The 58259-nt window shown below is 42.4% G+C and overlaps 1 protein-coding gene across 1 annotated transcript; it reads left to right on the top strand.

Moving 5' to 3' along the window:
* Nucleotides 1–564: 564 nt before the first annotated feature.
* On the top strand, nt 565–42291 carry ABHD16A (abhydrolase domain containing 16A, phospholipase). The gene is made up of 20 exons (XM_089652508.1): nt 565–826; nt 5241–5297; nt 11307–11373; nt 11558–11644; nt 12776–12861; nt 13683–13753; nt 14824–14946; nt 15087–15201; nt 15315–15416; nt 24501–24564; nt 27867–27916; nt 30642–30765; nt 34431–34535; nt 34656–34719; nt 35998–36054; nt 36130–36192; nt 36488–36564; nt 37921–38019; nt 39182–39228; nt 40500–42291. Exons 1-20 carry the CDS (start codon nt 674–676, stop codon nt 40581–40583), a joined length of 1695 nt encoding a protein of 564 aa, XP_089508634.1. The 5' UTR covers nt 565–673; the 3' UTR covers nt 40584–42291.
* The last annotated feature ends 15968 nt before the right edge of the window (nt 42292–58259 follow it).

Below are 58259 nucleotides of genomic sequence, written 5' to 3'. Positions count from 1 at the left end.
CAACCTGTCACAGTGACACTGGCATATCCTTTTCCAACACAGGGACAGGAAGTGAAGAAAAAATACCCAAATGGGTCACGGATATAAATTTGGAGTGGTCCAAGCTCCATCAACAACAAATAAACACAATACAAACAGCAGAGAAACTAGAACACCAGAGGGAATATAAATACTGCATAGCGGTATTTTATAACCACGCCCATGTTCCCTGTCCAATCGCTGCCTGTGTGTGCAGTTCAATCACCCAATGGGCAGGCAACACTCAGATCTAGTGCAGAAAGAGGATATTATTTGTCAGTGACGCACCCTCTGATTGGACACGGCAAACACCTATCATTGTTAAGCGCGGAATAAGGAAGTGGAAAGGAACTTCACGGATGATTGAAATGTTTTACACCCAATCAGATGTTCAGGTTCGGCTCTGGCCATCGATTCTTTAGCAGAGGGGCGTGTTTTTTGGCGCTATAACTGTAGACCCGCCTCGCCCTAGCTCCGCCTTTCCCGCCAGCAGCCCAATCGGTAATGGTGCGTGGGGAAAACGTGCCCTCTGTCAGTGGGCGCCCCGCCCTCTTTGTATTACCAGACCGTGATTGGTCGGGTTCTGTGTTGGAAACGACAGGGCGCCCCTGCTTCCCTCCGGTCTGCTCCGGTGCCGGGCGGCAGTAGAAGGAGCATGGCGGGCGGGAGAGAGAGCCTGTCCCACCGCTGGATCCGAGGAGTGGGGCTGCTCTATTTGTGTATCCGGGGGCCGCGCCTCTACAGAGTCTACCGGCTCAACCATGGCAGAGGCCGGGCCCGGGAGGAAGGCGAGTCCGAGCCTTCCTGGGTGAGAGGACGGGGCATTGTCCGGGGTGGTGTATGGAGGGGGCTGGGATGGGGCACTACACACCTGTATTGCTGCGATCTCTATGTATGTCAGTGTAAATATTCTACATATGTTACCATACATTATACAGGACATGACAGCTGGGGGCGTTACTAATAGCAACCAGGGAGGCTCCACCTATCATGATAAACAAGGATTCTGGTTGGTTGTTATGGGCAACACCTCTACTCTTACTCTGTGTTGTTTTTATAAATCAGCCCCACAACAATTGACTGACATTATTGTATACAGAACCTTGAGGGTTAGAGACTGAAGTGAATGTACAATATATATGTAAAGCACTGCGTAAACTGACAACGCTATACAAGTACCTGAAATAAATATAGAACCGGGGACACCAGACACCAATAGGATCAGAAGAGCCTTCTCCACATGATCTACTCAGTCCTAGCCTTCCCCCACACAGTACACAATCCTGACCTATAGACTAATGATCTGTGATGGAGCCGAGCTCAGCCACCTGCAGCTGACAACTTCAATCTGAGAACATCCAGAATTCAGTGACAGGTGGATGTGACTTCTAGAGATGAGATCAGGCAAGTTCACATCCTGGTCCAAACCCACCTGACTTATCCCACCTGGAAGATGTCACTGGGCTCCACCAATCATAAGAGGCCGAGGCTTTCTCTACTGCACCATGGCTGCACATATATAAAGGGCATCTAGAAATGCGGCTGCAGGGCAGAGAATGTTTTGACTGTGTTGGATTGGCGGTATACAGTGACAGCTTCCAGGCGGGATAAGTCAGGCGGGTTTGGACGAAAGCTGGAAATACATGAATTGGTGTTTGTGTCATTTGTTTTTTGTAATCAGTCAGCAGGCAGATCAGAAGAATTGAACATATTCCCCCATCCAGACATTTGAGGTGGATGGAGGAATCCTCCCTGTAGCACTATTGCATTCATGAATTGGGGATCGTATTCATGTTTTTGTTTTTTTTTGTTTTTTTTCTGTGTGTTTTGTTTTTATTAATCATCCTGCTGGCTGAATCATCTATGACCAGCTTAAACAACCTGGAAGGAACAAGCAGCATATAGAGTTGAATAAAGTGTAATTTTGTGACACTTCAATATAGTTAAATAAAATAAATAAAAAACAAAAACCCCATAAACCCTTCGATGCATAATACATCATGGATAATAACACATTGCACTGCAGCTACACATCACACATGGGCATGCTTGCCTTTTAGCAGACAGGCTGGTATGAATGAGCCTGGAGTCTAATCCCCATGTAAATGTGTCAGAACTTACTAAGGGTTAAAGGGTATCCAAACCCAAAAATGTCATATTGCAGCTTACCTGTTCTTTGCAAGTGCTGGCTGCATTAATTTTCCCTTTTTTCAGGCTTTTTCTTTCTTTTTCCCCCAATGAATGGTGGAGGCACTCTGTTGGCCGAGGCAGTATATGACTGATGAATCCTAGCTGGGGCAATGGTCAGGAGTGACTAAAAGGAAAAATAAAAATGCCACCCAACAGCAGGAGTCCAGTCCTCATGTGTGCATCATGTCAGAGTAATTTTTCTTTGCTGTGGAGACTTCACTTTACACAATGTGGGGTCTAGGCTACACTTTTAAGGTGCCCCCTAACCAATAAGAATACCAATAGTGCCAAGGCTCTATACTATAGTAACAATAATCTGAAAAGGAATGTGGGAGGAGAGGTGAGAAGTCGGGTTGTGGTCTGCCCCTAGACAGCACTTTTAGTTTCATTTAGTTAGTGCACTGTCACTTTATCAGATTGTACAGTGAAATCTGAGAGACGGTTTTACTTTGGTGAAAAAAAAATAGCTGATTCTACCAGTGTGTGGGCTGGGGAGATCCGCTCTGCCAAGTGTTCAATGAAGTAAAACTGGGCCAAATGTTTTCTTTAATAACCCAATAAATCAGACTGTATCGTCTATTTGGAGGCTTCAATTAAAGCATATGGCAACTCCAGAAAATAAAATGCAGTACATCTCTGCATTGCATGCACCTTTACCTATGTTGTTCCTGTTATAGGTCTCATACACATGGGCAGAAAATAACTTTTTTTTTTTTTCTTTAGAAGTTTTAATTTTTTTTTTTTAATCTCTGAGCACAGATCTATATTAACCAATGTGTGCACATTGTGGCATTTAGATTCATATTATAGAGCATTTAGGGGCATAAAAGTGGAACAAATGAATCTTCTAGTCAGTGAATAAAATTGTGCATGTGAATGTATGTAAGTACACACAAACGTACCAGACTGAGCATTTTTTGTTTATACCAGATTTTGCCTCTAGGTCCTGGAAGAAATATCCAGTGCAAATAGGATTATTTTAATACACCAATGTGCATGCAGCCTTTGGGTCCATGCCCATAGCTCTACTGGGGTGTACAGTGTGCTGAGCCTGCGTAATCGCTTTCCCTGGGCCTGCTGCTGCGTGGAGTCTCACATTGAGATGCATTAGAATGTGGTTAATAGGGGTTGCCTAAAGCACCTACACGAACATAGATGTATGCTCCGTACGCACATGACTGGGGTGTGCAGGTGCTCTACTCCGTCCCTAGAGCTTAACCACATACAGCCACATCTCCTAATACATCTCAATGGGAGACTGTGTGCCGCAGCTGTGGGTCCCAGGAAAGTAATTACAGAGGCTCTGCTTGTAGTTTGGTCATGTACAAGAAGTCTTACCCTTTCACTGCCACAGTAAAAGCTGCTTGGAATGTAAATAAACTTGCTGCTGTATTAGAAGGCATTTTTATTTTTTTCTAAGCCATCTTCTGGTGACCATATAGAAGTGATTTGGGTGGAGACTGCAAAACGCAAATGTATGGAGCATGAGTACGTAAATGATGATTGTGCAACACATGTACATATTGCCATACATGCCATAGTAAGAAGAATAATTCTGGGACTATTATTTGTGGTTCCCGCTTCCCCTCTCTCCATCTCTTCCCCCCCTTAGAAATTAATTTATAAAGCAATATTTACTACTTCTTTAAGATTTACAGTAAAATACAGTTTATCGGTTTTCAACAATTGTTTGGTAATTCACTGAAAAACTCTGCTAAAATACCACATGAGCTATTTTATGACGTCATTGCAGCATTTTAGTAGTGAAAGCTAGCAGTATTTTATTGTCGGCGGTTGCTAGTGTCCCTAATCAGTAAATAACTGGCTGTTAAGGAGATGGCGTCCACCACGTCCTTAACAACCATGACTTATCTAGTGTCTGCGGGATTTCCAGCTGACAACAGAATGCAAACTGACATAAAGAAGCGCTGAAATAAAGAATAAAAACACAGTGGGGGTCCCTCCAATCTATACAAGGCCCTTAGAGCTGAATGACAGCCCTGCCAGTAAATAAAGCAAGGTAATGTCATTGGGTGACCTCCGCCTCTTATGATATCATTGACTGCGACATGATCCCCCAAAGCACCCACCCCTATGTTAAGGGCATGTGGCTTGCTATGGTTCAAGAGGGGAATGCTTGCTCATTTCCCCCCTTTCTTGGCCTGTCAGGCTGCATGCTGAAATAAGGGTCTGGTATGTATTTTGGGAGAACCCCATGCCACTTATTATTTTTTATTTATTTTTTTTTTAATCTTGGCATGAGGTTCTTCTCAAAATTCATTCCAGACCTGAAAGGCCTAGTATAGATGGGGTGCACACATTTTTTTAATTCTGGCACTTTTATTTGCTTATATTCTGCTGTCACTGAGGAATTCCGCATTCAGCAGATGAGTCAAGGTTGAGAAGGATGCCGCAGCTGCCCGCTCCCTAACAACCACCTGTTTACTGGTTGTTAAGGACGCTGGTGGCTTATGGCTCCTTAACAGCCATTAAAAATGAAACATTCCTTTACTATCATAAAATAAAAAAAGTTCACTGCTTAAAACAACTGAGGTTAATGTAAAAACAGTCATTGCAAATAACACAAGTCCACAATGTTACCGGTGAATTCCATACTGAGAAAATGAAAGTGCTAAAAATAAATGTAATCTTCCTCTCAAGTTCAAGGAATATGTGCAAAAAAACACTGTGCTCCACCGACCACTCTGAGGCTTAACAGAGAGATTTTGACCCTCCTATGAGAAGTCACAAGTACTTGTTTCCATTAACACAGATCACCACAGGACTTGGCAACTTTCAGGAACACTTTTCTCATCATCTCAAACAGGGCCAGAGCATTGTGCATAAAAGAGGTAAAAAAAACTCTTCCAATAGTGTAAAAAAAATTAGATAATGCACGTATCACACTGATCAAATAACCCTACACCTTCAATTGTATATTTAAAAACAAAAGAACAAAAAAAAACAAAAGGAGATGTTTATTGTTTGGGTTTACATGCAATGTAACAATCTGTATTTTGTATCTTTATCAGGAATCTTTCTATCAGCCCAGAGCTCTGGAAAAGCACACCGATAGTATCTTGGCTTGGGTGAGTTGTGTTTTCCATATAAAAAGGGGATTTTTACAAAAATCTTTAACAACCCTGGCACCTTACAGTGTCTACTCATCTTGTATACATACAGTATGTATTTATTTATTGCATCTACAAGTTCATTTTAAATATTAACTCCAAGCAGACCCAGATCAATGCAGATCTATCTTTATTGTCACATTAAACATCTTTTTTTAAATGAAAGTAGTGTAAGTACCTGAATTTAACCTGCTTGCAGTCCCTGAGAGAGGGAGAAGCAGATCAAAGATCAAACAGTTGTGCTGTAGTGCAAGGAGCATGCTGATAGGAAGAGAGAGCAGAGTGTTGTAGAAATGAGCTCAACAATCTACTGTTTCCCCCGCACAGGACAAAGCTTTTAGGTGTTGCTGAACTGCAGCAGAAAAAGATCAGGTCCGTTCCCCTGCCAGAGAGGGCTGTGCTATGTGACAAGGCTGTAAAAAACATCTGTGTATTGAGCTATTTGAATGGAGTATAGCTTTAATATGCAATGATAATAAGTTACTGATGTTTATAAGATGCTTTCCCTGATCATGAATTCACACAGAAACATAATTACAGCTCTAATTGCACTCCAAAGATTGAGGTAACAGCTTTGGAAGGCTTGTGTTCTATTTGTACAGAATGCACATGCTGTCTTTGTGAGCCATCTGCAGTCCTGCACCAATGCATTAGAGTCTGCTATACACACTGCTCCCTGCCAATTTAGCGGTCTCAGAGTGTGCACATTCCTAGATATTTATGACTGCATTGCAAAGCAAACCTGTAATCCTTTTGACTAGGGATATGCACTGTAATGTTTTAAAAACCTTGTTTCCATGTATAGTTTGTAATTCTATACAGTGCCTGTAAAAAGTATTCAAAGTGGAAATACATTTTCGTTTCACAAAATCAAGAGAAAATAGACTTATCTGGTTAAGTAAAAAAAAAAAATCAAAACAGAACTCCACAAAGTGATTTAAACTTCTAAAGAAAAAAAAACACTAGATAATTAATTGCACGGGTATGCACCCCTTTAAGGTGGAACTATGTTCACCTCCAGTCCAGCAATGTGGTGTCCAGGAGTTTCTTCATCAGCCACTGACTTTCCCCCTGGCCTTCTTCAGGGTTCCAATGTTCAGCCCTGGGTTCTTGGTTGGGACGAGATGGCATCTCTTCCACACATGCACGGGAGTTCATTCATCTTAGGAGATGTCAATATTGTACACTGAGCTGCATGTGCAGAGCTAAGTGCAGACAGGTAGGGAAGAAACTCAAATGCAGAAGAGACATAGTAAATGTATATAGGTACCTGTAACAACATTCCAGTAATCTATCAGTCATTTGTCAAGTTGCTGATTGCACATCTTGACATTAGTGACCACTAGAAAGAGAATCTACACCTGTTTGTTTAACTGTTTCCTTGGAGTGCCATTTTAAGTGCTCATGTACACGGGCGTTTACAGTGCTGCAGATTTATAATTCATGTGGATCTGAATGCAGCAGCATTGTATTCTATGGATCCCATGCAAACTTCATCATTTTGGTCTGTAGCATTTAGCTGCATAAACCAGTACTGAAAACTGCATTCTGCAATCCTGTGTTTTGATTTTGTACGCTGTACACATGTACAGTGTTTGTGCTAATGTCCAGTGTACTTGGAGTTTGTTGGCCGCTGCCACTGTTCAGGGCTGACATGTCATTTTCAACACTGGAGTTGATTTACTAAGGCACATAGACTGTGTGTGTACTCTGCAAGTGCAATTGTTCCAGAGCTTAGTAAATGAGTGGAAGCTCTGCTAACTTCCATCTTCCAATCATGTGCAAGCAAAAATGCGTTTTTCTCAACGCACAAGAGAGAACTCGGCTCCTCCTCTCACAGGAAACACACACCCACATAGACTTCAAATTAAAGGCCTCTCCGCACAGTCCTCCGTTAATGTGTTTCCTCCGACCAGGTAGGAACACATAGGAACTGTTGGGACTGCGTTCTTTCAGGTGCTGCCTAATAGAGGTCTCTGTTTTTCTTTTGTACCTGTTTTTTTGCAGCAAGGGTCCTCCAGTCAGATTCCCAGGTGGGGGGGGCTGTTCCTGGCTCCACTCTCCCTTTTCATTGCTCGGGTAGGGCCACTATTGCCAGAAAGCATGTAGGCCTGTGTGGACAAGTTTTTGGTGTCCAGTGGTGTCTGGGCATGCATGTGAGGTCACTTCCGGTCTTGTGTGTGGCATCCGTTCCGGCTGCAGGGGGAGAGCGCAGGACCCAGCCAGTGCCTATTTCCGGTCCCGGGCCAGCGCAGCGGCGTTCCAGGACACCGGAACCAGGAGACACAGCCATGTGGACCGTTGCATGGTCTGCGATGGAAGAGTTAGGAGCAACTGCAGTTCCGGGGACAAGCAGAGGCACCAGTAAAGCCCAGGTAGGAGAGGGCTTCCTATAGGCAACTTTTTATGCTGCATTTCTTGTCTGGGTACTGTGGTGTCTTTTCCCCCTGGTGGATGAGGGCTTGTCTTGTGCTCTGGATGCTTGGTGTGTGTGGGATCAGTGCACTGGTGGTGTGGAGGTTTGGGCTCTGGCTGCATTAGGTGCGTTTTGGGTCAGTCAGTGGCTAAGCGATTATGTTCCTTTGTGCTTTGTCTTAGGCTAAGAGCAGTGAAAAGGACTCTAGCAAGAGGAGATATTCTTCATGCAAGAGTAAACTGTCAGATGCTTGGAAAAATCCTTTATGCAAGGAGTTAGTTTCTGCTTTAATGAGAAAGGAGGCAGAGGATTCCTCGGCATCTAAATATAAGCTGTCGTTAGAGGATGTGGAGTATCTCCTTAAAGCGAGTCATACCACCTTAGGCATTAAAGAGGAGGAAAGAGATCTCTCCCTCCATGATAAAATGTACCTGGGCCTTAGTGAATGCAAAGGGAGATGCTTTCCTGTGCATTCAGCCATCTCAGACATGATTAAAAAAAGAATGGCAGGATCCAGAAAGGAAACTTTTTCTTTTCTAGATCTCACAATAGACCGTTCCCGATTGAAGAAGTCTCTGCATCGGTATGGAACAAAGTGCCTAAGGTAGACGCTGCTTTCCCCCCCCCCCCCCCCCCCCCCCAAGTCTCAAAAAGCACAGACTTAATCTTTGAAGGCATGTGGAGCCTGAAAGAGGCAATGGACAACAGGATGGATCTGCTGCTGAAGAGAGCATGGCATTCCATAATAAAGAATTTGAAGCCAGATATGGCAGTCACATGTGTAGCAAGAAATCTGGAGCATTGGCTAAACCAGCTTAAAGCGCATATCAGTGTGGGGACCTCAAAGGACGAGATTCTAGATTCCTTCCCTACAATCTCAAGATCTGTAGGGTATATAGCGGATGCCTCTGCAGAATCCATACGCATGACCACTCACTTAGCTGCCTTGTATAACTCGGCAAGAAGGACCTTATGGTTAAAGACATGGCAGGGGGATGTAACATCAAAAGTCAGGCTGTGTGGAATCCCTTTTTCAGGAGATATCCTTTTTGGGTCAGACTTGGTCAATTTTGGATCGCATAGCGGATGTCTTCCTGTGAAGAAGAAAAAACAAGTTCAAAAATGTTTTTTTTCATCCCCAGAAAAGCTTGCAAGAGGATAAGCCACAAGGGAAGACAAAGGTTTGGGCACAGCAGAAAGAAAGAGAAAAAGGATTAATCCTATTCCATACTCGTTCACAGCCTGAAAAATGCCAATGACCCACTGCCTCTGGTGGGAGGAGGAGTACAAGCGTTCCTTCCACAATGGGAGAAGATGATGTTGAGCCTGTATATCTGGTCAGCAGGGGTTACGAAATAGAATTTGCAGAGGTCCAAGAAGGTATTTTGTCACGGATATTACAAAAAATTCGGTAAAAGCTCTTGCTTTGAAGAACCTGGTTCAGGAACTGATTTTTCAGAGTGGTGGTTTCAGTCCCATCAGGAGAAGAACAGATGGGGTTTTATTCCAACATATTTTTGGTGGGAAAACCATCAGGAAAATTTCAGTTAATCCTCAACTTAAAACCTTTGAACAGAGCAGTGCAATACCAGCAGTTCCGCATAGACTCGATCTTTTTGGTCAAAAACCTCCTGTTTCCAGATTGCTTCATGGCATCAATCGATCTAAGGGATGCTTATCTGCATATCTCAATCATAGTGCGCTCTCAAAGATTTGAGGCTGGCATTGAGGTCAGGGTATGAGGTTCAACACCTGCAGTTCAGGGCACTGCCTTTCAGGCTGTCATCATCTTCTCGCATTTTCACCAGGGTGATGGCAGAAGTTCCCTTGAGGCGCAGAGGCAAGCTCAGAAGAGCAGTTGAGGAAGGACCTATGGGTGGCCCATAGCCATCTCGAAAGTCTGGGCTGGATCATCAGCATGCTAAAATCCAACCTGACCCCGTCCAAGAAAGTATTGTTTCTGGGCTTCTGCATCTGTTCAGCAGAACAGAAAAGACGTAGAAAATACAGACGGCTTTGACTCTTCAGGGCAACCACCAGGTTTCAATCCTTCTGTTAGCTTTTGGCCTGTTAAAAGCCTCCATTCCTGCAGTCCAGTGGGCAAGAATACACTTCAGACCCCTTCAGCTATTCATCTTCAGAATTTGGAACTGAGACTTTGTCGTGCTGGACAAGAAGGTAAGGGTTCTTTCCAGGGTGAAGAGATCTCTCTGGTAGTGGAAGAGGCAGGAGGTGCTCTCAAAAGGTCTAACCTGGTCCTTTCCAGTAGAAAGGATCCTCACCATGGATGCCAGCCCTCGGGAGGTCCACTCTCAGAGGGGCAGTGGACGAGGCTGCATAGGTCAAACTCTTCAAACTGGAGAGAGTTAAAGGCGATTGCTTTGGCTCTCTTGGCTTTCTTTCAGGAGCTCCAAGGTCAGCACATGCAGGTCTGTATAGACAATGCCACAGCAGTAGCCTATGTAAACAGGCAAGGCGGCACAAGAAGCAGGACTCTTCAAAGTCTAGCGGAATAAATTTTGTCTTGGGCAGAAGTCAGTTTGGCATCTTTGTCAGCAGTCCATCTCAAAGGCTCTCTGAACCTGGTAGCTGAGCTGATGCCCACAGGGGAGGAGTGTGCAGATGACATCACGACGTTGCCATTTATTGGAATAGCAGCTTGTAGTACTCTACATACGGCTCTTGAAACGACATTACAGCAGGCAATAGCATTCATTTAGTGGGCTTGTGCTTTGCATTGCATTATGGATGGTGTCTGTTTTGAGCTTGTACAGGACTCTGCTGCTGAGATGATACTGCCATATTGTGTTTAATCAGTACATCACTGGATTTTCATCTTACTTGGTGCAAAGTACACCTCCGGAACGTTAGTGTATTTCATATGTTTTAATTGATGAATAAAAGTTTAAAAGGATAAAGCACTATGTTGGGTTTTTTTTTTTTTTTGTGAGAAATATGGCTGATACAAAGATGCTTATCAGGAGGGAGCTTACTTTGGAGTCTTCATTCAGCAAGCTGATCTTCTGAGTCCATATGGGACCAAAAGTGTAGTTAGACTAACATTGTATAATGTGCGGTCACACTGCGTGACGTGAGCAGATATATGGTGGAGGATGTCTTTGCACGGGAATTGATGACAGATGCACATATTTTTCGTTACCCAAAGGAGGGTTCACTGAATGAACACTTTATTGATTGAACTTGATTTTTTTAATGACTTTTATTTTGATTCCCACTTAAAATATTTTTTATTTTTTGTGTGGGTTGTCTGCATTAGCGGCTACAATATTTAATTGTAATTTTTTGTTTTTATTTCACCATAGTTGGCGCTTGAGTTATTCAATTTATTTTATAATTGTGCAGCAGTGCTGTCACCCTGGGAACAGAGTGGTTTTAGATGGACAAATAAATTTACAGGTTTACGGCAGCTAATACTATTTACCAATTGCAGTAAAAGGTGTTTTTTTAGTTTTGTTTTGTTTTTCCTTTTGGAAAAGCACCATGTACACAGTCATCTAAAGTTTTCACTTTTATTTCTTTCTCTGTTCCAGGTGTCCGTCCTTTGGACCATTTCTTACTATTCTTCCCCACTTGCTGCCTTTTACATGTACCGAAAAGGTAAGCTAGATCAGGGATTGACTTTAATGTTCCCATCAGAGTGGAAAAATATTTAAATCTGATTGGATGTGAAGGGTAACACATTGGTCTACTTTTACATTGTTCGAAAGACAAACTCCATAGTATAAGCAGTGTAAGAAAAAAAAAACACAGCACTTTGCTGATTATTTGCTGTTTGTTGCAGGACATATGACCGTCACCAGGCTGGTACTCCTAGGACAGTACGGCATGACACTGCTTTTCCTGCTGGCGGGGGTGGCGTGTCTGAGAGGTGAGAGACTTTAAAGAAGAAAAACCTGTGTTCAGTAGAGCGATAGCTGTATTGGAACTGACAGGCAGATCTCCTCCTACAGTGGTCTAGCTTTGACAATCCGAGTTGTGCTTTTTTTTAGCTGAGCTGTCATAGATCTAAGTAAATTTTCTACATGTTCCTGTGAAGAATCCACCAGAAGGCAAGTGTCAGAGCATATGTGGGACCTTGTAGTAGCTTCTTCATTGACCGCTTGACTTGTGACTGTCTGTCAGGGCAAAGCCATTCGAATTTTACAGCGTGCCAGGGTTGGGTCCTGGAAGGCAGATATGTTTCCCTGTTATTTGGGTTGTAGTCTCTATTAAAGGGGGCGATAAGAGATATATATATATATATATATTATAATAATATAATTTTTTTTTTTTTTTTTTTTTTTTAATAGACAGGTGTTTTCACCCATCCAGGGTGAGGGTTTCTGGGGTGTCTGGTTGCAGAGGAGAAAACTGATTTATAGTTCTCTGAATTCCAGGTCTCAGAACCGATCCTAAGAGGATATTAGAGACTTTGGGTGGGAAATTGCCTCCAACTCTGACTAAAAGGAGTTTAGTCCTGAAAGGGGTAACCTGCCTGCAGAGAAGCATGAAAGGGAATAGGAAACTGTTAGCAGGTGTCTGTGAGGTGGAGTGTGGAGCAGCACCAGTTGAGAAGACTGTAGGCTGTTTATTGGGTGGGACCCTGCTCTTGCAACCTTTTCCGGACCCTTAGGACAGGCAGTACTTTAAAATCCCTGGGATAAGGGTTAATGGCGGTAAGCCATTTTTTACTTTTTGGAGTAGTAGAAGTGGATGAGCTATTTGGTTTGTTTGTTTTTTTTCAATGCTGTTGGTAAGCTCTTTTTCTGTTTTTGCCTGCTTTTGAAAATACAAGGACTGTTTTAAAACAAGTCAGCTGGTTGATTATATCTGGCTCCCCCGTATTACACTCCCCATTCAAAATGGGTGGACCCCAGTATTTGGTAGAGTCTGATTTATTGGTTCGCAAACCAAGTATTCATTTTGCCTTGGCATATTTCTCCTGCCTTTTTCACTGATCAGGTATGGATAATCTTATCTTTTACATTTTTAAAACACACATCCATCTCATTCTTTGCAGGTTTGGGCAGATGGACCAACCCTCAATATATTCAGTTTATAAGCATTTTACAGAGCACCAGAATGGATAACTGTCCAGAAAACAAGGTAATTTCGCTGTTTTACTGTACGTATGCACTAGTCGCAATACCTAAAACAAAAAAAGTTTGTGTGTGTTATTCCCAACTGTGTGTAGCTCAATGAGCAGATCAGCATGGCTGTCTCTGGTCTGGACTGGTGTAGCCCAAATCTTGCTGCAGCATTTAACTTCTCTTGTTAGTGCCCAAGAGTAATTGTTTTCCACTATGAGATGCCCTCAATCTTCAGGATTGAGTTAAGGGTTAGGTAGGTGGACTGGTATAAATTTTAAATGCATTTCTTCACTTGCTTTCCAAAAGACCAAAACACAAAATCAAGAAGCATTTGTTTTTTTATTTGGCCAAAATATGTTAGGTCACTAACTGCGCCAAGGATTCTCATTTCTGATAGGTCATACACTAGCACTTTACACAGTAGAAAAAACTGAAGCTTTTTATGGGTTACATGAGCACAGTCCAAGACAACACCCAGTTAATCCCATTTATTGTTAATAGCAAAATGCTAAAATATAAAAGCAGCTGTTTCTGGATGGACAATGCTTTTAAACCAGGTGTTGCCATTTTTAAGCAGGTGGGCTGGTATGCATTTTAAACGTATGTATGTTTTCTCCTACTTCCCACAAGGCAGCACAAAATCATGGGGTATTAGTTTGCATTGTGGCCGAAATACATAAATTCTTAAGTCCCAGGTTTCTTGTTATATTATGCTAAGAAGATTTTTTTTTTACGGATGTGAATTTTGTTATGAAGTACACTTGTAGCCACGTGTATGTTGTAGAAACCAGGAGCTCAGGTGACACCAACCTGACAATATTTCAATCTCATTCACAGAAACTGCTTTCCAATTACAACTTCGACTTTCGCAGTTGGCCAGTGGATTTCCGATGGGATGAGACAAGCAAGTAAGACATCCTGTCTAAGTTTGTAGGCAGATTTGTGGGGAAAAGCCAAATAGGTTTTGGCAAACGCCACTGCTGTTGGGTAGTATACTGACTTCTGTCTGCATTGTGTAGAAAAGCTAATAAATGTAGAGCATAAATAGAGAGTTGTCCATAGCCACTTGTAGTGTTAGAAAAAATGAGAAATTTGTTTAGTTTCTTAAAATAGAATTCCTGCCTAACACTAACCTAACCTTAAAAATGTCCCCTCCCCCTTGTGCTACCTATGATGCCTAACCTTTGGGGGGAAAAACGAAAAGAAGTGTATAATTACTAATTTTCAGCCTGCTCTGGTCACATCATCCCCTTTTGTCCCCTTCTTCTTTTTTTTTTACACAGGTTACTCAGCATAGTTAGGAGGAGGAGACACATTTTTTGTGTAAATATGAGTAATTTAAAGCCGACCACTGGGGGAGAAAAAAAATATGTCTAATGATAGGTGTCCCATGTGTGGATGGTTCTTCATTAGGGAAAACTATTAATTTAATTCACCCTGCACACTACTGTAAGTTCTGAATTCTGGCGCTGAGACTTGAAGTTTTGGTTTTCATGTAGTAAAGGATAGTGGGTTTCTCGCTCTCCACCTTGCTGTTACCTCATCCATTTACAAAACATCTTGAATTGTTTTCATAGACTCACTCCAAGTGGCTGCCTTGTTACCTAAATACTTCCCTTCAGCCTTACTCATGGGCTCTTCACTATGTTGCCTTGCCTGTTACTGCACAGTCTTTGCAGAAACAGTGCTACGTTTAGCCTCTACTTCACATTTCCCCTCAGACCATTCATTCCTATGGCTGGTCTGTACTCTTGGCCAACACCCAGCAATTCAGAGGGGTGCAGATTCAGCCATAGGTGCCACTAATGTGACAGGTGTAGGTGACTTGAGAAAAAGGTTCTTATCCCAAAACATTGTGATATTCACATCCACCTGCTTCTGAGTGTCTGCACACCAGTGAGATATTTCTCTGGTATTAATTTTAGGATTTTTTTCTTTACACTTACATTGATTGTCATCCATTTCCCTGTCTCTGCAGTAAAGATCAGAAGACAGAAAAGTCATCAGGTGGGGTGTCATTGCTGAAATCAGAGCCTCGAACACGGGGAGCTGCTGACAGCCTATTGCAGCGGGTGCAGAAGCTCCCATGTCAGATAACCAGGTAAAGGATTTGTCCTCTCTCAGCTGCAAAAAGTTGTAGGATTGCACATTCCCCTGTCCCCTGCCCCCTTTCATTAGTTTACATTATGACTGTATATTATGCTGATCTATTAAAATTGAATGCTGCTGCTTCTTTTGTAGCTATATTGTAGCTCATTCATTTGGCCGACGGATGCTGTACCCTGGCTCTGTGTACCTCTTACAGAAGGCGCTCATGCCCATGTTATTACAGGGTCAGGCTCGTCTGGTGGAAGAGGTAACATATCTCTCTTCTTTTCTCTTGGTACCAAGAGCTCTTTAACAGTATTACCACTGCTGCTCTGCCTCTACTTCATCTAGGCCAAATTTGTTCTATATTTCTGATTACAGTATCATGGGAAGCGAGCCAAGCTGCTGGCGTGTGATGGAAATGAAATAGACACCATATTTGTAGACCGCAGGAGCACCGGGGGCAGCACTGGATCAAAGTTGGTAAGTACAACATACAGTGACAGTTTAACCATGTAAATTGGCTCCCCATAGCCTTGACATTTGAATTACAGGTTCACCATGATAACCTTGTCTACATGTACTGCATTTACTGTCTTCATGTTTATTAATAAATACCTTTTTTTTTATTTTATATTTCTTTATTGTACATCACGGGACACAGAGCACGCTATTCATGACTATGTGGGTTATATGCCACTATAGATGAATGGACATGGGCCAACCAATCAGAGAGGAGGTCCACCCCTATATAACCCCTCCTACACAGGCAGTACTTCAGTTTTTTTGCCAGTCTCTGTAAGGTGGATGGTAACTGAAAGTGTTGCTTGTGCTGCTGGAGCATACCTAAGGTCTAGTACAGTACCTTTGAGAATCATGGACTTTAATTGGATCCATTCGGAAAGCTGTGAGCCAAAATGGATGGTACCCAAGCATCACTGGATAAGGAGAAGATTCCTTGGGGTTTTTTCCTGTATTGCAGCCCAACGGTGCTGGACGCTGCGTAGGTGGAACCCTGTGCAGTACATAGCTTTCCAGCAGAGTGCTATACAGGTCCGAGACAGTGGCCCCACATTATGGGGACGAGTCCTTGAAGGTCTGTATGACAATGCCCGCCATGAGGGAGGAAGGTTGGTGCCTGGCTGTAGTCAGGGACCTGCGACGGGACTAGTAAGCTACCTCATTTTTGCTCTCAGAAGAAAGGAGAAACAAAATGCAGGTTTTGGAGGGAAAAAGGGGAGTTTCTTGGTGCAATTGGCCAATGTGCCATCAGGGGCAGTGCTCACACACCACGTTCGGCCCAAAAAGAAAAAAATATTTTTTATTGTCTTCCTGTTGTTCTGGGTAGACCACTAGAATGAGCATTTTTTAAAAATAAGATTGCGGCCGTGGGCTCTGCACTATGGGTTGCACACGCATTCAGCGGGTATGCACGAGGATAGTGCACGCATGAATGGTAGCGGCTAGAAGTGGCCATGTTTATGCATCTAGGGTCCTGGACACACGTGGGCTGCTGCTTGTGGATTCCTGGGACTGGGACACAGAACAGGCTATTCGGTGGGGCATGTGAGTACTCCCTGAGGGGAAAGGGGCAATGACCAGTCAGGAGCTGCCTTTGATGGCCCATGATGTCAGCAATTGTTTGTTTGTTTTTTCAGCACACTACTTGCATATCTATATATTGTGGTCTGTGTTTACTATTGGTGGTGCACAGGTTTTTATGCTAACTGAAGTAATGCGGAGTGGGGAAGGTGTAGCAGGAAGGGGCACTAATGTACCGCCTCCAGGTCCTGCGGAACCTAGCCAAATGTCCACTCTAGTATCCGCTCCTTAGAGGCCAGAAGCGACTGGGCAGTCTGAGCCATTGCATTTTATCTGGCATTGTGGTTACTACTGGGGCATCTGCCTCGGTATATGTAACCAAGGATGATCTTGCTTCAGCCTTAGCGGGATTAGAGGAGAGGATCGCAGGGATGATTGCGTCAGTTTCTCAGGGGACTAAGAAGAGGGAGAGATCCCCGTCACTGGAACCACTAATCCTGGAGCAGGAATGGGTGGAACCTGAGGATGAAGAACTGGAGGTAGGTCAGGCAGTCTCTATCTGAAGGGTCACAGCCTGAAGAGAAACCTCCTAATCTCAGAGGTTATTAGACTAGGCCCTCACTGATATGGTACAATCTGGATTCAGGCTGCTTCCGATGGAAACCTCTGTGGTTACTTGTTCTTCTCTGGGCTCTTTGAAACCCCCACAGAGTATTCAGGCCTTTCCAGTACATCCTCTTCAGGAGCAAATTATGCATGCTTACTGGGATCACCCAGACAGGATTTTTGTTCCACCAAAGAGGTTTTCTTGTTTTGTACTCCACAGAAGAGAAGTTTGTTAAAAAATGGGGTACGCCGGTAGCGGATGCAGCTGTTTCATCCCTGAATAAGTCTTTAACATGTACTGTGGATAATTTCCAGGTCTCCAAGGATCCAGCAGATAAGAAACCTGGAGTCTCTCCTTTAAGGCCTCCTTCTCCATCGCAGGTTCTGCCACACAGCCAGCAGTTTCAGCTATTGGCATTTGCCTGATTCTCTCTGACCTTGTCAAACAACTGCTTGGAAGACCATCGGTGCAGGTGGAATACTCTGCCAAGGATTTGGAGGATGTTCCACATGCTTTATGTTTTGCATTTGATGCTCTTAAAGATTCAATGCAGCAAATTTCTCGCTTGGCCCTCTTATCAGTACACATGCACATGGCTTTGTGGCTAAAGAGTTGGCATGTTTTCCCTTTTCATTGAGAGCGGCTGTTTGGGGATGATTTGGACAAGTATATCCAAAAGATTTCAGGGGAAAGCGTTCTCTTCTACCCTTTAAAAGAAAACCCAAGGGCCCGTTTAGGGGCTTCGGTTGCTGGCCACTCATCTACCATGCAGTCATTTTGTCACACAAAGGGAACAGCAGGTGCATAATGTTGCAGTCCATGTAATGATGAATAAATGTATTAAGTTCCAGTTAAGGGAAAGGCAATCCAGTAAGCACCAGGGCAGGCTCCACCTATGCCTGATGAAAGAGCGCGCCAGCTCATACCGGTTCCCCCGCATGCTCAGAAACACGTCACATCCTAATGACGTCAGGTGCCTAACGCCACTAGCTGTGGACATATTTGGAGACCCAACCAGGCTTTACCATCCATGCCTTGCCTGTTGCAGTGCCTTCTGCTGACCGACCAGGATACCTTTTCTCCAGAGCAGTTCCTACATCTGGCGACAGACGTACTACACATATCCCTAAGAGCCTGTTTTACTGTTCGAAGATGTGAGTTGCTATACTTTTTTGGTAAAATTGTCTTACAGTTTACACTTGGAGGCTCTGTGTCCTTTGTTTAGTCATTTTGCCGCTCACAGGTCCCAGCCTCCAGGGGTAAAACTCACAATCAAAACCCGAGGAGGCCATGGGTGCAAAAGTCATCCAAGGCAGATCCTAAGTCCACCTCCTTATGAAGGAGCGCCCCCAATCGTTTTGGTGGCGGGGAAGGCTTTTGAATTTTGTCACTGCCTGGAGGGCTCTAATCCAAGACAAGTGGGTCATTTCCATGAGTTCTCTGGAGTACAGACTAGAATTTGGGTCCCCCCTCCTCGGTTTCTAACATCAAATGTATCAATGAATCCAGAGACGAGAAGAGCTTTGTTACAGGCACTCGATCGCCTATTGTCTCAGGGGGTGATCACTGAGGTTCCAGACAAAATGTTTCAGGGTTTTATTCAAACCTGTTCACAGTGCCAAAGCCAAATGGGGATGTAAAGCCCATTTTGGACCTCAAGGGTCTGAATCAGTTTCTAAATGTCCGGTCTTTTCCTAAGTTCAGTCAGTAGTGGGCTCTTTACAGGAAGGAGATTTTTTTTTTTTAGTGTCTACAGACACAGGGATGTTGAATTCCTATTGCCCGACGCCCGGGATATGTAGTTCTGGGCACTGAGCAGGTAGTTTTTTGTTTTTCTACCTTAAGCCCTGCTGCAGGCAAGCAGCATGCTTATCTGTCAGGTGGAAGCAATCGGTGGCAGCACTTACGCCAATGGCTTCCACACAGTGCCAGCTCCTCCGCCCCCTCGTGTGAACCTCCCCTCGCCCACTATCTCCCAGGCTCCGCTTGCCCATCTGCAGGCCCAGCTCACCGCCATCAGCTAGAGTGGAGGGAGGAGAGCGGACACGTCTACTTCCCTCCCCTTCTTGTCCTGACCCGGAAGTAACGTTATGATGCCACTTCCGGGTCCCCGTTGAGATTTTCACTAAATGTAATGTGGTGCGATGTGCACCACTTTACATTCAGTGTAGTACAGGGGAGACATGCAGGGTCTTTTAGACCTTGGATGTCTCAATAAAGAGAAACTGTCACCTAATATCACATTTTTTTTTTTTCAATTGTAAAAAATGAAAATTACACCTAAGCACATAACATTCCCCCCCCCCCCCCCACGTATACGCACATACAAACATAAAAGCACACGCTGGGGCGCCTACGCATGTAAACATCGATTGCGATACACATGTTGCATTTCGCCACCCACGCAAGGATGAGAGCAATAGTTCTAGCACCAGAACTCCTCCATAACACCAAACTGATGACCTATAAGCATCATCTATAGAAAATTTAGGGTACTGAAATTTCTCGCCATTTCACAAGCGCAGGCAAATTTAAAGTTTGACATGTTGGATATCAATTTACTCGATGCAACCTCATCTTTTTTATATATATATATATATATATATATATATATATATATATATATATATAAAATTAAAAGATTTCAGAAAATATATATAATGTTAGGGGGTTTTATGTAATGTAATGTTCAGGCCTAAAATTATTTTTTTTAATCTTCTGCAAAAACGGCTCTGGCAGCTAAAGGATAAGCCCGACACTCCCCTTTCCTGAGGAGCAGCCAATCGGTGCCATTACACTGCAAGGTCTGTCTCCTCCCTGCTAGTCCCTGGATGTGGTGCTGGAGACAAGCAAGGCAGGGGAGGAAAATATAAACAGCGCAATGTTAAAAATTTTACACATTTAAGGTGCCATAAAACCCCTTTTGTTTGTAAAACTGTCCTAAAATCACCTCTGATTTAAAATTTTTTATTTTTTTTTCTCATCTGGACAAGTAGATTGTCACGAGGGACAAGTAGATTGGCGCACCGATTTAGTCCCTGGACGAGTAGTTTTCTTAAAAATGTCCACAGCGCTGCAGACATAAGGGACGCATACCTACATGTGCCGTTATTCATTCCTCACCAAAAATGTCTGCAGTGTGCAGTAGGGGCTCAGCATTTCCAGTTCATAGCACCGTTTGCGCTGGCCATGGCTCCCAGAGTTTTCACATAAATTCTTGCTCTGGTGTTGAGGCTGCTCAGAACTCAGGAGGTATCAGTCATAGGTTATTTAGATGATCTGTTGCTCAGAGGTCGGTTGGTCGGTGCCAGGTCTGGAGCAGGATGTGGTTCTTATGATGCAACCCCTGGAACAGCTTCGAGAAGTCAGCTCTGGAGCCAGTACAGAGCCTGGAGTATTTGGGGATGGTCCCAGACACGGTTCAGGCAAAGGTATTTCTGCCTCCAGGGAAACGGTGCACCCTGAGGAACGAGGTTTGCAGTTTAAAAGCTAAGGGGTATCCTTCAATTCTCCTCTGTATGAGGTTGCTGGGGAAGATGATGTCTTCGTTCGAGGCTATTTCCTATGCCCAATTCCACTCCAGATCACTGCAAAGGAACATTCTGACAGTTTGGAACAATAAGGTTCTGGCCCTGGATTACTGTATGTCTCTGTCTCCAGAGGTACTGCGAAACCTAAATTGGTGGTTGACGACTCACAATTTGGAGAGAGGGAGATCCTTTTGGCCAGTGGTGTGGAAATTGGTAACCACCGATGCCAGCCTCAGGTTGGGGGATTGTCCTGGACTGCAGGAAGCCACAGTTCAGGGAATGTGGCTTCCATGGGTAAGGGTTCTACCCATAAATGTCCTGGAACTTTGGGCAGTGAGGTTGGCTCTGAGTTATTGGACATCCAGGCTGAAGGGTTGGCCTGTAAAGGTTCAGTCTGACAATGCCACGGAAGTGGCATATATCAACCACCAGGTGGGTACCAGTAGTCGAGGGGCTCAGGAGGAGGTGAATTACATTCTGACCTGGGCAGAAAAATATGTTCAAAGTGTTCATTTGGAGGGTGGAAAATTGGCAGGCAGATTATCTCGCCAGTGGTTCACTCCAGGGGAATGGGCTCTGCATCCCGAGGTTTTCAAGGGAATCTGCTAGTGATGCGGTTGCCCTGACGTAGATCTATTTGCACCCAGTTTCAACAACGCTGGTCGGTCTTTTTGTGTCCAGGGTAAAGGACCCTCACGCGGTAGAAGTAGATGACTTGGTGATTCCTTGGAATCAGTTTTCACTCATTTTATAGTTTTCCTGTGATTCAGCTGCTGCCACGTCTCTTAAACCGGATTCGAGAGGAGTCTATTCCAGTGATACTAATTGCCCCGACCTGGCCCAGGGGAGCTTGGTACGCGGCTTTACGGTCGTTAAATTTAACGGCATGGCTATTGATACCCAGATCATAAAGGATAGGGGAGTATCAAATTCTGTCATCCCCATCATGTTGCGTGCTAGAAAGGTAGTCTCTAGGAATATTTATTACAGAACTTGGAAGGCTTAGATTTCCTGGTGTGAAGTCCGGAAATGGCATCCATGAAAATATGTGATTGGTAGGATTCTGTCGTTTCTTCAAACAGGGTTGGAGAAGAAATTTGCTGTTGACACCAATTTAGGACCAGGTTTCAGCATTAGCTGTTTTTTTCCAGAGGCCCATTGCGTCTCACTTTGTTTAGCACTTTTTTACAAGGAGTGATTCATATTGCTTGTCAGGTTACCTTTGTGCCCTTGCGACATGAACTTGGTTTTGGAGGTTTTGAAAAAACCACCTTTTGAACTTATTTGGGAGTTTCCATTGGTCCTGTTGACTCATAAGGTTTTGTTTCTAATGGCAATCACTTCTGCGAGAAGGGTGTTGGAGCTGGCAGCTCTTTCTTGCAGAGAACCATTTCTGGTTTCGCATCAAGATAAGGTGATTTTGTGACCTCAACCAACTTTTTTTATTTTTTTATTTTTTTTACCAAAGGTGGTTTCTAGTTTTCACCTCATACAAGACATTATTCTGCCTTCATTCTTTGCTAGGCCTCAGTCAGCAAGAGAGAGATCTCTTCATACCTTGGATGTGGTATGTCCTGTAAGGGTCTTCTTGAAGGTGACGGCACAGGTCAAAAGGTCAGATACTCTGCTTGTGCTGCCAGAGCAGCCTAGGAAGGGACAGGCGGCATCCAAGGGACTATTTCACATTGGATCCTCCAATTGATCATTCAAACCTATGGTTTGAAAGGTAAGGTCCCACCTTTTCAGGTGAGAGCACACTCTACCAGGAGTGTAGGGGCATCTTGGGCAATCCGCCATCAGGCGCCAGTGGCTCAGGCCACTACATGGTCTTTGGTTCACACATTTACAAGGTTCTACCAGGTGGATGTCAGAGCTGTGGAAGATTCTGCCTTTGGCCACAGTGTTTTACGGACAGCTAAGTAGGTCCTGAGGGATTATTGACAGTGGCTATCATGGTGTCACTCTCCCCTCAAATTTCTTTATTGCCTTAGGACATTTCACATAGTCATGAATAACCTGCTCTGTGTCCCATGATGTACGATAATGAAAACCAGATTTTTTTTTCTACATACTTACCTGTGAAATCCATTCTTGGAGTACATCACGGGACACAGAGGTCCCACCCCTCTTTCTGGAGTTTCATTGCTTGCTACAAAAACTGAGGTACTTCCTGTGTAGGAGGGTTTATATAGGGGAGGACCTCCTCTCTGATTGGTCGGCCAGTGTCAATTCACCTATAGGTGGCATATAACCCACATAGTCATGAATAGCCTGCTCTGTGTCTCGTGATGTACTCCAAGAAATGGATTTTACTGTAGGTAAGTATGTAGAAATAAATTCATTTCTTCTTTATTTTGCCTTGTTCCCTTTGGCACCAATCATTCAATATAATAGTAATTGCTCAAGCATTTGTTATATGAATGTGTAGATGTATGAGAGATGTCATGCAGTCAGTGCTGGAGTGCATGTAAATTAGAAGTTGCTGCAAACAAGCTGCAGAGGATTAGTTGCAACTAACACTGTAAAAAATGCAATTGGTTATGATACACAGTGCTTTAGCAAACTAATGGTAATTCAGTTGGGGTTTACAGCTACTTGAAATTACTTGACTTTCCTGAAGAAGTTGCAGTTCATGATTCTATCTGGTAAAAGTCGCATTATAAAATGCCAAGGATCAGGTGATCACAGTCAAAAGGGGTTTAGGGCGTAACAACATCCAATGCCTGAACTCTGGTTTTAAATATACAGAGTAAGCGCACAGCAGACAAGAATACGTTTGCAATAAAGCTGTATCCAGCATACAGTGTAATCACAATTATACAATGGGTACAAATATCCAAGTATGTTATAACATAGCACAGGCAGTTGCCCCACTGTTGAAAGTAGAATTGTAGGCAAGACTTTTTTCCCATTTTGGATAGAGTAAGAAAGGGTTAGATCTTCTGATTTTAATGTGGGGTTCTTTTTTGCCATCTGTTCCCCATTAGACCATTAGAGAAACTTATCTTCACTTCCAAACCATGACGTGAGGAAAAGCCCATGAAAATTAAGGGAATACTTTGGGCCCCCCCCCCGAAGCTGCGTCCCCATTGGAAGGTTCCCCTTCTATTACTTTTCTGGGGACAACCAAAAATTTGGGTTTTTAATTTATTTTCAGTTTCAATGATAATGGTAAACAGGACAAAGAGAGAGGGTGAATCTCCCTAATGGGGATACAAGCAAAAATAAAAACTTGATCAGTGTTCTAATCCATATCCACTCTATCCAAAACTAAGAAGTTTTTTTGCCTTTTTAGTTATAATTTAATTCCAATTTTATAGCCAAAAAGAATGTATGTACATAAGTAAAGGACCACTTGGTCATAAAGCAACTGATGTTCAGATGCACATACAGGAATTCAATACCCAGAGTAGAATAATGGGAAGAAAAGCAGAACCAGACTCTGTGGAAATGAGGCAGAAGAACATAACATGTCAGGGTGTAGAAACCTCCTTTCTCAAGAACTTCCTGCCATGACTCTGGAGCCGAAGTCGGGGCCAATGTGAACAGTACACCACAGATTAGAATGCATACTGGGTGCACTAAAGACTTAAGAATCTGAGAAATATTTGGGGACGCTTACACTTTCTAGCTCTACAATACATTGAGAGTTTGTGCAGGTAACTGTTGTGCCCAGTTCGCTTTAAGCTCACATTTCACCGTCTGTTATTATGTTGGATCACAACAGGAGATATTACAGTACAGCAATGTGAGGTTTGAGAATTTGTTTTCCCTGCCTTTATCATAATGTATTCCTGTTTCAGTGATATTGGCTTTTCTAAATCCACATGCTTTAAATTTGATCTTCATGAAAATCTATTTAACCTTTTGCTTTCTCCTATTGAATAGGTTATCTGCTGTGAAGGAAATGCTGGCTTCTATGAGGTTGGCTGTGTCTCTACTCCGCTGGAAGGTCAGAAAGCTCTTTATATCAATCATTCCCTTTGTTGTGTTATGGGTTTTTTTTAAATTCAGATACTTTTTATTTAGTTTGAAAACATAAAAAGCACAACAGACAAGCCCAAACAGTAGGCGTATATAAAATAAAACTCTCATAATATACAAAAAGAACAGGAGTTCCAAATACAATCATATTACGCATAAAGTGTTACAATCGTAAGGGAGTGCCCCAGGAAGGAAAAGCCCCATATGATGCATACAGTAAGACTTGATGATAGAGGATGTGGCAATTCCATGACATATCTATCAAGTTCTCCATCAAACACATCAACCATCATCATAGGTGTTACAAGTGATTATAATAAAGGTCTTGGAAAAACTACTTATAAATTGTTACAGCAGTCCAAGAATCAGTGCTCTCAAGTAAAATAGAACAGGGCCAGTATTATTACGGTTAGAGTGAATTGCCTCCATCTGTAAGGAGATAAAAATCAACTCCGTAACCTATCCAATATCAGTTGCATAGAGTCTGCAAGAACTGCAAGCCAGGCATCCTAGATTTTGAAGAATTTAGTAGGGCAACCCACGTTTTGATACACTAACGTGTTCCTTTAGAGGGATGCATTCACGAGCTGTTGTCACGCCTCATAGATTGGGGGAGAGGAGAAATCAATTTTTGGGCCAAAGTTTACACGCTATAAATAGCAAGCAGTATAACTTAGGATCAGGTTGTAGATTAACAGAAAAATGAGCGTTGATAGTAAGTTTAATGTCCAGTATTGGGCATTTCCATAGCATGTGGATCATCGTACCCATGTCTAGTGCGCTTTGTTCACACAAGGCAGAGTCTCTTTTATGCCATCTAATTAGTTTTTTGGAGTGTGATAGGTTTTATGGATGATAAACAGTTGCATCAGTTTCTGTTTAGTAGATACTGATACCTGTAGCATGTTTAGGATGTCTGACCATTCATCATCCGAGATAGACCCCATATCGAGTTGCCAATGTTCCCTATGTGTTATGTTCAAAGGATAGTTTCACCTTTACCAACATGTTACACCTGTATTTAGGGTATAACATGCTTGTAATTGCCAGTTGACACCTACCCCACCACCACAGCCCCTTCCTCTGTGCTTCACCCGCACAGCTGTGTCATTCATTCACAGAGATCTGTGAATAAACTATAAGTCCTGTCTGTCACCGTGTCAAATGGACCTAGTGCCCTCATATCCATTGACACTTCCTGCAGCTCAGTAACTGGCTGCCTATACAGAAGTACAGGCAGTGATTAGATATAGATATAGAGAGAGAGAGAGAATATAGAGCTACCCTCATAAGGGCCGCCGTGCTGTGGGTAGCCCTAGGCTTCCCTCTTTACAGCCAGGCACAACAGTTATTTCTCACACAGACTTGCATCCAAAGACAGTGATCAGTCCATGGGCTTGGTTTTGTTGTCTTATTTGTGAAATTCAACCTGGATAGGGATTATGGGATGCCCAGTTTGGCTTGAATCAATGGAAGGGGGGACACTTCCTTCCTATGTAAAAAAGCAGATCCTGGACTGTTCTTTTCCTGAAATCTGTAAGTCATTGCGGATCAGTAGCAGCTGCCCTTTATGGGTCAGGAACTAGCAGCCCCCCAAAAAAAAATCACTTTACTTCTTGTAGCTACATGCAGAGACGTCCTCTCTCCTTTATAGAGCTGCTCCACCGCCTGCAAGCAATACCAGCCCTCCTGGCTTCTCGGAAGATCTCCCGGGAGAGGGATAAAGGGTTGAGCTTAATGCTGTCCTTAGAAAGCTTGCTACGTGTGGCAGTCTTTCCCCTTGTTGATCCCAAAGTGTGCTGCTGTACTCACACTGTCCTCTTTGCTCCCTACTGTTCCAAGCTTGATCCTGTCTGTGCCTTTCCGCAGCATGTATCCTTCTGAGCCAGCCTAGAGAATGACCCCCGGACCTAGGGGACATCTCCTAGGCATCGACTGTCTCCTCAGCACTCCATCTTACACCTGATTACCCTGTCAGCCTGTCAATCCCATATTTATAGGCCAGTCCATCACTATCAGGGCCTCCAAACCTGGGATTGGCCGGACTCCCCATGAATATACAGATTTGGTCTCCACCCTCTCCTTACTGACTTCCGAAGGGTCTATAGTCCTCCAGAGTCAGGAGGAGGCAATATAACCACAACCTGTTGAGTCATCCAGCTGACCTGCAATAACCTGACCTAAATCACATGACTACACTATCCTAGTAGCGCACTAGAGAGTGCTATATATATATAAATAGATATAGATGTGTAGACAGAATGAGCTGGTGAATTCTTATTGGTCAGATTGCTACCTCTTGAAGCCTTATTATAAGCCAGCTGACCCTCCCATCAACTGTTCTCTGCAGTATTCTCCTGTGAGCTCAGAGTGGCTTGATGATGCACCCCAAAGGTCCTTGACACCCTGGACTCATAGTAAAAGCAATGTCAGAGGAGAAAAGGTGCTGGATCACATACCAGTGACAAGCTAAGTACTGAAGGGATAGCTAGTTGTTCATCTAACTGGTACAAAGGAATTCATGTTAATTTTTTTCATAAGCTGGAATTGGGCTGTTAAGTAGATGTTTTTGGAGGCTGAAGGTTTTTTTTTTTTTTTTTTTTTCTCCTATTAACCTTCATGCATCCTATGCATGAAGGTAAAAAACCTTCTGTGTTCCGCTTTCCCCTCAGCTCTTCCCTTAAACTCACCCAAGCCCCCTTTCGATTCAGCAATGTGCAAGGAAGCCTCGGCTGTCCTGGGTCTCTCTCTCCTCATTGATGTGACCGGAATGGGAGCCATTGGCTCCCACTGCTGTCAATCACAGCCAGTGAACCAATGAGAAAAGAGCAGGGGGTGGGGCTGAGTTGTGGCTCTTTGTTTTATGGATGCAAAGAATGGGGCTCAGGAGCAAGCATGCATCATTCCCCCATGGCAAGCGTCTTGCTATAGGGGGCACTGGTCAAGGGGGAGGATTCAGGAGCGCTGCCAGGGGACCTAAGAAGAAGAGGATTGGGGCTGCTCTGTACAAAACCATTGCACAGAGCAGTAAAGTGTAACATGTTTGTTTTAAAAAAAAAAAAATCACTTTGATATCTAAGGACTTCATGGTGGGGAGTGTTAATACAGATTGTGGACTGGAAAGAGTTATTGACTGAAAATATATGCTATTAAATTGTGCTATTATTTCCCTTTTAAGTAGAAAAAGATCTGCTTGAATGTAATGCTTAGGATTGGGTTCTTATGGAAGTTGTTTTTTTTGTTTGTTTTTTTTTGTTGTTTTTCTTTCAGCTGGTTATTCTGTCCTCGGTTGGAATCATCCTGGATTTGCAGGCAGTACAGTAAGTTGTAATCTAGGCCAAGGGAACTTGTCTGTATTTCTGACCCGCACGTTAGTTCATGCTCCATAGATATTTCCATCATAACAGCATGTTAGCCGGTTGGAGAGCTTGTTGTCAGAACAATCCAGAACTCCCATTTTAAAGCGAATCTTCAACCTAGTGCATAAGGCGGGCGCGGGGGAGCAGCTGAAAACTTTTTTTTTTTTTTTTTTCTTCTAAAAGGTAAAAATAAAACTTGCTATTTTAAGGAGTGGTGGGTTGGAGAGGAGGGAAGATTGCCCAGAGGGTGAATATCTGCTTTAACCGCTTTCCCACCACCCTATAGCAGAAATACTGCTACAGGGCGGCAGGGGTGTGCAAAAATCACGTGTGTGTATATATTTCCGGGTAGGAGCGCGCCACCAATGGCGGCTTCACCTGTCGATCACCTGGTCCTGTCCGGGGATTCCCCGTCGGCACCCAGCGATCGCCTTTTATCACCGACAGGGGAGAGACCTGTATGTAAACAATACTAATCTCTCCCCTGTCAGCTCCTGCACACTGCTTACAGTGTAAAGTGCGCACACACAGTAAAACGGCACACAGTTAACCCTTTGATCGCCCCAGATGTTATCCCCCTTCCTGTCCAATGCCATTAGTATAGTGTCAATGCTTTTTATTAGCACTGATCACTGTATTGGTGTCACTGGTGATTTCAGTGACAGTCAATTCCCACACCAGTGTCAGAATGCCTGCCGCAGTCCCGCTATAAGTCGCTGATAGCCAGCATTACTAGTATTAAAAAGAAAAAAAAAATCCCAGCATATATACCGCCATTTGTAGACACTAACTTTCATGTAAACCAATTAATTTACATGTATTGGGATTTTTTTCTAGCAAAGACATGTAGCAGAATACATTTTGGCCTAAATTTATAACAAATTAGATTTTTAAATTTTTTTACTGGACATGTTTAATAGTAAAAAGTCACAAATATTGTTTTTGTGTTTTTTTGTTTTTTTTTCTTTCTCTTAATTGGCGGTCTAGCGCAAAAAAAAAAAACACAGAGGCAATCAAATGCCATCAAAAGAAAGGTCTATTTGTGGTCAAAAAAAGGACATCAATTTAATTTAGGTGCAGCATTGCATGACCGCGCAATTGTCAGTTAAAGTAACGCAGTGCCGTATCGCAAAAATGGTCTGGTCAGGAAGAGGGGTAAATCCACTGGAGGGCAAGTGGTTAAAGTGTGGTTTGCCAGTTACATCCTCTGAACTAACTGGCAGCTGCAGGAGGTTATGGGCTCTTTCTTTAATCAGTACAAAGGGAACAAGCAGGAGAGGCAAAGGTTGCATGGCAAGGAGGCTGCAGATGTTCAGTGTGGCATTGTTCAGAGGAGGTTGGGGCTGTATGGGCTCCATGTGCTCAGTGTCTGTAACACCCTCTCCTCTGTGCACTGTTGGTCAGACGTTTGTCTCCTTGCTCATGTGTAGTCAGATAGCGGGCAAGCTATCCAAATACACAGTTTAGAAACCACAGCACAGATCTTAACAGGAACAAGTGCTCTTTGCACTGGGTCCCCTGGAGTTTTTAACAGGCCTTTTTAACTTGTGTTCTTTAAACTGCACAGAACATTTTTAATAAAAGAGCAATGTGGGGGTGTTGGCAACCTCCTTTGCCATCCGCTAATTTCACTTTGCTACAAATGACTCATTTGAAAATATTGTTTAGAGTATTAAAAAGATCTTTTTGTTTGGTATTATGGTTTTTGTGTAACCTGACTTTTCCTGTTTTAGAATACACCACTTTTGCAAAAACAAATTAAATGTCCAATTGCTACAAAAGCCATTTTGTATTTTGTTATTCTTCATTTTCTGATCTTCAGCAGCTGTGATTTTCTGTAGCTGCCAAAAATTCAAATGTTGCTTCCTTTCAATATGGAGCACTCAGGGTGTTCTGGACATGGTTTTTCTGTGCTTAAAGCTGAACACCAGGCAAACTGCTAAATACACAGATGAAATGCATATAAGGGAGCTGATTTTCCTTTCAAAGGATTTGAATTTGTCCATTTAGTCCTGAGATTTACACTGCTCTGCCACACAGCACAGCCCACTCTGGAAGGGCAGGAAATCTGATTCTTCTCTGCTGCAGTTAAGTTACATTTTACAGGTCATGTACCTCTCCCAGCCTGTGACTGGACAGTGAAAGGAGAAGCAGCAGACTTATGAGCTCTTCTCTGTGTCACTCTGCTCTCTTCTGTCACCATGTTCCTTGTTGACACATAAACACTGCAGCAGAACTGATTATCGCCTTGTCATTGTGCTGTCCACCCTCTTCAGTCAGAGAGCTCCTTTGCAGGAGATTGCAAGGAGCTGATACCAATTCAAATTCAGGTACTTAAAAATAAAATACATTTAATGATGAATAAATGAATGCAGAGTTGCATTAGGTTGTGTCTTTTAAGTCTGCCTAAAGTTCAGCTTGAACCCCCTCAGAAATATAATTTCCTGCTAGTTCTAGTCTCACTACTTTTTCTAGAAAGTAAGACAGAGCTGTAAGTCCAATAATGACCTCATCTTTGGGCAGAAATATATTCTCCAATTCATAGGTACAAACCTGAGATTGCTCAGGTGGTGATAATAAGGGCAGTCCCTCCCATGTAGCAGTCACTCTTACATGGTAAAGAAAATCAAAACTTTGGTTTATTCAGGACAGAATACTTTAACCAGAGGTCGTCTTTCTTCTGCAGGGTGTCCCTTTCCCTCAAAACGAAGCAAATGCAATGGACGTTGTTATCCAGTATGCCTTGTATCGGCTCGGCTTCAAAATGCAAGACATCATTGTTTATGCCTGGTCTATCGGCGGCTTCACAGGTGTGTCAAACTGGGACCACTAAACTTGGCAGAAAAGTAACAATGGGAATTTAAAGGGGGGTGGGGGGCATTGGTACAGAGGCGAAGGCTGGTCTGAAGGTGGCAGGTCTCATGGAAATGTGATTTTGTTACTCTCAGGAACCAGTCATTTCATTTTTTTTATTTTTTATAACAAGAAAGCAAACCTCTAAATACATGTTTTGGGCAACAACACTTAAAATCTTTTTGTCACATTGCTTTAGAAAGCATTGGCATGTAAATCTAAGGGAATGTACTGCATTTTCAATATCGTTTAAAGAAAAATATGTAAAAGATCATTTATGATGTAAATAATGTCCGTTTTGTATTAATGTTTTAAAAAGCCTGTCACTTTTTATAGTTGTGATGATTAAATGCACAGGGGGTGGCCACATTTACTTCTTTACAAACACAGGCCCTGTTTCTTGGTTTGTAGTGCTACATAATGGCTTTATGGCTGCTTTGCAAATGCCGACTCAGATGACTCATTGAAAGATATGGACTTGCTTGTGTAATTGCACTATGCTAACAAAGGCTCCCCCAAAATAAAATCTATATAATGTATACATCCAGCCAAACCCTTTTTTTTTTTTTTTCTATCTTTGATAAATTGGTGAAGCGTTAGAACCCCTTCCAGGTTTGTATTGCTGTGCTGGGCTACAAGAGATTTCAACTAACTGCTAGACCTGATGACAGCAATTTACCAGGTGGCAAATGAGAATAAATCTCCAACAGCAAAAGAAACAGAATTAAAAACCTATTTCTTAATTGTACATCACAGGACACAGGGCATCTTCTTGACCATTGGGTTATGCTGCCTCCTTCAAGTGAATGAACATGAGCCAAAAAAAAGGCCAGTTTTTTTCCCACCATGACATAACCATTCCCAGCACGGCTTACCCTCAGGTGTGTGCTAGTGTGATGGATGTGTTTGTGAGGAATCAGTGTAAAGGTTTTCCTGTTTACTGTATCCTATGGATATTCAGTGGCTATCCTGCACTCCTCTGCTGAGGTAAGGAAAGACTTCATCTGGAGGCTTGAGGGACAGTACCCAAACTCTGCTGTAGAAGAACAAGGATGCCTGTAAGGTGCTGATCAATGCTGATTCTACAGGCAATGCTCACTGGACTACCTGGTATGTAGTGAGTCGCTGGCAGGGTGCTTTACAGGTTCAGATTGGTGACTCCTGAAAAGGGAAGGGGGGGTAGTCATATCCCTGAAGGCCCTTTGGGTGTGCCTGAGGTGATGAATGAAGATTGGACATGGCCTTTCAGCCTGGAATGGTAAGTGAGTGCCCCTGTTGTGTGGACGTACCACTATTTTGGAAGTGTGGGGTAGTTTACTGCTGTGGGTGGTGGTAGCAGTGCAGGGCTTCCTGTGAAGTGCATGGGTGCTGGTTCAGTGCTACACCACTGTGGAAGTGTTCAAAAGGGACAGGACTTTGCCTCACTGCATGTACATGGCCTAATTGAGTCCTCATTGGAAAAATCCTCTCAGAAAGAGGATTGTGGTCCTGGACTGTCACAAGCTCAGTTACCATAGTTAGTTTTTTGACGGATGCAATCAGAACAAATTAGAAACTACCACTTTCGGAATACACTACTCCTAAAGTCTCTGGATTTGGGTTCTGGCGGCTACATAAAGCACGCTAAATCTTTTCCTGTTCACCCTCATTTACAGGAGGTGATGTATGCCAGCCAGGCTCATCTGAAGAAGGGGTTTTTGTCACCAAAGCAGTTTACCGAGCAGTACCTCATGGAGGAGGAGTTCCTGAAGAAGTGGGGTTCTCTGGTGATGGATCCGTCAATTTCCTAGTGAAGCCTAGTACACACAATGAGAAAATTGGATGAAAAATACAGCTTTCAGAGCGATCGTCTGACAATCTGATCATTGGTACACAGCTTTCGAGAGCTGATCACGACAATTCATGCAAGTTTATCCAAAGGGACAAGCAAGAATTTTTTTTTTTTTTTGTATGGTAACAGAACAAACGATTTTCGTTTAATCAGTACAGTATTCACCCGTAAAAAATCAAGTGACCAAGACCGCGAATGCTTGGAAACAAAAGAATACATTACAATACAATACATTACTTCACTCCTGAAGTTTTATTCTGTCTTACAAGAATTTTCGTACCTTTTAGTAACCTATTCATTTTCGATATAGAACTAGCATGCAAAAATAACCAGACTATCATTCATCCGATATTAAGACTCTGAAGACCAGGGCCTCATCCACTGAGATTGTCAGGCGCTGTATATATAGGTTTAAGGCCCTTTTGAAGGTATTTTGAAGATAATCTGATCCTGAGGTTCTTGCCATTGGTCAATGCCTGGAGGATTTTCCATTCCATAACTTGCAAGGCTGTGTGTTATGTATGTTCACATGAGAGAGGGGTGCTGTAGCTCAATTGCTGGTCAGCTGAAGAACAAACACACACAGAAAGAAGGGGAGGATCCTTGTGTCCTGTGATGTACTTCAGAAAAGCATTTTACAGAGAAGCCAAAAATCCTACTTTTAGCGTTTTCAGCCCTTTCTTTTCTTGGTACGTTAGGGGAAGGCTAGAACCACTGTCACCTTTTTTTTTTTTTTTTTTTTCTTGCTGTTTGTGTTTGGTGGTTATCACAGTTGACAAAATGAGGGTAAAATCTCTATAACATAGTCCTGGATAACAAATAAAACCTGACATGGGGTTCCAATTTTTCTCTATTCAAAATTAAATTGCTGGTAGACATACAATTTACCAATATTTAATAAAGTTCTGTAATTAATCATTTTTAACAAAAATATGATATAGTGTGTGCGCATGCACACAATATGCATTTACTAAAAATACACTATATGCTTCCTAAGTCTTGTGTTTTTTAAGCCCCCCATCCCAAAAAAAACAACAAAATACCAGAGTCTTCTGGCAGGTCCAATGAATATCAGTGTTCCACTTCCGGCACCACTGAACTATGATCTCTAATAACCTCGTACTAAGCAGTAATATTGTAAGCCCAAGCTGTGTGAGGACACTGCCCTAGGAAGCAGGTCTGTGACATCCTGAGTTCAGAGGACGTGGGTGGAATGATATTGTCCACTCTTTAACCCAGAAGATTGAGGACATCCAGCCCCAAAATGAAGTACTTCAGTGGACAGCTCTGAATTGAAAGTAAATATTGTAACAAGTGCCACTTTTTCTTAAGTTTCTTTTAATGGGCTGCGCTGTGTTTGTGTGTGTGTTTTTTTTTTTTTTTTTCGACATTAAAGAAAAACTAAACACAGATACATGCCCCCCCAACCTTCCAGTGATGCAATCATTGAATCCCTTGTTGGTCGCTGACATATTCTCCCCAGGCTCCTTCCAGATGTCTGGTCTTCGGCCTTTTAATTGGTTGGTCAGGGGTGATGTGACTCCCGTGCATATGCATGGCAGTCTTTCATTCCAAGACCACCACAGTATGCAAGGAATGCCTGCTAAGATGTTCATGTGCAGCATAGTGTACACGTATTAGAAGATTGTGAACAGGCACATCAGTTTGTCCTACTGCAGCCGTGCATTCCATGTCACTTTCTGCAATAAAGAGCTGCCTGATTTTATTTTTCTTTATTAAAGGTTTAAAGTAGATACCTGAGAGTAGACCTGTCTTCTTTGTTCTCTACAGCCACATGGGCCTGTATGTCCTATCCAGACATCAGTGCTCTTGTCCTTGACGCCTCCTTTGATGACTTGGTTCCTCTGGCCCTGAAGGTGATGCCAGAAAGCTGGCGTAAGTCATGTCTCAGATTCTCCTATTTCCATCTCTTTTATCTCTCTAGCTCTATGATTGGAGAAAAAAACGTATTCACTTTCTCAGTCTAGTATTAATATCTGGCTTTCTTTCATACAGGAGGTCTGGTAACCAGAACAGTCCGGAAGTATCTAAATCTAAACAATGCAGAGCAGCTCTGCAGGTACTGAATATGTTCATTAAACGTTGATGATTGAAAAGTCATTGCATCAGCTGCTGCATCATATCCTTTATAGGTTCTCCAATATGTAAGAACACATGACACTGTTTGTTTTAAAGTTAAAGTGGTTATAAACTCTTACATATACCCAGTGAAATGACTGGCCTCAGGTGATACACAGAGATGAAACCATTTTTCCTACATAAGTTGTACCTGTTTATCTACAGACACCTCTTCTCTACATGCATTCAAAGTGCAGAATATACACATGATCCCTGGGCTCTAAAAATCAGGGGGCGGGGAGCTGAAGTTACATCGGCGAGGAGAGCTCTGAGAACTAATTGGCGGGAAGGGACACAGACCCTTTCGCACAGCTCACACGAACAGAGCTGAAGCTGTTGATCACAGGCTGTGTCCTCCCCTGTCACCATTTTTCTCTTGGTGTTAGGAAAATTCAACTGAAGTGACTCATGCTTATAGCAGAGAAACGTGGCAGCAGACAGAAATGACACCTAGTGCTCTCAATTGAGACAAGCATATACTATCGAGAAATTTGTTCTATTTTATGTCTGTGGTTCACAACCACTTTAATTACAATATTCATAATTAACCAGCACCTGAAAATTCCCTACTCCATGTAATGCAAGAATGCATATTTGTAGAACAGCCAGATCATGCACTAGGCTGGCTGCTGTCTGAGGCCTGAAGACTCCATATAGTCAACCTTCGCTTTGCCCACGTGTATTTATGTTAGTGTGCCGCCCCCTTCTTTCCTTTCTTTTACTTTCCCGTTCAGAGCTGGAATTGAGGAGAACCCATCCTCCTAAGCTGAGTCACTTCATTTGAAGGGCACACAAAGCTGAGAACACCTTCCCTTGTTATTGTGACAGTGCTGGACCAATCATCAACCACCAGTGCTGATACATTCACCTTTATATCCAGAAATGTTGGTGATTTGACCACTGCTGTCATGACAAGTGAAAAAAATTGCCCTTGTGTAAACTCCAGTCATATTTCCAGTTGGAGCTTACACAGGGCTTACTTCCTCCCCACCTTCATGTGACAGCTCTGGGCCACATTTAAGGGGTATGTCAAATGCTATGCCAATACTCAGAAGTACCAGATGTTTTCTTAGCTTCTGGCAGCTGAATAGAGTAGTGTGGGAGCAAAGAGAAGAGCTGTGAACAAGTGAGCCCACCGCTTTGCCCTTCATTATTCTGCTTGATAAAGGTTCTTGCCTTGATCTTTGTTACTAATGGCTTTGCGTCATTTTCCTGCAAGGTTTCAGGGTCCCGTTCTGCTGATCAGGAGAACAAATGATGAAATTATCACAACCACGTAAGTATATGACAGTTGTCAGCATAAGAGTGTTTTCTGCATAGGACTGCCTAATTTGTTTACTGTCCTTCACAGAACCCCAGAAGATGTTGCATCGAATCGGGGAAATGACCTCCTGCTCAGTCTGCTGCAGTGCCGGTAAGGAAAACTAGCCAGGTATATGTACAGGGATACAGCAGAAAACAGCTGTGCTCTGCATCTATACCTTGAGACATTAAGAACCTGTTGAATCAGTAACTTGGGAGTGACTTGTTTCTTTGAAGAGGCAGCCTCCAGGACTGCTTATTGTGTTAATGCCCAGTAAAGGTTGTGACAACCTTCCATAAAGGTCCCTGTACATTGTGATGGCAGTAAACTCTGGGAAGTCTTTTGTTTTTGGATAAATTCCCATCTCATCTTTTGTGTTTTTATAATTTTGTCTTTACATTCTCAGTTTTCCAAATGTGATGACAGAAGAGGGACGGAGGGCAGTGAAGATGTGGCTTGGAGCCGCCACGCCAGAACAAGAAGGTGAGTATCCATCTTTTATGTTCTTATTTTAAATATAGCTGGTTCTGGATAGATTAGTAAATAGCTACCACTCTGTAAGGGATTTATTAGCCATCCAGGTTCACATCAAGATTTATCCTGTTCCACTGCCTGGTGTCACTGGAATAGGAAGTGAGGGGCAAAAATCCTCAACAGGGACACAGCAATAAAACTCCTAACAGAGGATCTAACCTTTCAGTACTATATCCAAAAAGAAAAAAACGTTTTGATTGGACTTCTGCTTTTAATAAGGCAAATAGACATTTTGTTAACAGATTTTATTCAGAACAGAGAACAGTCACTAGCGGTGTACCACAAGACTCTGTACTAGGTCCTGTTCTATTTAATGTGTAAATGATATACAGTAACTGAAGGTTTGGTGGACAAGGTATGTCATTTTGCTGGTTACACAAAGGTGTGCAATAGAGTTGACATTCCTGGAGGTGTTTGCAACATAAAACATAATAGGTTTTGCTAGAAGATTGGTCAAAGCAGTGGAAATTGCAGTTTTTTATTTACATTTTTGAGGTGTATTACTAGAGGGATCACCAGCAGGATGAAGGGGGTCTTGACTCCCCTAAATTGTTAGACCTTATTTAGAAAATTGCCTTCAGTTGTGTAGACCTCACTGAACCAAAAAAAGATCAAATCCAGAGAATGAAAATGGTGGAAGGTTTGAGGGATAAAACAGATTGGAAACACAATTGAAGCTTTTAAATAGATTATAGTGTGAATATGGTTTGGAAGGCAGTATTTTCGATATGAAGTCAAAATCTAGAGAACGGGGACATGACCTCGAAGTAGCAGGAGCAAAGTTTAAAACTTATGTACTGAAAGAGTAGTTGATGCTTCAAACTGATGCAAGGTGCAATAAAGTAAGCAGATAGTGCTATCTCATTGCGTTGACTGCTGCAAACATATGGAGGTAAATGTGGTTGCATGGGATTACTGTTCCTTATATATATTAAGTGTTATTTAATGAAACGCATACGTTGTATCAAGCTCCTTGTCATGCAAAAGTATCAGCCTCTTTGCAACTATGAAAGAAAAAAACTCTTTATCAAGTGAAGCAGCAATGACAGAAATATGGTAGACTTGTTTCAGAAATTACTTTCTCTGGCCGTTGTGCTGATTTTTGTGGTAGTGAATCCCTAACCCAGAGCAAACGGGCATTTAGGGTGACCTGACTTCACTGGCTGAATACTAGTTTTAGGTCACTGGCTCACAAAAAAGTGGGAGTAGATGATGGCTATGACTTTCAGGTTAAAAATATGTTGCCGTTGGCCTGTGTTTTTATCTCTACACATTTTCTTTAACCCTTTTGTTTTCTTCACACAGCCTCGGTATTCAGTCAGTATGCAGTAGAAGAGGATTGGTGTCTATCTGTCCTTCAGTCTTATAAGGCAGAGAACTCAGGGCACTTTCCATGGTCTGTAGGTGAGTTCTGACAACTATCAGGATTAAAGCAGCCCTCCAGTATGGGTCTATGACAGCCAGGGTTTAGAGGAAGTGGGTTGAATGATCCTGGGTGTGTGTCAACCTGAATAACTGGTAACATCTAGTGATGAAGTACAGCAGGGGACAGCTTCACATTCAGTATTGCAGCAAATTCTTTTTTTTTTTTTTTTTTATTAATTAAAGTTCTGATTAAAAAAATGAATTTGTATAAAGGTGACAAAGGATGGCAAGAAGGAGTTTAAGGGGAAGCAGTGTTTATTTTTTAGTATTGGTGGAAGCAGTTTTAAAAGATATTTTACTAAAGGTACTTCTAAAATCATCTATCATATGGCATCAGAACCTTGATCACACTATTTTTGTTACTGATCCGCTAACTAGCTGTGTGCAGGTTATGGCAAGACTGGTGGCAGTTACGACCTTATTCTGCAGAAAGTCTTGATGCTTCCAGCTGGATTATGTGCTAAAGAAGAACCCTCTAGGATATTTGTTAAACCATTTATTACCACCAACAGAGAGCCAACTTATGTGCCACAGATGCAAGGGTTTCAAACACCCCCATTCCATAAATAATAACGTTTTAGAACACGCCACGGCCAATTAGAGAACATAAACACAGGTGCTGTGCTTTCTTGTGAGAATAAAACCACATGCAAAACACAGTACATCTGTGATCTGGAGCAGGTGTCCATAAAAAGTTAACACCCCAAACGCAGTGCATTTGCCCACATCGGATTGCATGGTACTTTTGTAATCGGGTTGCAGTGGGCTTTAAAAAGTAGTGCGTGTACTACTTTTGGTGTGGTGGGATGCGATTTTAAATCCTTTAGAATGAATGGGCTGAAATTGCACCGCTTGGGAATTGCACAGGAACACACAGTGGCCCTTAAAAGGAATATGATTGAATATAGAGTAAGCCAAAGTATAAGGTGAACTGCTTATGGTAGGGGAGCTTTTATCACAAGGTGGTTTTATTATGGAAGGTATACGTGGAACACAATTTTGAGGTTTTATGAACTTTATATGTTCAAATGCGGGTATTTGATCTATATTTATCACATGTACGTATATCGTATTTGTATGTACCTATAGCCACAATAATGAGATATCACACCATGTATTGATATGTCTTTGTTCTGTTTAGGAGAGGAAATGAGCATAGAAGGAAGACAGCAGTTGGCTCTGTATCTTGTATGTATTAATTATGTCACTTATTTGTGTACTCACATTCCATAATCTACCTCTGACTTATCATACTGGCTTCTAATTCACCACAGTCTTATCTGTTCAATTTGTAGTCATGGTAGATTGTGCTCCAAGGAGCAGGGCCCTGCTAACCCTCTTGTATTGAGCTGTATTATTGCTGTATTTGTCTCCATTTTTATTGTAAAGCGCTGAGCAAACTGTTGGCACTATATAAATCCTGTATAATAATAATATCCATTCCCCTTTCCCTTAAGATGCCATAGAAGACTTGTTCTTCAGTATCAGAAGCATAATCAGTTTGATATCCACCTATCAACTAATGATTTTTAAATCTGACCACATGAAAGCAATCTTGAAATCCTTCACAATTCCTATAATTAACTGTGCCCAGTCAGTATTAACACTTTCATGTTGTTGCAAAGTAAATTGCAGCATTGTTCACTCATGGACGGTTAATTGCAGACTTTCAAAGAGGTAAATACTGGGATTTGCTGGTGGGGCTGAAAAATAGACTATGCATTTTCGGCCTAAGTCCATGTCAGTACAATTTGAATTAAAGGAAATAAGAGAGGAATATACAGGTCATCATTGCTGAATTCTCGTTTTGCAACATACTTGTTGCCTGGCTTCCATGCTAATGCTTTGGAGTTCTGAGCATTCATACCTAGTAAGAGTGCAGAGATGAGGATTTCTGGAATTTTCATTTTCTGCAGCTTCATAAATTTTAGCCATAGAATGCTCTTTGGAACTCATGCTCTCTTGTTGGGCCTGTGTCGATGGTATATGTTTGACATCAATCTCTGAGCAGAAGCCAGTTGGGCACGTAAAGTTACCCAAACATTTTCTGAAGCTATTCCACATAACTGTACCTGTGCATAGGGGCTTTAGGCGCGTTATTGCTCCCTTACTCATCTCATAGCTTTTTAGTTTTGGGAAGGCCATCTATTTTCAGTATGACTGTGCCCCTGTGCATAAAGCCAGCTCCATAAAGACATGGTTTTACAAGTTTGGTGTGAAGAAAATCAAGTGGTCTGCACAGAGCCCTGACCTCGGTGCTTCTGAACAATTTTGTCCTGAATTGAAACGCTGATTACGATCCAGGTTTTCTCATTTAATATCAGTCCCATATTAATGCCCATAGTTTTGGAAAGGGATGTCCAACAAGCTCATATAGGTGTGATGAACAAACCTTTGAATTTATAAACTTAATCTTATAATTTTTTTTTCCTGTATAACCAACTTTGCTTTCTCTTTAGGCACAGAAACATCTGAGAAGCTTTGAAGCCACACACTGTACTCCCCTCCCTGCTAGCGCCTTCCACATGCCCTGGACAGTATAATAACCTTGGAGCCTCTATACCATCCACACACTCTGTCTTTGGATTACACCCAGTCGCTATCCTAATACCATTCTCCGCTCCTCGTGAACGGCAGCTAACACCAATGAAATAAAGATGGTCGCCTCTCTACCCATCTCTCATACCTCTTCAGACGTCTGTTTTTTTGTTTTTTAAATAAATGGACTTTTGTTGATCAGGAAAGGGTAAAATTACACCCTGTGATATTTAAGAAAAAAAAAAAGCTATTAAAATGTCAATACTGCTTGTATAATTAGTTTGTCACTGTCGTGGCATGGAGCTAAACCACTGGCTGATCATGGATGTCCCTGCCATGCCGACATTTTTAGTTTGATTCTTATTTTAGACATTGAATACAGGCAAATGCTGCAATGAAATGCCAGTAATATGCACTAGGATGTTTTTTGTGTTCTTGTGCTGTCATAGCTGCTTGTTTGTTTCCACAAGCTGTGATCCAGGTCAAGGGGGTCTTGCAAGCTCTGTGTAGGTTCTCTTTAAAGGTTTTACTGTTTTCATGTAGCTGTGTGGCCAGTCTCTGCTGTTATCATGGATCAGAAATTTTAGGTGTAAACTACAGCCAAGTGTCCTGTAGCTCAACCAGTGAATCTAACCCTCTTCAAGGCAGTCACTCCCAAACACTGTTGACTTGTGGAGGGATTCAGTGCACATACTGAGTAAGGAATCTCGGAGAAAGCGTACAGACTGGGGAAGAAAACTAGGCCAACACAAAATGCACAAGTCACTGTTCTGCCCTGACAGCAGAGATGGCTGTCTTGGAAGATGTTCTTGGCACAGCTAAACTGTAGCATTGTGCAGTAAAGACTTCTGTACAACATGGGCCTGGTTTACTACAGTGTACCTCCAAATATCCAATTGCCAAGAAAATTGGAAAAACAAAATGAGCGTCTGCTCTTGATTGGATGTTTGCAGGTTCCCCTCACCTCCCTTTTACATTTTAGTAAGTCAGACCTAGGTTCACTTCACCACCCTTTTAGTTGAAATCCATTGCTCTAAGTGGCCACATTGGTAAACGTGAGCTGCACATTAGGCTATGGTGCCATGTGAAATTTTACAGCAAAACCTAGAATGCACAGCCTGCCCAGGTTTCTTCTACTGCTTCAGAATGCAATAGAGCTTACTCAGTCACTCTACAAATAACCTTTATTGCAGAATGAAGTTCTTCAGGACAGGAGCTTGGGTGGGTTCTTCCTTGACTATTAGTTAAGTTTTACATGGAATTGTAACCTGAGGTGAACTTCACCGTCCATCTTCTGTACCACTGGAACCCCTTACATTCAGCATGCATAGTGAAGACTGTGCTTTGGTTTTCAATGGAGTTTAGTGTTGCTGCTCTTTAAAGGCCAGTATAGACATGAGGGTGAACCAAAGCAATGATGAGAAGTGTCCAGTTCTGCACACGTTTGTACTGTTTGATTTTCAAGAGCAGCACTGTGCATTAACCTATAGCAACCATTTTACCTTTCATTCACATTATTGAAAAATGAATTCTGATTGGTTGCTTTTGGTAACTGCACTTCCAAGTGTCGTATCTATCATTTCACATTCGTTTGACATTCCATTATGTGATATGGGAGTTTTGGCTTTTACTCTCTCAGTAAACTCATGTGCATGTTGTCATCGTTTTGGTGGTTATAGATTATTTTTAATAAATTCCTAGGTGTTCTTTCCACTACAAGCCTTGTGTGTATTGGATTTGGAAGATGTGGTATGTCATGCAGGATTAATTATGTCACCATGTATTGTCGAGAGTCCTGAGCTGGAATAGACATTTATATCCTACACTTGATGGGGATATTTTAGCAAAGGGTGACCGATTAGAAATGATCTTCTGGTATTATTATAATGAGTTCATTGCTTTGGGTTACTATGCATTCAAGATTGCAAGAGAATTCAACATTCCAGATCACCTTGTAATGCAACGTGTAGGGTCTGAAAGTTGAACTGTACAGCCTAGGACTTGAGAAGGAACCACAAAGAGCTCATGGTTTGAAGACCATCACCACAAGGTCACTGAATTTCAGTGTTGCCACCTTAGAACTGTTTAGTGTTCCTTTACAATTCTGCATTGCAGTAACCTGTGTTGTGGTACTGTTCATTTTGAGTGGTACTCCCAACACACCTGTGTTGCATTGCATAGCAAGACAAAGAAAGGGTCATGTCCTGTTTTGAGCAAGTCGATTGGGTTGCCTTCTAGTCCAACTCCAGTAATGTTATCACTAAAGTAGTCAGTTCGGGCCAGCAGGACCCAAACACACTATTTCCTTTAATAACAGATGCACAGCTTTGGTCAATGCCATATAATGTGTATGGAGGATCAGCAGCATACAGTATATTGTGCTTCAACACCAGTATGCTGCAGTGTTTCCTATCTGTTAGAACAAAATTGAGTCATGCTGCTCTGCTCAGCCATTCACAGGAAGCCTCGTATTTTTTTTTTTCTATTCTTAGAAGGCTTCATCTGAATGGCTGAGGTGTCTTGCAAATGTGTGCAACTAAAACTGTGTTTTAACTCCTTTACGCCGGCGCCTCCTGGACCCTTAAGAGTTCCGGGAGGCGGGCAGGATTTTAGGGTCATGTGACTGACGTGATTCGCTGTCACGGCGGTCACATGATCGGAAAAGGTCCCGATCGCAAAGGGAGATCGGGACCTTTCCGTGAGTCACGGAGACATGTGCTGGGAACGCAGGGCGTGCGCTCTCAGCACATATGTATTTTCTAGTGGCACGCAAATTATTATTATACAGGATTTATATAGCACCAACTGTTTGATCAGCGCTTTACAATATCAGGGAGACAGTACAATTACAATACATTTCAGTACAGAAGGAAAGTGAGGACCCTGCTCGTAGAGCTTACAATCTAAAGGAAGGGGGAGGGATACAAAAGTTGATAGCTGCAGGGGATGATCTGGTGGAGGGGATTCAAGTACAGTGTGGTATATGTGTTGTATATACAAATATGTGGTCACTCGGCGTCAAGGCTCAGATGCCGAGAGGCCGCATGTTTGCGTGCGCTCAGCATCTAGGGATAAACATGAACTGTTAGACAGGGCTAATTTGGCTTTATTGCAGGCAGGCTAGTAATTGTGCTGGGAGGATTCTGTTGGAGATCATGCCATCATCCTCCAGCCCCCCCATTCCAGCCAATCAGAAGAAGCCTTATATTCATTCATAAAAATACAAAGTTTCCTGTGAATGGCTGAGTAGCCCTCAGTCAAAGTAAATTTTCTTCCAGCAGCAGAGGAATTCACAGCTCTGATGTATCATGTGTTTTTTCTGGATTTTTGGTTGATATTCTGTCTCTATCATTTAAAATACACCAATGATAAAAAAGTATAGACCCTTCATTTCTTTGTAAGTAAATGTATATAATCTGCAGGGGATCAAAAAATGATTTTCCCCACTGTATACCATAGCTTGTAGACACTATAACGGCCGTGCAAACCAATTGATATATGCTTATTGGGGAATTTTTATTTACCAAAAATATGTAGCCGAATACATATTGGTCTAAATTTATGAAAAAATTTGGGTTTTTTTTTCATTCCATGATTGCACAAATGCCAGTTAAAGTAGCACAGTGCCAAAAAGCAAAAAATGGCCTGGTCATGAAGGGGGGCAAATCTTCTGGAGGTCAAGTGGCTAAGGTAAAAAAAAGGTTTTCTATTTCTTTGCCCCTTCCCTGTGTGAAGGGGAAGAGAGTAGAGAATAAATCCACCTCTGTGTACAGCTGCATCTATTCTCCCCTCTCTTGCTCTTCACATGGACTCGAGCAGCGTCAGGAGCCATTTTTTGAGTTTAGGAACACTTTCACACCTAGCAGCTGCATATATGCAGCCGCTAAAACTACCATGCTGAGCGCACTCCCGGCACAGTAGCTGGCAAAGATTGGTAAGCTCCCAACACATACTTGTAATCGGGAGTTTTGTGATCATGTGACAGCCAATCACAGCAGTCACATGACCTGAATGCCTGGCTCTTAGAACCCTTTAAGGGCTGGGAGATTATCCTTTTTCTTTACAAACAACCTGCCACATACAAAATCTTTGACAGGCACAGAGCTTTTTGCATTGAATGCAAGTGGAGTCTGGTACTGTGCTTCGCCTCTGCCTGGGAGGGTTGCTTTCACCTTCATAGTCCCAGAGTGAGGATGTGACCAGCAGGAATTTTGCCACTCCCTGCCTAGCACTTAGCCAATGCACCTTACTAGAGTGCACTAGATACTGTGATTGCCAACTACTGGCATATTTTTATGACAGATTCTCCTAAAACACCATCCAAGGGGACTAGAGCTACTCTGCACTTTCTTCAGTCTGTCCCTTGTCCAAGAAAAAGTATACCTTTTTGTACCAGAATTGACCACTTTGTGTCTTCAGTGAATATTTTACTCCCGGTGGGAATGTGTGAGCTGATTACACAAGATGTAACCACCTCAAGCCTGTCCTGGATATACTGAGCACTTCTGAGAATGGGTGTGTGTCCATAATCAGCTTATTTTAATATTGCAATTAAAGTTTATCTAAACCCAAGAACAAAAATGTAATATGTTGCAGCTTACCAGTCCTTGGATGTGGTGGCTTTAGTTTTATTTTTTTTAGGCTAAGAACATTTTTCAAAGTACAGAAAAACACTTGAGTCTTTGTAGTTTTCTGTACACTGAACTGAAATAGCAAACAATGTTATCAGCCTTTCCGACTTTCTCCATCTAGCCCAGCACTCTCTGCCCTAGGGTGGCAATATTGCTCCTCCATAGATACAGTAAAGTGAATGAGCATTGTCACCCTAGGAGAAAGGAGGCGTGTTACTAGCAGGATTACCAGGTGAAAATAAAGGTAAGAAAGACCGAAAAAAAGAAAACTAATGTAGACCCCATATCAAAGGACTGCTGAGCTGTGATATATTACATTTTAACTAGGGTTTAGACATGCTTAAAGCAGATCTCCACCCAAAAGCTGGAGTTCTGCTTTAAGGCCTCCTCCCCCGCTCCTGCTTGTGAAATGGAGCTTTTGGGGTGGGTACCCAATTTTTACAGGTACGTGCTCCTACTTCTGCTCTAACTGCCTAGGCGAGGCCAGCACATCTAATGATTGACTCAACATTGAGGAAAGGTGGATATAAGAAGGAGGTGTCCCCAGGAGGGGAAATAGGAGATACTGATACCCCTTTCAAAAATCTATCTATGAGTGGCCACGTGGATGAATTAAGAGGAGATTATAGGAGGAGGATCTGAGCAGATCTGCACATCCATCTGGAATACTGCATAAAGGAGCACTATCCCACCAGTCCTAGTAGGATTACAAGTCTATTTGCCTAAATTTATTTGGGCAAATATTAAGGTGAGCGCATATTGAGACTACACGGCACCTGGAAAGAGGGATTAAGGAGTTCACCTGCACATTGCACATTTTGCACAAAGATATATAAGACTGTTCATTTTTGTATGCACTTTTGCACAAAGATATAAAAGACTCTTTATTTAATCATGAAATTGGAATATGGCATTGATAATATTGTTTGAGCACTAATGGCACAATTTAGCTTATGATATGATTTTTCATTCACCATATCACATTAATTAATTTATTGATTTTTATTATATTTATTAATTTATTTAGTTTATTGATGTTTATGAGTGATATAAAATACATTATTAAGTATTTATAGTAGGAGCGCGGCATTATAAATACGTCTATTCAATTTACATATACACAATTAAGTGAGTTTGTGAAAGTGCCAGCGCACCTAACACAACAGGTAGTTCACTACCACCTATTGCACATATTATACTGAACATCTGAGACATAGTGGCTCACAAGTATTCACTTTTTATTTCTTTTTTTTGTTATTATTTAGTTTGTTTAACCTTTCTTTTTTCTACATTTTAACTTTTTTTTTTAATCAACTTAATTGCTATCACAAAGGATAGACTACATCTCTTGTGATAGCATGGGCCTTGACAGATCCTCTTTTTGGAGAGATCTGGGGTCTAATAGACCCCATACCTCTCCTCCGGCCTTATCGCTTCTGGTTTCTGACATTACACAGGGGGAGGAACAAAATCAGTTTTTCCTCACTGAGTCACAGGAAGCAGATGTCGCCAATCACACCCTTACCGGGATCCCCGATCGAACGGGAGAGCCCTTTCACCACCTGTAAAAGTAATTCAGCAGCTCTGTAGCTGCTAGGATTCCTTTTGCATTGAAGGAAATTGTCCTCTGAAAAACGATCCGGCATAAGGGTGAGAAATTCTTAATTCAGTTAAAATATTGAAATATAAAATGGTCTGTTGCAAAGTGGAAAACTGTACTGTGGTCAGATGAGTTGACATTTGACATTCTTTTTTGGGTTGTGTGACTGTGATTGGGACTTTAGAGGCAGGGACTTTTTTTTTCCTAAAATAACAAACATATCTATACTTACCTGTTCTGTGCAGTGATTTTGCACAGAGCAGCCCCGATCCTCTTCTTTTTTTAGTCCCCTACGGCATTCTTGGCTCCTCCCCCACAAGCAGTGCCCCCTGCGAAAGCCACTCACCTGCTGCTCTATGCGTGTATAAAATACATAGAGCCATAGCTTGATCCTGCCCCCCGCTCTCCTCATTGGGCTCCCGTTGCTGTCTCAGCCAATGAGGAGGAAGAGTCCCCAGACAGCAGAGGCTGTCAAGAACATTGCAGGATTGGAGGGGGCTCTGCACACTGAAGGTTTTTTGTACCTTCATGCATTGAATGCATGAAGGTAAAAAACCTTGAGCCTTTACAACTTCTTTTTAAAGTAGTTGTAAAGGCTCAAGGTTTTTTTCACCTTCATGCATTCTATGCATAAAGTTAAAAACAAATTTTGTGTGCATCTACCCCACCCAGCCCCCCCAATATTTACCTGAGCCCCTCTCAATGTACACAAGAGCCTCGGCTGTCCCAGGTCTCTCCCTCCTCATTAGCTGACACAGCAGTGGGAGCCATTGTCTCCTGCTACTGTTGATCACAGCCAGTGATCCAATGAGGACATCTGGGAGAAGAGCCGAGCCACGCGGACATGAAGAGCAGCAGCTTGGAAGTAAGCCTCCTTGGGTGCCCCATAGTTAGCTGCTTTCTGTGGGGGCACTTGGCAGGACGGAGGGGCCAGGAGCACTGGCAGGGGACCCGAGAAGAAGAGGATTGGGGCTACTCACTGTACAGAGCAGGTAAGTATGACCTGTTTGTTATTTAAAAAAAAAAATACCTTTACAATCACTTTAATAATATCCAGAACGGATCAAGATGGGCAGCTAATGGTCTCTTAACAGTCAACCAATAGCATCCTATGGTGTGATCTACACATACAGAATATCGCTAACAGGAAGTAAGAGGAAACCTCCCCAATGGAGACAAAAATTGCACTTAAAAGGTTTTATCTGCTGTATCCAAAGCAGCATAGTTCTGGCTGGAGTAGTTTTAACATGTTAAAAGTACTCTCTCGCTGGGTTAAAATGTCATGAAGCAGGACTTGCAGGAAAGAAGAGAACTTATATTTGTGTGCCCCACTCCCTAGTCCTCTGATCTTCTCTCTGTGAAGAATATGCAGATTTGACACTTCTGAGAGTGTCAGATGATGATGTGCCCCTGCCATGTGCTGTGCTTCCTTCCACTGACACCTCATCTATCCTATAGTGACATAACAGTCAGCAGAATCAACCACAGCATGCATTGGGGGGGAATGGACATCCATCACCCCTGGAGATCTGTCAGAAGTGAAGAGGCTGTACAGTAGTTCTGCAAGAAGCAAAGATCGGAGGAAGGGATGGTAATGGATAAGAATGAAGCCTCTTTTTTGCAGATCCTGCTTTGACTTTAATTTTTTTATCCAGCAGTCTATTAAATACACCATTGAATGCATTCTATTACATCTGTTTGACAGGTGCAAGAAAATAGCTGTTGGTCACGTGAGAAATCCAGTGCGCTGATAACTGTTTTCACTGCCTTTGCTGCACTCTTAACAGTTACCTTGTTCCCAGATAGATCTATGGACTACAGAACACCTACCTCCATGTAATGGAAAAGAGGAGGGGCTTGTTCTGTAACCCTACTGCACATTCCTGTCCTTGGGTGACAACACTGCCCCTATATGAATGTCAGGCTCCTGCATACTCTCAGTACAGCTATCTGCCCCTACCTCCCATACAGTATGTAGTTCATTCAAAACTACAAGCTGTCTGCCATGGTGGAAGACGGTACTTGTAGTTCATTCTGTGAATGAATTAAGAGGCTGTTTTTAAATTGTGATAGTGGGTGCGGGTTGAGGATCCCCTGCTTGATGTCACAATGAGGGGTGCAGGGGCTGCTTTAGTAGTGTTACATATTACACCCTGAATACGAGTGTAACATGCTACTACAGGTGAACTTATCCTTTAATAACTTGTACTGTAGAAGGCAGTTTGCTGTTTTCACACCTTAGACAGACATCTCTTCATAGAACCCAGCTCACTATATGGAGCCAAGTCATATCTACCTAGCACGTAGCTCTTTTAGGCCCTGTTTACCCTTGGTTTAAAATGTAGCATTGGACACACTTTTACACAGCACTCTGAATGCCAATCAAAGCACCTCTTACTAAATAACATGGTAAGCTTACAGTCCTCGGGAGGTGAGTGGGGACCAGAGAGAGAGAGAGGAGGAGCAGCAATCCAAAGGGTCAGCAGAGCTGGGGTTTTTTTTCAGTGGAGGATCAGCACAGTTGGGGGTTACTACAGAGCGGGGGATCAGCAGAGCGGGGGATCAGCAGAGCTGGGGGTTACTGCAGAGCAGGGGGACCAGCAGAGCTGGGGATCAGCACATCTGGGGATTACTACAGAGCAGTGGATCAGCAGAGCTGGGGGTCACTACTGAGCGGGGGATCAGCGCAGCTGGGGGTTACTACAGAGCGGTGGATCAACAGAGCTGGGGGTTACTGCAGAGCGGTGGATAAGCAGAGCTGGGGGTTACTACAAACTGGTGTATCAGCAGAGCTGGGGGTTACTACAGAGCAGGGGATCAGCACAGCTGGGGGCTACTACAGAGTGGTGGATCAGCAGAGCTGGGGGTTACTACAGAGTGGTGGATCAACAGAGTTGGGGGTTACTACAGGAGCGGGGGATCAGCAGAGTTGGGGGTTACTGCAGAACGGGGGATCAGCAGAGTTGGGGGTTACTGCAGAACGGGGGATCAGCAGGGCTGGGGGTTAATGCAGAGCGGGGGATCAGCAGAGCTGGGGGTTACTACAGAGCGGTGGATCAGCAGAGCTGGGGGTTACTACTAAGAGGGGGACCAGCACAGCTGGGGGTTACTACAGAGCGGTGGATCAGCAGAGCTAGGGGTTACTACTGAGAGGGGGATCAGCACAGCAGGGGGTTACTACAGAGCGGTAGATCAACAAAGCTAGGGGTTATTACAGAGTGCGGGATCAGCAGAGCTGGCGGTACTACTGAGTGGGGGATCAGCAAAGATTGGGAAACTACTGAGTGGTCATCAGCAGATCTGGGAGTACTAATGAGCCGGGGATCTGTTGAACAAGGGTACTAATAAGCTTGGGATCTGCTGAGCAAGGACACCAATGAGATGGGGTTCTGCTGAGTGGGGGTATCACTGAGCTGGGGTTCTACTGGGTCCTTTTAAAACAAATAGAAAATCAACACACAAACACAGGGCATTTGACAAGCTTCATTAAAGCTTCAAAAAAAAAGCATAATCGAAGCATCACTGAAGTAACAAGAACACATCAAAAAAGCATGTTGAAGTGTTAGAGCTGTAATGTGTGTTGAAGTGTCAAAATGAGCCCTAAAGGTAAACTGCACCTCTATAATGTGGAGGTACGACAGTCTAACAGTCTGCAATCATTTAGGAAGTTTCCATCACTGTAAACAACTTATATAAAATGATTCATTTTTGGGTAGTGATATATTATTAAGCTTTTGTTGTCTGAGGTAAATGTAATGTTCTGATTGGTAGTTTTCATGCTGTAACAACCTAAATTGGTTGCAACCATGTAAATGTCTGCTCCTTACAACTTCTAGGCAAAATCCAGAAAGTCATTATTCTCAGACTTGTTCTGCCACGTGTTAAATAAACTCACGTCAAGAAGTATCTAATCTTAGTGATTGGAGAAGATCGGTAACAAGCAGCACATCCTTTGCCTGCGCATTTTGTGCCAAATGATGTCAGGTTGTAAGGTATGCTAGAAAACTTCTTTTGCAGCATATTATGTCCTTTCTGAATAATGTCATGTAATACGGTGTGGTGATATCATTTTGTGTTGCTGATTGATGTCATTTTTTTCATATTTGAGCTTTTCGCATGCCATCTTGTAACAAGCAGCATTATAAATAGCAGTGAAAACAGGCATTTGATCCGCGGTTTTGTTGCCCCAGTTTACCCAACCACAAGGTAACATGGCTACCAGCCATATTAGTACCCACTGCTGCTTTCAAGGTGCTGTGAAAATTGTACCCCGTGTCATCTTCCACTGGCAGTATCGCTGCCAAACATGACCCATTCAAATAAATAGGGCAATGCCACAACCAAGAACCAAACACATGGCACGTGATTGCAGTAGAGTTTTCCTATTTACAGTCCCTGTTCAGTGGAAGATCACCTGCTGAATTCCTGATAGCTACTGTTTAAAGAATATGTAAACCCAACATTTCATATTCCTGATATGTGCTTGCTGTGCCATGTACTATGAAAAATTGTCCTGTTCATTTTGTATTGCTTCCTTTGTGTGAAATCCCCAGTGTCCCTGCCAGTCCCCCTGCTTTCCTACTAAAAACTGACCACACTATACAGAACACACCATGTTCAGTTCTCTAGCTATGATGGGAATGTGCATTCCTCCAATGATCAGACTTTTCATTGGGATGCTCATTGTACTGCTGTTTCTTCTCCCACAGATCTCTGTGTAGCTGAGAATAGAGGGTATGTGATCACTTATAAAAAACTGAAAGGGTTGGTTTACAATCAATGTAAGAATACATTTGCATAAGTGTGTAGTCCTTGTTCACACTTTGTTTAGCTTTTCTGTTCACAATTATTTTTTGTGCAATTTACATGCGATTCAGCCTGTTCTACATAGGGCAGCCTATTCACTTGAATTGGCTGCTCTATGCATGTTTGTCATGCCAAAGAAGCTTATGCATCAAATTTTGGCACTGAGCCAGGTACTTTTGGTGATGCACATTTTGCTGCGATTTTCACATGTTTTGTTGCGATTCTGCCACGCTGCAAATCCCACCCAGCAAAAATCAACTAACTCCTGCAGCTGGGATTGATAGCTGTGTGCAGATATAGTAGCTGCGGCTGCCAAGCTTGTACAGTGCGATGACAGGTTGTCGGTGGATGCAGCTATTTGTGACTGTTCACACAGTCAGCGATTACCTGTGGTGATCATGGCTGGATGCACTATGTATGATGTAAATACCTGAGCAAATGTAGCCTAACAGCTCTTTTAAAAGTGAGCAATGAACTGCAAACAAACCCTAAGGCTAGGTTCACATCTATATAGTTTGTGTTTGATCCATTTCTGCAGTGTTTTTTGCGCTACATTTTGCATTTTTGCACATGCAGTTTTTGCAGCGATTTTGCTGCATTTTTCAGGGTTTTTACCAACTTATTGCTGGGCAGAATAAACTGCAAAATGAAACGTGTCAAAAATGCATCAAAAACACACTACATGCTTTTCTGCAGCGTCTCCATAGAAGTCTATAGAACCAAAAATGCAACATTTTGCATTTTAAAAAGTTCCTGACCCTTTCCAAAAAACGCGGAGATGTGAACGTGTCCCATAGGAAATCATGTTAAATGGACTGCTATGCATTTCTGCAAAACACAACAGAAACCGCTTAGGTGTGAACCTAGACTGATAGATTGCAGCAAAGTGAAGGGCTAACAGAACTAACCAAACGTTCCTCTTCTGAAATCTCATCCCAATTCCCTGCTAAGCTGCTCACATTTCTGCAATACATTTTCCTGGCGCCAACATGGCAGAATACTAAAACACACGTGCTGCCATGGATTGGCACCAGAAATGGAAAACATGGTAAATATTTGATACAAATTTGTGTTCTGCTGGTGCCAACATGGCAGCATATACAGTATGTGCTTTAGTATTCTGTCATTGATTGGCCCAGGAAAGGAAAGTGATGGCAAGTATTTGATATAATATTCTGTTATCATGCAGCTTGTTACAGGGCCGCATCAGACAACCCCAACAAACTATCTGATACTGGTGGGGCCTTTTTAGGTCTTTCTGGGTTTCTAGTCAGCATGTTGGTAGCCTTTAGCAGTCAATTGCAGCACATTAATGTCCTCTAGTAGCCTCTTTCAACACGCTGGTGACCTCTGAGGATCTCTTCCATAATATAAGTGGTCTCTAGTGGTCGTGGTAAGATTGGGCATGTCTGTTATGCTTTAGCTTCACCCCATAGTTCATTGCTGCTGTCACCATGCTCATCTGCAGTAACTGACATTAAGTTTTTACCTACAATGGATATAAAAAGTCTACACACCCCTGTTAAAATGTCAGGTTTCTGTGATGTAAAAAAATGAGACAAAGATAAATCATTTCAGAGCTTTTTCCACCTTTAATGTGACCTATAAACTGTACAACTCAGTTGAACAACAAACTGAAATCTTTTAGGTGGATGGAAGTAAAAATAAACAACTAACATAATATGGTTGCATAAGTGTGCACACCCTTAAACTAATACTTTGTTGAAGCACCTTTTGATTTTATTTCAGCACTCAGTCTTTTTGGGTATGAGTCTATCAGCATGGCACATCTTGACTTGGCAATATTTGCCCACTCTTCCTTGCAAAAACACTCCAAATCTGTCAGATTGTTAGGGCATCTCCTGTGCACAGCCCTCTTCAGATCACTCCACAGATTTTCAGTCAGATTCAGGTCTGGGCTCTGGCTGGGCCATTCCAAAACTTTAATTTTCTGCTTGTGAAGCCATTCCTTTGTTGTTTTGGATGTATGCTGTGGGTCGTTGTCATGCTGAAAGATGCAGTTCCTCTTCATGTTCAGCTTTCTAGCAGAAGCCTGAAGGTTTTGTGCCAATATTGACTGGTATTTGGAACTGTTCATAATTCCCTCTACCTTGACTAAGGCCCCAGTTCCAGCTGAAGAAAAACAGCCCCAAAGCATGATGCTGCCACCACCATGCTTCACTGTGGGTATGGTGTTCTTTTGGTGATGTGCAGTGTTGTTTTTGCACCAAACATTATTTTTGAAGTTATGGCCAAAAAGTTCAACCATGGTTTCATCAGACCAGAACACATTTCCCACATGCTTTTGGGAGACATCAGATGTAGTTTAGCAAAATTTAGAGGGGCTTGGATGTTTTTCTTTGTAAGAAAAGGCTTCAGTCTTACCACTCTACCCCATAGCCCAGGCATATGAAGAATACAGGAGATTGTTGTCCCATGTACCACACAGCCAGTACTTGCCAGATATTCCTGCAGCTCCTTTAATGTTGCTGGAGGCCTCTTGGCAGCCTCCCAGACCAGTTTTCTTCTTGTCTTTTCATCAATTTTGGAGGGACGTCCAGTTCTTGGTAATGTCACTGTTGCTCCATCATTTCTCCACTTGATGATGACGGTCTTCACTGTGTTCCATGGTATATCTAATGCCTGGAAATTCTTTTGTACAATTCTCCTGACTGATACTTTTTAACAATGAGATCCCTCTGATGCTCTGGAAGCTCTTTGCAGACAATGGCTTTTGCTGTAGGATGCAACTAAGAAAATGTCAGGAAAGACCTACTAGAACAGCTGAACTTTATTTAGGGTTAATCAGAGTAACTTTAAATGATGGCAGGTGTGTACTGATTCCTATTTTACATTATTTTGAATGTGATTGCTTAATTCTGAACACAGCTACATCCCCATTTATTAGAGGGTGTGCACACTTATGCAACCACATTATTTTAGTTTGTTTATGTTTACTTCCCCCCCTAAAAGATTTGTTTGTTTTTCAATTGATTTGTACAGTTTTATAGGTCACATTAAAGGTGGAAAAAGTTCTGAAATTATTTATCATTGTCTCATTTTTTTACATCACAGAAATCTGACATTTTAACAGGGGTGTGTAGACTTTTTATATCCACTGTATAAATGGGGCGGTTTACATGCTATTACCTGTTCAGGCTATTTAAATATTGACTCCTTTTGTTTGTGATATGAGTTTCTGAGATTTTTTGGGGGTCTGTCAGTAAACATGTGCTCCATCTTCAACTTTCCATAGTAAAATGAGACATTGGTGATTGACAATCCTGGAACAGATGGAGGTGAGCCACAGAAGTATTGAGTTCCAAGATGGGGTGATGGTAGAGGGAGGAAAGACAGACACAGCAGAGATGACACCCCCATCTAGGGTCCATGACCCACCTTGCTGACCCCTATCCCAGATTAGCAGCTTGGAGTCAGCAGCAGAGTGTTCTAATCTCTGTAGCAGAATACTACGGAGGGCATAATTCTTGCGGAACCACAAATCAAAGCATTACAGTGGTGTCAAGTATATAAACCCATCCAGCCGCCTTTTCAGTTGAAGGGTGTTAGTAAATACACAGCTCAATCATGTTTTTACAGCTTTCCAACTTAAGTCCCTTTCACACTGGTGCACTTTTGCCATGCTTTTCCAGGGTGACAAAAGCACACCAAAAAGGCACCGTCCATTGTAAGTCAATGGGAACACATCAAAAGCACATTAGCGTGAAAGAGCTATTAAAGGAAACTTAAGCTGGCCATACATTATACAATTTTCTTATTCACTTTCCTTTAGATTTAGTGCAACGGCCTGCCTGATTGCATACAAATTGAAAGTATTATATGGTTTTGGTAAATCTAAAGGAAAACTGTACAAGAAAATTGGATAATATATGGCCAGCCTACGCTTTTAAGGCCAGTTTACACCACAAAATGCATTTCTGTATGTGCGTTTTTGACGCATTCCAGTGAATTTTTTCCCCCTCTCTTTTTCTTCAACATAAATAAGGGCATGTGCCTTCCGGTGCATTTTTAGTGCGTTTTACTGCATTCAAGTACAGCTCAGTGCAGAAAAAATATGCAGCCTGTTCTACTTTTTTTCCTGGAACTAGAGCGCACTGGTGCAAACTAAGTCATTGAAAACCATGTAACCTACTATCAATGCGTTTTTGATGCAGAACAAAAACGCACTGGACTGCAGGTGGTGTGAACTGGCCCTTAGGCTGCATTCATACTTGAGCGTTTTGTAGCTTGAATGCTCAAACTAAAAAATCAATTGTTCTCTATGCTGTCTGTTTGCAGGATCAGGTGTGAACAGGCACCATAGAGAACAATTGATTTTTTAAGTTTGAGCTTTTTTGGAGCGTGGAGCTTCAAGCTACAAAACGCTCAAGTGTGAATGCAGCTTTATGCAGGCCATACATGGGTTCAATTCCGAGCGAATTTGCTTTTGAAAATAGGAAATATCATGCATTTTGTAATCTGATGGCGTGACCATTGATTTCAAAATTCGACCAACCAAGCCTTTAATTTCACCTCATATTGCTACAGAAAATAATTTTTCGTAGCCATGAATTTTCTTTTCTTTTTAGGTCACAGCTCAAGCTCATTTCTTTTTCGATTACATTTCTCGCACAACTCTCCTATCATTCATTTTAAATTTGTTCGTTTTTCAAAAAATTTCCAACATGCCGATCACTCAAATTTCATGGTCGCTCGAAAATCGGCCCACTAATGGTGCGAAATTCGAATGAAAATTCTTAGAAAAGATTTTCGAAAGGAAATTCTTTCAGAATTTGACCCATGTATGGCCGGCTTTAGGCTTGGTTCACATACACTATATGCATTTTGTGTTTGATGCTTTCTCTAGTGCTTTTGCATTTTGACGTGTTTTTACCATATTTTGTTCAGCTTTTCTTTTTTTGTTAAAGTGGAATTTTTTGTTGCTGAGAGTAATAAAAATGCAAAACGCAGCAAAAACACACTACCATGCATTTCAGCAGTGTCTCCATTGAACTCTATTGCAGAAAAAATGCTGATTTTTGCTTTTAAAAAAGTCCCTGACCATTTCGAGAAATGCAGCAGCTCAAAAAAGCATAGATGTGAACATGTTCCATAGGAAACCATGTTAAATGAATTGTAGAGTGTTTCTGCAAAAAGCACTAAAAAATGCATTCCAGTGAAGTCACACAATTTCAAAGTTGGATGGTATTCCGACTTGAAGTGTGACTTGCAAGACCACTGCAGCTTGCAAGATACAGATGTCTATTCAAGTTGCACCTAAAGTAGTGCATGTACTACTTTAGAGGTCGGTGCGGCTCTGATCAAGTTGGAATCGCACCAATATGACTGCTGTAATTGCGGACAATAGGGTTCGACTTGCCATGCAATTAGCAAGTCGCATGACAAATCGCATGCCAAGTTGCACACGGTGTGACCAGGGTCTAAGTCTGGTCATACATGGGTCGATTTTCGAACAATTTTTAGTTCGAAAATTGGACCTAAGAATAATCAACTGATTTTTGCTCTGTTACTAGGGCTATGGCACCTTCCCATTTCATTTATTGGGCATGCTGGAAAATTCTTGAAAAATTACCGATTTTCTAAATCATTGGTGGCACCATCAGATTACAGAACGAACGATGTTTTCAATTCTCGATCGAAAAATCATTTGGAATTTGACCCATGTATAGATGGGTCAAACATCGGCTGATTTTTTGACAGAAAAAAAAAATCTGTCGATTTTTGCACCGTTTGTGGGTTAATTGGTCAGCCATTTTTCGGGGTTCTGGCACATTTTTTTTATCGGTAAAGTTGGAAAATTTGCGGCCGATTTTGACGATTAGCCGATTTTCTGGGCAATGATGAGCAAATCGGCCAATCGTTTTACCAATAAAAAATCTGCGCATGAGCCGTGACCTGCAAGACGAAGAAAAAGAAGAGGAATAAGAAAAAGAAGAAGAAGAAAAAGAAGAGAAATAAGAAAAAGAAGAAGAATTCCAGTCCGCTATTATATTTGACATGAAAAAGTCTTTCGGTTGCAACAATGTATCTATTTGTATCTGAATAAAAACATCTGTATCCAAAATGGATACATTGCTGCAACCGCAAGACTTTTTAATGTAAAATATAATAGCGGAGTTCTCTGCAAGGGACAGAAGTAAAAATGCCAGCTGTAGATGGGCCGAAAATCGGCCGTTTTATTTTGCCGTTGGTGGTAATGTCGGCCGATTGAACGACTGATTTTTTGTTTTTGTTTTTTTAAAAACGATTTTCGACCCATCTATGTCCTGCATTAGTTTTACCCAGTGGCTGCTGCATGTTGCAGATGATTGTCACCTGTGACCTCTGTTTGTGAGATTCTTCCTGATAATCACCCTTCTATCACTGACACCTGAGTAACTTCTACTCAGCTCTGAGCACATCAAGATCAGCAAACTGAAGTGTGAGTGCCAATATTATGATCTATGATTATAAATGGTTAACATGATGTATTCCAGAGACCAGAACAGCATTATGATGATTGTCAATCATTACTGTGTTACTGGACAGGGAGGAGATGTGACTGCTTTTAGAGTGCACCTATTGGCAGAGTTGCACCCTGTCTGAGCCAATGCTCCTATTCTGTGTTGTAGGGCCCAGTATTC

Source organism: Staurois parvus, unplaced genomic scaffold, assembly GCF_062004578.1.
Source record: "Staurois parvus isolate SC_StPar_1 unplaced genomic scaffold, SC_StPar_1.0 ptg000684l, whole genome shotgun sequence".
Lineage (NCBI taxonomy): Eukaryota > Metazoa > Chordata > Amphibia > Anura > Ranidae > Staurois > Staurois parvus.
Note: the sequence above shows the minus strand (reverse complement) of the source record. Positions and strands in the feature narration are given on the sequence as shown.

What these genes read in the sequence shown, in the direction of transcription:
- ABHD16A (XM_089652508.1), top strand. Translation starts at nt 674, where the DNA reads ATGGCGGGCGGGAGAGAGAGCCTGTCCCACCGCTGGATCCGAGGAGTG. An exon ending in GTCTATCGGCGGCTTCACAG is followed by an intron (nt 30,766 to 34,430) that starts GTGTGTCAAACT and finishes TGTTCTCTACAG; the next exon opens with CCACATGGGCCTGTATGTCC. An exon ending in GGTGATGCCAGAAAGCTGGC is followed by an intron (nt 34,536 to 34,655) that starts GTAAGTCATGTC and finishes TCTTTCATACAG; the next exon opens with GAGGTCTGGTAACCAGAACA.